Source organism: Rhinolophus ferrumequinum, chromosome 11 (genome assembly GCF_004115265.2).
Source record: "Rhinolophus ferrumequinum isolate MPI-CBG mRhiFer1 chromosome 11, mRhiFer1_v1.p, whole genome shotgun sequence".
Lineage (NCBI taxonomy): Eukaryota > Metazoa > Chordata > Mammalia > Chiroptera > Rhinolophidae > Rhinolophus > Rhinolophus ferrumequinum.
The window spans coordinates 46,853,942-46,905,427 of record NC_046294.1 but is presented as its reverse complement, the minus strand read 5'-3'; the positions used below and the strand labels follow the sequence as shown (position 1 = coordinate 46,905,427).

Here is a 51,486-nt window from a genome sequence, read left to right as displayed (position 1 = left end):
GAGCAATGGCCATAACCCTACTTGAGTTTGTCACCTTCTAGAATGCAATCACATTTCCTGGAACAGCTTTAAAATGTGGCCTTTCTGTTGGCCTTCCTCATTTAATGCAGAAGATCAGTCATTTCAATCCCATCTGAATCCCATTTAAATCCTACTTCCTTCCTTCACCACATTCCCTCCTTATTTCCCATCCCTCAGCCTTAATCCTGGTACTGGGGCGTGCGTGCGTGTGTGAAAGAGAGAGAGAGAGAGAGAGAGAGAGAGAGAGAGAGAGAGAGAGAGAGAGAGAGAGAGAGAGTTCTTAAGCTCCAACCAAATTCCCAGGATAAGGTGACTTGATGAATTTTTTTTTTTTTTTTTAAATCCCTGTGGCTTGCTTGTTGCAGGCAGTAACCTACATTTCTATCTCCTCAATATCCCTGTGAGGCAGGGATTACCCACCTCCTCCATGGAAATAATAATAATGAGTGCTTACCGACTTTATACTATGTACTAAATAGTATGCTAAGAATTGTACACAATTCTCTCAAAAACACTGAGGGGTAGATACTGTATATTACCATCCCTAATAAACAAATGAGGAAAACAAGCCCCACAAAGGGTGCATTGACTTGACAAGTCGCAGAACTGTTAGTTCTTTCTGTTGGACTGAGCTTCCTTTTAGATAGCCTGTGACTATCTCCTGGGGTGGAAAATCCCCAATCTTTGAGAGCAGGTTTGGCTTTTGGAAAGAGCCCAAAATAGCAGAATCAGGAAGTAGGACATCAAGTTGATAACATGTTTGGGAGAACAGCAGGTTTGTCCTCAAGGGAGGGGTCTGGCTTTCTTCTGTGGGTCAGAAAGCAGTTCCCAAGGAATCCCTGGAGGGTTTCATCTTTGCAGGCCCTTTGAAATTATTCATGGCTTCTTAATGCTCAGAGTACATAAATTTAGAATGGGGATGGGATTCAGAGATTATCTGACTTAATCACCATTATTATAGATTAGTTCAAAGAGATTATGTGAACTAGACAAGGTCACCCACCTAGTTGCAGAACAGGAACTAATAGCTCAGAGCTCCCAAATCCCATTCCAGGGCTCTGACCTCCCCTCGAAATAGGAGATTAGATATCATCCTCTTTGGGTAATATTTGAAAACCTTAATAATATATTTTTATTATTTTAATATACATATTAAAAACCTTAATAATATATTTTCTTTACCCCAATATATCCAAAATACAATCATTTCAACATGCTTTTGACATATAATTGATAATGAGATATTTTACATTCTTCAGTGATTATTGTGGTAAAACATACATAACATAAAATTTACCATTTTAACAATTTTTAAGTGTGCAATTCAGTGGGGTTAAATACATTCACACTGTTGTGCAACCATCATCGCTATCCATTTCTAGAATTTTCCATCATTTCAAACTGAACTTCTGTGCCTATTAAACAATAACTCTTCCTCCTTTCCTCCCCCAGCCCCTGGTAACTTCAATTCTACTCTCTGTCTCTATGACTTTGTCTACTTTAGGTACCCTCACATAGCTGGAATCATACAATATTTGTCCTTTTGTGTCTAGCTTATTTCATTTAGCATAATGTTCTCAGGGTTCATCCACGTGGTAGAATGTATCAGGATTTTATACTTTTTAGGGATGAATGACATTTCATTCTATGTATATGCCACATATTGTTTATCCAGTCGTATGCTGATGAACACTTGGTTTGTTTCCACCTTTTTAGCTATTGTGAAAGGTGCTGCTGTGAATATTGGGATACAAGTCTTTAGGTGACTTTTGAAAAATAAAAATCTTAGGGCAGAGAGAAGGGTAGGTGAGACAGCAATAGAATATGAATAAGTTGGGCTGTGGTGGGACACAATGAGGGATTTGGGAGCAAGAGACACACACTTTATTAAATTGTTGATCTGGCCATGCCTTTAGGCACATGGAAGTTGGCAGGAGGGTGTGATTGAGGTGGAGTAATGCACAGGAAGATAGAAGAGGATGGAGGTTGTGGGGAGAGACATAAGGTGTTTGACCTCATAAAATGAGGCCTTTGGCCTCCTTATTTGGAGTAAGGCCCAATACCTGAATCTCTACTTTTATAGAGCATGGGCATTCATCACTTCGTTTTTTTTTTGTTTTGCTTTTTGTTTGTTTGTTTGTTTTCTAAGGAAGTCACCCATTTCTTCCATTCTCTTTCCCTCAGCCCTGGTCTATCTGCGTTGATTAGCTGCATGACTTTGGAGGCCACTTTACTACTCTGAGCTGGGAATCACAATTTGATGCTTGCAGATACATACGAGGTCTAACAATTAAGTTCGTGAACTCATCCTAGAAAAAGTGCTACATACCTCATTACTGAATATCACTATGGTCACCTTCAAAGTACTCTCCTTGGGAAGCTATGCACCGATGCCAGAGCCTAGTCACCCTTCAAAGCAATTTTGGAACTCTTTTTCTGGAATGGCCATCAGAGCTGTCGTCGTATTACCCTTGATGTCCTGAATGTCACCAAAATGTCTTCCTTTCAATATTTCCTTTATCTTCGGGTAAAGAAAGAAGTCACTGGGGGCCAGATCAGGTGCGTAGGGAGGGTGTTCCAATACAGTTATTTGTTTCCTGGCTAAAACCTCCCTCACAGGCAGTGCTGTGTGAGCTGGTGCATTGTCGTGATGCAAGAGCCATGAGTTGTTTGCAAAAAGCTCAGGTCGTCTAACTTTTCCACGCAGCCTCTTCAGCACTTCCAAATAGTAAACTTGGTTAGCTGTTTGTACAGATCCATAATGAATAATCCCTCTGATATCAAACAAACTTACCAACATCGTTGCAACAAGTTCGCAAACTTCATTGTCAGACTTCGTGTGCTAGGAGGGCCTTTCGCCAGGAAAGAGGTTAAGTATCTGAGGTTCCCTCCAAGAGCCCACAGATTAGAGTCTCCCACATGGTTTATCCACCCAAATCCCCCACCCAAGATTTGTTCAGTGAAGCTACTGAGGAAACACATAGGCCCAATGATTATAGTCAGATTTCAGCTTCTCATCAGAGGTTGAGGAAAGATGTATTCAGCATCTTTACAGTTGTACAAATAAAGTTGTGAAGGTCAGATAAAACCTGTAAAGCACTTATCTTAGTGCCTGGAACACTGTAAGCATTCAAAATATGTTCATTGGCATTATTATTTAGGGCTTAGATAAATTCCCAGGTAATGCATAGTGAACCAACAGAGGTCTGTGATAATCCCTGGTTTATGTAAATTTTCAGTTTCATTTTCCCCATTTTAAAAGTTATTCATGTCAAGTAAACAAGTCTTCCATAATAAAGAAATTTAGAAAGTAGAAACAAAAATAAGTCACTAGGAATTTGAGCACATTTTCTTCAAGGCATAGCTTGTTTTACAAGTTTGTTTCAATCATATGTCTTTATTGTTTTTCTTAACATTATAAGCACTATGAGCATGTTTCATTTTACAGCAGAGAATTTTAAGACCACATGGTATGGCTTATTCCACATAATATTACATTAAGTAAATGGACCATACTTGAATTTATTATTTCTTACTTTTACATATTATGCCATAGGATTGCTAATATGTGATTACTCTAAATAGTGGTATAATTAACTAATATATTTTGTGAAAAACCTGTTTTCTGCACTTAGGGATATTGTATTAGAATACATTTTCAAAAGTGAGATTTCAACATTGAAACATATAACTTTAAAAAAGAGCTTCCTACATATTGCCAACATACCTTCAGCTGTGATGTTCAAAAATATACATTTCAACACAATCTCCTTTTTCATTGTTAATTTTAAGTAATAAAACTGCTAATTTGACTGACAAAATGCTGCCTAATTATTGTTTCAATATAATTTTCGTGGATTACTAGTTATATGGAATAATTTTTCCCTATTTCAAAGCCAATGGTATTTTTTGTCACTCCTTTTTATGTTCTTTTACTACTTATTGATGCAGTGGTGGATTTTCTAATATAGACTTTTTATATAATAAGGATATCAATAACATTTTGACCTATGGAAGGGAATTACGATACCTCCCCAAATCTCACCCCAAGCTGAGGCAGAATTTGGATGTCAAACTAGAGAAAAGCATTGATATGCTTATAGGAAACTGGAATTAAGCTAGCATTAGGAAATCATTACATCAAATCATTAAGGATAAGGGAAAGCGGGGTGGTAAGGGTCACCTGCCTCCCACAGCCTGAAGATTCTTGTCACAGTTGATCTTGAGCATGGCTAACACCCGTGTTCTGATCTGTTTGGTTCTGGCACCATAGATGATAGGATTGATCACAGGGGGCAAAAGTAGATAGACATCACCCATGAGAACATGCACAATGGGATCAAGGCTGTTTCCAAAACGGTGGACCACTGAGAGGCCAATGAGAGGCACATAGAAGGCCAGTACCACACTGATGTGCGACACACAGTTTCCAAAGGCCTTGGCCCGCTCTGACTTGGAAGGCAGTTGTAGAACTGTTCGTATAATCAGAACATAGGACAAGGAGATGAACAGGACATCCACACCCATGATCAGCAGAATGGCAGTAAGACCATAGATCACATTGGGCAACGTGTCTGCATAGGCCAACTTCATCACATCCTGGTGTACACAGTAGGAGTGTGAGAGCACATTGGAGTGGCAGAAGGCCAGCCGCTTGATGAGCAGAGGCAGTGGGATAAAGAAGAGGGATCCACGGACCACGGCCACCATGCCAATCTGGGCTGTCACTGTATTGTTGAGCACTGCAGCATGCCGCAATGGGTGGCAGATGGCTATATAACGGTCAAAGGCCATAGCCAGCAGGATGGTAGACTCAATGGCTGAGAGAGAGTGAATAAAGAACATCTGGGCAATGCAGGCATCAAAGGTAATCTCCCGGGAATCAAACCAGAAGAGGGCGAGGATCTTGGGCATGGTGGCTGTGGACAAGGCCAGGTCGATGGCTGCCAGCATGCAGAGAAAGAGGTACATGGGAGCATGTAGGGTGCGCTCCATCCTTATGATAAAGACCACGATGCAGTTTCCAAACACTGCCACAGCATACATGGAAAATAGGGGGAAACCGATCCAGAAATGGGCTTCTTCAAGTCCTGGGATACCAATAAGCACAAAGGTGGCATGTGTGAAGTTGCAGGAAGTCATAGCTGGCACCGAGAAGGGGGCACTGGAGAGGGTGAGGTCACACTGGTAGCCTGCTAGGACATGGAGCACAGTCAGAAAGGCCAGTCCTGGAAACCTGAGAACTAAAGCACCGTAACTTTTCTTCTCCTACTCTCTCCTCCCTCTTTCAAGCCATTTAGGCTCTCTCATAAGCTCTGAAGCCTTCTTTCAAAGGGGAAAGGGACAGCTCAGATTAATTTATCAATCACTACTTTCAAGGAACATTTCTATTTTTAAAAGGGAACCTGGAAAAAACAATACTTAGTCTTCCAAGTATTGATTTTTGGAAGACTTCCCAAAATATAGTCTTCCCAAGTTCCCTCAGACTTCTTCTCCTGTCCCATACCTTTATTGTACAGATACTGGGTGGTTGTTTTTCAGACAGGTGTTAAGAGATACCACTGGGAACCCTTTCCAGATAGGGCTGTGTCCTCCTCTCCTCTCCTCCCCTCTCTTCTCCTCTCCTCTTCTTCCCTCCCCTCTCCTCCCCTCCCTTCCTCTTCCCTCCTCTCTCCTCCTTTCCTTCAATTATTTATTTATTACATAAGCATTTACTTTATGACCAACTATGTACAAGGCTATTTGATAGATGCTGCTGATGCAGAGGTTAAACACACATCTTTTGCCCTTCAGATGCCCTTCCTAGGGTTGAAGATAGACACATAACCAAATTATTAGCGTTTTGGGATAAGTGTTAGAACTTGTGCAAAGACAAATACAGATTCCCAACTTTGGACCCCAGCTGCTGTCAGAGAATAAAAAGCCCTTTTCAGAGGCAGCTAACGGCATCCTTCAATGAGATAAAAGAGCTTGTATTTTGTATACAGCCAAACATCTATGTATCTATCATAGATAGCTTGGAGACAGAGCTTTAGAATTCCAAACAAATCAGGCTGAAAAATGTCGGGGAGTTCTAAGGAGGGAGGCCAGATCACTGGGCCTCTGTGTCTGAGAGAAATGGGGCCCAAGTAAAGAAAAGGGCAGGCAGGGTGGGTAGCCAGGGGAGCACAGTAACATATTCTCCCTTTCTCAGGGCTTCTTGCCTGTACTACATTTTCAGCACTTACAGATACAAGGGTTCCTGTTGGCCACAGAGTCAAATACTGTCCTGACCCCACTGTCCACAGAGCATCTTTTCTGCTTTGCTGACAGAAGTCTAAGACTTGTATCATCTTGTCTCCCCAGTTACCTATCTCAGAAGAACGCATGTCTCTCTCCCATGTTGCCTGGCCTTCTGCCTAAAGTGACCCCTGTCTAGACCCAATTTCCAGTTCTCTTTGGGTCTGAATGTGGCTGTTGCATTCATACTTCTTGCCTTTCTGGACTGCCAGCTAACGCTCTGGGACACTTATTTTCAGTCCCTGCAGGTGTGGGTGGCACACAAGGGCTTCCCCCTGCCCTGCCAGGAGACAGTTTGTGGGGTCTTTAAAGTTCCTTAGGATGGCAGGAATTTAGGCTGCCCAACCCCGGTGAGGTTTACTCACTTGAAAACAGTGCAGTCCTACTGGAGGGAGCAGTCGGAGAGGGCTTGTCCTTTCAGGCACAGGCTTATTTATAAATCAGGGACATATTTATTGATGCTGCCCAAGAGGCACATGAAAACAGGTTGTAGGAGCGTGGACTGAGGCCCCAGGGGCATGGCAGGCAGGGGACAATATTTCCATGTCCTCTTTTATGTCACTCCCACAGGCTTCCCATTATTTCTGTCTGGGGAGAGGGACAATCACAAAGGACTGATTGTCTCTGCTATTACTCCCACACTTACCCATATAGGGCTCTCCCCACAATTATCTCCACTCTTCCAAGGACTCAAACTTCCACTGTCAACCACAGTCAGTGCCTTTCCTCATTAGTGACTTTGTCCAACACACTAGTCAACGTGCGTACGTAGTAGTATATCCTTAGGTTCTAGGAGTTCACATCCTCTTTAAAAACCAAGATGGGTACCAAAAAGTGTAATCTCATCATTCAAAAATAAAGGGATGCATTTCTTCAGCTTTTCGTTTCCCATCTTTTCTTCCAGTTGACTGAACAGAACTTGATGTATGGAAGCCACTCTTTATTGCACCTGTGTTACAGAAAGAATAGATGAGGTATATGAGAAAGACAAATACCATACGATCTCACTTATATGTGGAATCTAAAGAACAGAATAAATGAAAAAACAAAACAGAAATAGACTCATAGATACAAAGAACAAACTGATGGTTGCTAGATGGGAGGGGGGTTAGGGGGGTGGGTGATAAAGGTGAAGGGATTAGGAAGTACAAATTGGTAGTCACAAAATAGTCATGAGGATGTGAAAAACAGTATGGGGAATATAGTCAATAACGTAAAAACTATGTATGGTGTCAGATGAGTACTAGACTTAATTGGAGGGATCACTTCATAAATTATATAAATGCCTGACCACTGCACTGTACACTTGAAACTAATATAAAATAACATTGAATGTCAACTATAATTAACATATATATATATATATATATATATATATATATATATATATATATATATATAGTTATGGGATGTAAAGTACAGCATAGGAAATATAGTCAATGGTATTGTAATAGCTATGTCCCATGTCAGATGGGTAGTAGACTTGTTGGGGTTATCGCTTTGTGAGGGGTGTAAATGTCTAATTGTTATGTTGTTTTATACACCTGAAAGTAATTTAAAAAAGAATGAATGAGATAAAAGCTCTTTGCCTCAGGTCACATAGTAAATTAGTGATAATATCAGTTGGAGAACCAGGTGTTCTGACTCTATTCACTCACATTCAACAAATATTTATTAAGGGCTTACAATGTAATAAGAAAAATAGACAAAAAAACTCAAATCCAAACCAAAATCAAAGCAAAAACTCTGGCCCTCATGAAGTATACATTTTAGTGAGGGAGACAGATAATAAATGGAGTCAATATGAAAAACCAAACAGGATGTCGAGTCATCTTAAGGAGAAAAAATAAAGGGAAGATAAATATTAAGGGGGAAGTTGAAGTTTTAAATGAAGTGGCCGGGGAAGTCCTCACATAATGGAGACATCTGAGGAGAAGCCTGAAGGGAGTGAGAAATATATCTATGGAGCTATTTGAGGCAGGCCAATCCAGGAAGAAGATACAGAAGCTACAAATAAAGTTCCTGAGACGGGAGTGTATCTGGTAGTTTAGAACAACAAGGAGGCCACTGTGCCTGAGCAGAGACTCAGGGGGGAGAAGTAGTAGGGAGACGGAAACCGAGAGGTTATGGGGAATTGAATCATATAGTGTCACATGTTCTGTAGAACATTTAAGGGTTTTCACTTGAACTCTGAATTCAAATGGTCACAACAGTGGTAATGTGTCTACTGTTCTGGCTTTTAGGAAGTCTCCATTTCACTGTGAGCTTGTCCACCTTAGTCAGAACATGACATTTGTTCTGCAAAGCACCATTTCAGAAGTGTCCAAATTATCCAACCCCTAGGGATGGAGTTTACAAGTTTCCAGGATTGTTGGACAGTAAGGCTGTTTATACATTAGTGTGTGTGGGGTGAGGTGGGAGAGAAATATCTGTAGAAGTAGTGTGAACGTTTTGGCTATCTAATTCTTGAGACTGAAGTTCCTTCTTTCCCTTCCCATTTTTAGGACTCTGAGTACCCCCATCCTTCTTCTCTAGCCCATGTCACTCTTTTTCTTTCTCTTTCTCTCTTTCCTCTCTCCATAGCCTATCTTATGTCATGTGTTCAAACAAACAAACAAACAAACAAATATCCAGTCTGTAAGTCCATTTCATCTGAACTTTTTCAGTTATTTCCAACAGTGAATAAGACATGGTCCCTTGTCTTGAGAGGTGGGCACAGAGTCTATTTTGGGGAGATGGGTACAGTAGATTCTGAATGGGAATACCACGCATGAGAAAGAAGCACATGGTGCTGCAGGAAAACCTGTAAAGGACACCAGACAGACTTGAGAAGTCAGGAAAAAGTCTCTGAAGAAAGGTCACTTCCAAGTCAAGAGAAGGGAGCGAGTGAGACGGCTATAGCTAGAGGTAATAGCTTGTGGAAGGCTTGAAAGTGAGCTAGAGCAATTGGGGTTAAGGAAATGCAAGTTGTTTGTCATGTGTGAAGCAGTAAGGCTTGTGAAGTAAGTAGAGCCACATGATCAGGTATTTTATTATTTTCACTATGTGGCAGGCCCTGTTTCAGGGTCTGGAGGACAGCATAAATGAAACAAAGCTCTTATTCTTAAAGATTTTACCTTGTAATGGGAAAACAAGAAAATAAATAAACAGATATGTAATATGTTTTTGGGTGGTGAAAGTGCTAGAAACTTAAAACAAGGTGGATAGGGAAGAGACAGGAATTGAGGGAGAGGTGTTGTTGTTGTTATTATTATTATTTTATAATGTAATACGGTTATGCTTACGCAGGGACCTGCATGAAGTGAGGCAGTATATCGTGTGGGTATCTTGGGGAAGAATATTCCAGTAGGGAGAGCAGCAAGTGTGAAGTCTGATTTTGAAGCTCGACGAGTTTAAGGAAATATTCAGAGGCTACTGTGTGTGTACTAGAGTGAATAAAGGGGAGAGTAGTAGGAGATGAAGTTGAGATTAGGGGTAAGAGTCAGATATAAGATATAATGACTGATTTTTCCCTGGTTAAGACAAGGCCACTGGAACATGTTGAACAGAGGAAGTGACATGATCTGTCTTACATATTGACACAATCACTCTCACTACTGTGGGGAAAATAGACTGTAAAGCAAAAGTGGATGAAGGAAGATCCATCAGGAGACTATTACATTTCAGGTCCAAGATGACAATGTCGTGGATCATGGTGGTAGCAATAGAGGTGGCAAAATGTAGTTGGATTGCAGATATCCATATCTGGAATATCTGAAAGAAAGAGACAGCATTTGCTGTGTGGAATGTGGAATGTGGAATGTGGAATGCTGTGTGGAATGTGGAATGGGAGAGAGAGGTGTCATGGCTAACTCCAAGTCTTCTATCTCAGCAACTTGAAAGGCTGAGTTTCTGATTTATGGGAGACTGTGGTTGAGCACATTTTTTTCCTTGATGTGAATATTAGGATATGGTTTCTGACACAATGAATCTAACATTATTATTAGACATTCAAGTGGAGATACTGATACATTCAAATGGAGATATTGATACAGTTGGATATGAGTCTGGAGTATAAATATTAATTTGGGATTTGTCAGCATATAGATGGGATTTAAAGCTATGAAGCCAGATGAGATGACCCCAAATGGAAATACAACAAGGAGAAAAAACAAAAAAACAAAAACAAAACAGGTCTGAGAACAAAGTCCTGGGACATTTCAGCATGCAAAGATCAGGGAGATGAAGACTAACAATAAATGAGACTAACAATGTTATTGTTAATCCTTCTGAGGATTTCGACATCATCTTTATTACATAGCCAGTAATGTAGTCACTTAATAATCTCCTTGGGGATCTGAATGATTATTGCTACTTCTTTGCTGGATCTGATACCAGCTCTAGGGTCCATCTTTACTGAGTGATTCCAATGTGTCGCTGAAATACGTGCTTTCAAATTTTGAGAATTAATGTCTACACCCAGGTTGGAAAAAATAATCCACTTGCTGGATTAAACCATTATATGAAATATATGACAAAAAATTAAAACATTTGTAAATTAATGACACAAATTATAACTCATTCACAATCTGTAGTCAATTTTTCAGGTTCTGTTAGGGCAGAAAGTTGATGGAGGGTGGAGAGATATTCTAGAATATGCTTAGCTGAGGAAGAACATCAGGTAGAAATACACTTGTGAGGTTTGAAGATTTTGTTTTGGGCTTTTCCTCCAAAATTTTGTTGAAAATTTGTAGAGGACAGAGTTGTGTTTTTGATTTTATATTTGCTTTTTTATGTCCCCCAGTAAAAATTATATAAATATATATATATATACATATATATATATATACACATATATAATACATATATAATTATATATACATAGATTACATTATATGCAGCAATATAGCATTAAAGAGTGTGAAGGACCTTGGAGTCAGCTTGCATGGATGTGAAGTAATGGCTTTGTCACTTACTAGTTGTTTAAGTAAGCTACTTAACATTTTGTGCTTCAGTTTTTTCACTGATATTAGAAGTAACTGTCTTATCATGTTGTCTGGATATAAAATGTGTTAATATGTGTAAAAAACACCTAGAACTATGACTGGTCAAAGGAAATAATAAGAAATGTTAGTTAAAATTATTACTACAGTTAGGAAATAACTACCTAATTCTCATAAAGGAGTGATGTTTATTTATTTATTTACTTATTTATTTATTTTTATTATGTGTCATTCTAACTGCTGTGAAGTGGGTGAACTAAGAAGAGAAAGACTGTTGGCAGGATTAACAACCGTTTAGAGCGAAAGGTGATGGGGAGGAGAAACTCTAGATTCAGGGCTTTTAGGCTTTCGGTGGTTTATCCTTCCCATTCTTATGTCTCTGTCTCCTCATTTGTAAAATAAAGGGATCAAATTAGCTAATATTCTAATATACCCCAGTCTTAATTTAAAATATTTGTTCACTTACCTTCAATGAGCACCAGTTCTGTTTTTTTAATAACATGACCTGATGTAGGTTGTCTCTAGAATTCTATGATTCTATGTGTCTTTGGAATGGAGGATTTTTATTACAGCCCTACGTATCTGTCTGGTCTTCACACTGTAGATAATGGGGTTCATGACAGGGGGGATCAGCAGGTAGGTGTTAGCAATCATAGTATGTACATAGGGTGGGGCCTGTTTCCCAAATCTGTGAACAAAGGATAAACTAATCAGTGGAATATAGAAAATAGCAACAGCCCCAATATGGGAGATGCATGTGCTGAAGGCTTTCTTCCTCTCTTCTGGGGATGCAATGCTGAGGACAGTCTTAATAATGAAAACATAAGAAAGGAGGATGAGGATAGAGTCCACACCAACAGTAGAGATCATGGCAGTCAACCCAACTGCACTATTGATCCTGGTGTCTGTGCAGGAGAGCTTCATCACATCAGGGTGGAAGCAGTAGGAGTGGTGGAGAACGTGGCTGCGGCAGAAGGACAGTCTTTTAAGAAGGGCTACCATTGGTGTCAGCATTAGTGTCCCCCTGATGACAATTACCACTCCAATTTGAGCTATTCTGGAATCAGTTAAAATGGTGGCATACCTGAGAGGCTTAGAAATGGCCACAAAGCGATCAAAAGCCATGGCCAACAATACTGAGGATTCCATGACAGTGAAAAGTTTAATAAAGAACATCTGTGATAAGCAGGCATTAAAGTTGATCTCTCTGGCATTGAACCAGAATATACCCAACATGGTGACCAGCGTGGATATAGACAAGCCGAGGTCAGTGGTAGACAGCATGGAGAGGAAATAATACATGGGTTCGTGGAGGCTGGGCTGAGTGACAATGGCAGAGAGAATCAGACTGTTTCCTAAGAGGGCAGTTATATAGAGAAAGCAGAAGGGAATGGAGATCCAGGTGTGAAAGTCTTCCAGCCCGGGAACACCAGTTAGCAGGAAAATTATGGAAGAAGATGTGGTATTCTGGAAGTTGTACATGCTGGATTAAAAGTACAGAATTCCAACATGAAACTCTGCAACAATAAAAAAAAGCTACATTTAAAAAATTAATCTAGTCAAAAACAATTCTATTGAATCTAAATATAACCAAGATGAATATCTATATACTACCTAAATACGAATGGCTCATTTAAATTGATAAAAGTATTGTAAGACTTCAATTGCTGTAGTAGATTCCATTTAAATTTGTTTTTAAATTTGTAGGTTTGTATTTCCTCAGCCTACCATTTTTCTTTCCTGCCGACCTTTGCTGGTAGCTATGTTTATACTATCTGACCTTTCCTTTCACTCCTCTATTCAGAGGTGACTGGACTAAGTAAAGACACTTTACCCAAGATTGGCCAAGTATAAGTATTTTATTCTTTCTGGAATTTTTTAAATTAAATTTATTGGGTGACACTGGTTAGTAAAATTAGATAGATTTCAAGTGTACATTTTAATAATACGTCATCTATATATTGCATTGTGTGTTTTTTATTTATTAAATTTACTGTGGTGACATTGGTTAGTAAAATTATATAGGTTTCAAGTGTACGTTCCTATGATACATCATCTATATATTGCATTACGTGTTCACCATCCAGAGTCAGTTCTCCTTCCATCATCATATACTTGACCCCCTTTTCCCTTTTCTACCTCCCCTGCATCTCCCCTTACCCTCTGGTAACCACTAAACTGTTGTCTATGTCCATGAGTTTTTGTTTCTTTTTCGGTTTGTGTTGTTCCTTAGTTGCTTTCAGTTTTATATCCTACTTATGAGTGAAGTCATAGGGTTCTTGACTTTTTCTGTCTGACTTATTTTGCTTAGCACGATAATCTCAAAATTCATCCATGTTGTTGCAAATAGTAGTATTTCATCTTTTCTTATGGCTGAGTAATACTCCCTTGTGCATATGTGAATGTTTAAATTGTGATAAAGAGGTAGCAGGCTAGTTTTTTTTTTTTATATATATAGTTGACAAAAGAGAAACACAGATTGGGGCCATGGAGCAGCAATATTACATCAGCCGTAAGCAGAAGGCAGAGACTCTTAGGATAATTTGGAAAGCTGGAAAATATTGAGAAAGAGATACTTATAATACAAGTAACACATGTAAAATGATAATACATGATTTAGGCACCAGTCAGTCATGCGCAGGTATCTATAGTATCTAACATTTACAGTGACACGCACATGGTGTCGCTTTTGGGATAGATGGGGAGTTAGAACAGAGACTTACCACCATAGGGACAGAGGTCTCTGTCAGCACTTGACATAACATGCTGCCATGTTCAAATATATTTCTCTTTTCAATCTGCCTGAAGACTAGTTGTCCTTCAGAACAGATTTTCTCCATTTTGTTAAGACATACTTTTCAAGAGATACTTAATACATTATTATTGTTTTGCTTTGGAAGGAAAGATATAACTTTATGGTAAACATCACGTTCTTTTTTTTTTTTATCAAGTAGAAAATTGCAAACTAGACTGCAAGAAGGGACCTGGAGAAAAACAGAGATTAGGGCTGTGGCTGGAGAGGGCTCAATCAGTGAGAAGTAGCCAATGCTAAGGTAAATTCCTCAGGGGAACCTAAGTGTTCCCAGGACACACAGGTTCACCCAGATAGAGTGTCACTTGAAGGGTTTCCTAAAGAAATATTAGTTTAAAAATTGGGAAATTTTAAAATGGAAAATTAGAGAAAAATGTGTGAAGTTACATGATTGACCAAATAAGTGAACTATAACTTTAGACTCTAAAGTTAAGAGTAACAAGAGTATCCTCAGGGAACCAATGAAATTACTGTGGGAAATGTATTATTAAACCTCATAACGGAAATGACAGTTAACAGAAGAGGAATGAATGTTCATTAAGAAAGGGAACATTTTTTTTGCACTACTGCCAGTGACTGTTTATTGAATGTCATGAATACAGCTGACATTATACACAAATGAAGCCTTACCCAACTGGCATGCATTTCACAATGAATTGTGAAAGTTTAAAAAGTAAATATGTTCTCTTAGTACTTTTCATAAATAGATTGATTTCTGAAAAACATTTTTAATAATTATACTTAGTTTTTAAAAACACATATTGATGAGAAGGACAAACTAAAAATGTATTTGTTAGATGAACGACATGATAACTTAAAATTGGAGGTTCACCTCTCATTTTCCACAAGTCTTTGACCTGTTTATTTACTATTAATTCATAGAACCTGGGACTCCGTTTTTGAAGTTAACAATTTCCTGGGGTTAATAGGAGGTAGAATAATTATGAAATAGGGAACATTTCAATTCTGTGTACAAAGGTTTGGGGTATTTAGAGAAGACTATTCAGGAAATTTAATGCTTGAAAGACTTTCACGTTTTGTGTAAGTTGAGATGAAGTATTCCCAGGCTTTTAGAATGGCATATGTAAAAAGTGTTGTGCCAGAATGAACTTATAATTTCTCTCTTTGCTTTTGCCATATAACCACAGAGACATTTAATGAGCACCTACTTTGGGCATAGTGCTATGTCAGAGGTCATTCATGCACAACATGAACAAAGCCCCTTTTAAAGAATTTATAATCAAGTGAGAAACAAAGATGAGCACTGTTTATAAATAACTTTAATATCTAGTGTACAGTGATGAATAATAAAAATCGTTATGGTAGCACAGAGAGCATTCATATATGTTGATTAATTCTGGCGATCACAATGATTTTCATGATGATTATTACGATCATATGCAATGATTGAGTTGGAATTTTTGTCATTGAGTTTTAGGAAATTTTATAAAAGATCATTTTGTTTTTAAATAGTTATCTGAACAATTTCCCTTGCGTCCTAACTTCTTCATGACCCCCTTACATTATTTCATTAATTCAAACAATTTAGCCATTGCTCATTTTAATTCTTCTTGTCAGTTTTTTCCTTCCCTTTCTGGCTGAAAGAGCGAAGAAAAACATAGAGCATAAGTTGAACAATCTGTGCTGAGCCTTACAGAAGAGAACTCCCTTAAATTCCTTCCTTTCCATTGCTCTAGCCACATCTTCTTGCACCCTCTCCTCATCCACAGTAGGGTCAGACATAGGGGATTCCTTATTCCCTTTCAGAGCCAGTAACTTCACCTAAGCTCTTGATCGTCCATCATAAACATTTAGTCAGTTTTAATATTAAACGGGAGCTCACTGTGTATTGTGTCAACACTAAGGATATAAAGGAAGTAAACTAACAGTGGTTTGGTGCCTGCGAAAACCAAAGAGGTTGCCAGGACCTCATTTTTATATGGCTGAAAACCTTATGAAAATGCGAAATGAAAAATTACCAATTTTGAACACCTACTACATGCCAGGCACTGTATTAAGCACATATCAGAGGAGTAGGACACAAAGAAATACTGCTAGTTGCAGCGTGCACAGGGATAAGATGTTTCTAAATGGTAAGACAGAAATAGTGTGGAGTGACAGATTCTGAGTATGTGTATACAAGAATGTGTCTCTGTGTGTGTTAAGAATTATTAGTTCCAAGAAATCTTAACAGAGTACATGAAATATCACTGTATAAAGTTTTGATAAATGGGTGAGTTCACAAGGATGAAAAGCAGGAAAAGTGTGTTTTTGACATAGATAAAGATGTGAGCAGAGACTGAATGAAGTAATAACAAAATACAGTTTGTTGGACAACTACAAGAAAATTGATATGCTGGAGTCTTAAATGTGAACTGAAGAAATTGACAGGGTCCATGAAAAATCTTGCATGCCGTGGAAAGGATAAGGAACTTAGATTTCAGTTGCAGAGCATCATGAGCCAGGCATTTCCAAATATTTTATGAATAAGTAAACAAATCATTCTTCATCTCTTCTAATTTAACTCCGATAACATTCTTTTCCTTCTTTAGTATCTTATTTTGTACGATTGGCTCCCTTTTGACATTCTACAACACTCAAGTTTTACCCTCACCCGTTAATGAAAGCTTCCCACTTTTCTGCAGATATTTTCAACACACATCCAATTCAACCAAGATATATTGACCACCTCTCATAATTGGACACTGTGTTTAGCAAGTGAGGACAAAAGACACAAACCTGTTTCTCCCTCCATTTACAGCCATATATTTTATGACAAAAAAAATGTTCTTTGGAAAATCTGCTTTTATTATTTCTTTACCTTCAGTAATAGTCTGGATTCTTTCTCTAACGATTTGCAGAAAATTGTCCAACTGATGTCGCCAATGATTTTATAAATACCAACTCCAAATTTTATTTTCAGATTTGTTTCATTCACCCTCTTCTCAATTTTTTTTCAATGTCAACTATCTCCTCTTTGAAACTTTCTCCTTCATTACCGTCAGTGATATTCTGTGGGCTTCCAACCCTGTTTAGAAAACAGTATTTTTATTCTGGCTTTTAATTGTGGTGTTCTTTAGGAGTCTGTTTTTCTTCCAAGAAGTCTTTCTACGTTTCATGCCCTCCATATACCCTCGTTGGGATATCTTAGCTATTCCCATGACTTTAAATAGCATTTATATCCAGATGACTTGCAAATCTGAAATCTAATTATGGCCTCTCCTGAGTTCTATATTTCAAAAGTTGACAGAATTTTTAAAGCTGTGGCAAAGTTTCTAGGCTTAAACTTGAAGGCAGTAATATATTGTGAAGCTAGAATGAGGCAATCAAATGAACAATTTAGAAAAATAACTGGCAGCAGTTCAAAGAACAAATTAAAGCTTAGTGCCAGTGAATAAAAGGTGAATAAAATTTTTATTTCCCCCTGAAGAACCTCTTCATCCATAATCCCTCAGATACCTCAGTCTCAATATGAGCCAAACAGAGAGTATTTCCCCTATTCCAAAACAGGCTCTCTCTCCTATGCTTTATTGAGTAGTAAATGCCATCAAACTCTAACATATCATCTAATTAGAATTACCTCCCTCATGCACACAGACATATGCACACATTCTTCTCTCTCTCTCTCATTGCCTGTATACAAATATTCATTAAATTTTTATTGATTCTAGTTCTGAAATGTCAAAAACTAGACCCTTATGATGTCTACATGTGAAGGTTAAGTAATGGAAATCTGGGTGGTAGTGAGTACTTGAAGCTATATTTCTTTGTATTTTTTTCACATCAAAAATATAATTGTTCATATCAAACAACAAAGGAGGACTAATGGATATCCTTAGTGGGAGAAACAATAATTCCCCTAAGCTACTCTTTTGTGCTGCCATCACCCTCAAATCTGTTTAATCCATCCTCTTCTACCCATGAACGACCTTCATTTTCTCTTGTGAGAAATAAACTGCAGTCTCTCAATTAATTTTCCTGTCCACTTAGATCATAATAATGCTCTACTTTTATTGCACAGTTACGAGCTGTAGCTTGTGGTTATGTCTTTAACTGATGAATGAGACCATGTGGCAGTATCACTATTGTCCAAGCCACTGACAATGGCATGGCTATAGTGTGTGACTGATCTGGGTTGAGATCCTTGTTCAAACACTAATTAATTTTGAGACCCGTATAGTAGTAGTAATAATAATAATAATAATAATAAATTATTCCTAACAATAGGTACCATTTATTAGAACTTGTTCTGTGAACGTTACTGTGCTAAGCACTTCATACACATTTTCTTTACATTCTTAGTACAACACCATATGGCAAGTATTATTAAATTCAGTTAAAATTCACTTTCTGATAAAGAAACTGAGTATCAGGGAGTTTATGAAACATTCAGGATCACACGTAACTAGTGCATGTCAGAGCTGGGATTCTAAACCCAGTTCTGTTTAATTCCGATGCTCATGCTCTCAAGACCTATTGCGTCACCTGCAAGTAATGTAAATTTTCCTCATCTATGTGGTAGAATATGCACTGTGCCTCAAACAGTGCCTGGCATGCAGTGGGTGTTCAAAATGTTTTATTTTATTTTTTTATTGTTGTTGCTGTTGTTACTTAAGTAAGAATCACTGGGCTTAGAAATGAGGTTTTCAGCCCTGACAACATCTTTGGTTTTCCCAAGCACCCAACCACACTAACCATGATAAATATATTAGTACACTGATTAAGTCATTTGACTAATGAACAACCAGCTATCCAACCAGCACCAGGCAGAACAAAATGCCTATTGTTTACCGATTTCCTGAGAATAAATAATTCTACAAATTCTACCATCTACCTCAGTCCACCACCTCACTATCTAATCTAATTTGGCACAATGTGAGGAAATTCTCTCCTGTGCATAAGAAAACTCAGCTCATCCAGAGTCGAGCGTTTTCAATGAAGAAAACAATTTTACTTACAGAGCCCGTACAGCAGTTCTGTCTGTCCCTCTCAGGCTGACTCAGAAGGCTGAGGAGGCTTTAGATTCCAGGGAGGATCCGAGTTTATGAGGAGACTTATTCCAGCTTGGTTGGAGACAGTCACAGAGCTGAGCGGCCAATTCCTTGTGGTGGTGTAGCTCACTGTGTCTCCAGTGTCTGGAGGTTCCCAGAAGACTTCTTTCGCCTCCTATAGTCTTTTTATATCTGTTCCATTATGCAATTACTTACTGTGGCTATGTGCTTTATAGGCTGATGTAATATATTTTTTGTCTTTGTGCCCTTTTATGGAAGGGTTTTTTTTATAAAAACAAATTTGAGATGTAAATCACATACCATCAAATTCACTCATTTAATGTGTACAATTCAATAGGTTTTAGTAATTTCACAGTTGCGCAACAACCATCAACACAGTCTAATTTTAGAAAATTTTCGTCACTGCAGCAAGAAACCCCGCGCTTATTAGCAGCCACTCTGAAGAGAATTTTTTAAAAATAATTTTTATACCAGATGGTGAAAAGTCATCTCCGTTGTAATTGTAAATCACACTCTACCCCGTAACTCCTTAGCATCTATCATTATGCACAGCAGTCATGTTTCATTAGCCTACCTGTATTTCTTAGCGTCTTCTCTTCACAACTCGGAAAAATACAACTAATTTATTCATACATATATCTAGTTAAATTTTATGCACAGCTGTCATGTTTCATTAGCCTACCTGTATTTCTTAGCGTCTTCTCTTCACAACTCGGAAAAATACAACTAATTTATCCATACATATATCTAGTAAATATTTTATGAGTGTCCTATATTTCAAACATCATACTAAGTGCTGAAGATTAATAAAAATATAATATAGTTTTTAACGCCCAGTTGAGCGTAGAAAACAGACAGGTTAACCTATAATTACCAATGCTGATAACCAATGATAAGGTGATCTTAGAGTCATGAACCAAGTGCTTGATGAATATAGTAAGTAAAAATCTCAGCCCCAACTTAGGTGTGCAGACATAAAGTTTTATTTACTGTTTCATAATTCAACCTATTTTCTATTTTGGAATTCCAGCCCACTATGTGGAAGAAAACTAATCACAAAAATTTGGGGTTTTCCCCACTTGTGTTCAAATTTTGAGGATCTTATACCATGGAATTTGGGTAGGTGGATGATGGAATGAGGTGACAAGTGCCCTCTTTAGTCTTTAGTAAATAGTACCCACAGATTGCTGTAGACTGTCCATCTTCTCTACTTATGGCCCCTTTAGATTCTCAGATATTCCCACCATTCTGGATCAATCTGAGCATATGCGTCTTGGAGTCATTCTTGATTTCTGTCTCCTACACTCTGCATACAAACTTGCAAATCCTGTTAATACCTTTGAAAATATAACCCGAATTTAATCACTCTTCGTCACCTCCACAAATGTCCCCCTTATCCAAGTCACAATTATCTCTCACTTGGATAATGTCAGCAATTTCCTGACCTTTCTTTCTGCTTCCATTCTTATCTCACCCCACCACCCAGTCTATTTCACCACAGAAAATGTCTTGGCTTGAAATAGTTTATTATTTATAATGTAACAAAAACAATAACAAAACAATAATATTTTATTATGCATTCTATGCCCAAGATATTATGCCAAGTATTTGTGGTAAGCAAAATAATGACCCAGAAGATGTCCTCATTCTAAAGCCTGGAACATGTGAACGTTACCTCCACATGGTGGAAGGAACTTTACAGATATGATTAAAGTTGCAGACCTTGAGATGGGGAGATCATCCTGTATTATCACAATTGGGCATCACCTGGAAGCTCTTAGAAATACAGAATATCAGATGTACTGAATCATACTGTGCATTTTTGCAAGATACTTAAGGGACTCACGTGACATTCATATTTGAGATGCACTGATGTACATCACGTAGGTGTTGGGACAACCTAGACCTGTGTGGGTATATTAGGATTCACGCTTGGTTTTGTGCAATATATGGATATGAGCAAACGTAAAGTGACATGTACTCACCAGTAAAGTGTTATATGAGGTGTTTTCATTGCCTTAAAAATCCTCACTACTCCATCTATTAATTCCTACCTCTTTCCAGCCCCTACAACCACTGATCCTTTGACTGTCTCCATCGTTTTGCCTTTCCCAGAATGTCATATACGATGTTTCCCCGAAAATAAGAGTGGGTCTTGTATTATGGTTTTCTCCAAAAGATGCATTAGGGCTTATGTTCAGGGGATGTCATCCTGAAAAATCATGCTAGGGCTGATTTTCCGGTTACGTCTTATTTTCGGGGAAACACGGTAGTTGGAAAGATACAGTATGTCGTGCGGAAGACCCTGCTCACTGCGCCATTTGTCATGCAGGGACTCTGGGTCCCACTCCCCACATAAAAATCCAGGATGTGGCTAGGCCAAAAAGGAACACCCAAAAAGCCATAGATAGGGGAGTCATACCACTATAGTCTCGCTGGAGGCTGGAGTCACACGACCTGCAACCTGCTGTCCGCTTTTCTGCCTGCCAACCAACCAACTGACTCACCAACCAACACAGCCATGACAGTTATATCAGGGGCTATTTGGCTAACAGGTAGCAGCTGATGGCCAACTAGTCACAGCCAACGGCCATCTACTACTCGAGCCAGTACTTTTCCACATGAGGCCGAGAGCCTGGAACCTTCTCTCTGGGACTCTGTCCCCACACAGTATTTTGTCATTTCTGACTGGCTTCTTTCACTTAGTAATATATATTTCAGTTTCTTTCATGTCTTTTCATGGCTGGCAGCTAATTTCTTTTCAGCATAGAATATATTCCATAGTCTGCATGTACAAGTTTATTTATGCATTCACCTGCTGAAGGACATCCTGGTTGCTTTTAAGTTTTGGTAATCATGAATAAAGCTGATTGTAGGGACGGAGTCCCAGAGAGCAGTTTCCAGGCTCTTGGCCTCACATGGAAAGGTGCTGGCTCGGGTAGTAGATGGCCATCAGCTGTAAACAGTCACCGGCCACTGATATGGCTGCCATGGCTGCACTAGACTATAGTGGTATGACTCCCCTACCTTTGTCTCCATGGGTGTTCCTTTTTGGCCTCACTGTGTCCTGTGTTCTTATGTGGGGAGCGGGACCAGAGACCCCGCATGACACCCTGCACGACACCCTGCATTACACTGATATAAAAATCCATGTGTAGGTTTTTGTGTAGACATAACTTTTCGGCTCCTTTGGGGAGATACTAAGGAGTGCAATTGCTAGATTTTATGGTAAGAACATATTTAGTTTTGTAAGAAACCACCAAACTGTCTTCCAAAGTGTCCGTAGCATTGCGCGTTCCCACCAGCAATGATTGCTCCACATCCTCACCAGGATTTGGTGTCATCACTGTTCTGGATTTTGGCCTTTTTAATAGGTATGTAGAGGTATCTCATTGTTGTTTTAATTTGCATTTCCCTGATAACATATGATGTGGAGCATGTTTTTATATGCTTGTTTGCTGAGTTGCTTCATTTCAAGTTTTCATTTTCTGTGTCTGTGCACAAGTCAGTAACAACTCCTAAGATATTCAGAATGTCCAGGGAACGTCTTGAGCTCTGAACCAGATACTACTGCACTAGTCTCAGTGAATATAGTTACTCAGCAACTCCTTTCTTACCTGAGTTCTAGGTCTTATGATTGCTGTGACATTGGCAAATGACTGGGGAGCAAACTGGTGGGAGAACCATTCACACCACTTCTCCCTTATTTTTGCCTTAAAGCAAAGCTTTGACTTACATCTGTTCAAGGGTCAAATTGCTTTTGAATGAGAACTGGAATTGTAATTCATCTCCAGGACTCCTTTTGGGGAAGTCAAATTGAAGCTAGACTGAAATGAAATTGCCCTTCATAGTCTGCCTGTTTGGGGCACAAAGGGTTAGCAAGACACAGCTATATAGAGTTCTCTCCTAGGAATTTGTTACTGCTGGGTAAATGTCTCTCACCAGGCAGCTTCTGGACTCCTTATAAAGGCTCTCTTGTTTAGCTCTGATAGCTTCTCTATTCCTGAGAACTCCTTATGAGTTCTCCTGGCAAAAGAGAATGTCTTTGGAGGTGGTTGAAGGGGACGAGATTGATCAGGGACCGTTTCCTCAGCCTTAGTACAGAAGGGCCTTTCTGCCCGTAAGTTTTTTAGGTTGAGATAATACATCTCTCCCCCTTCCCCATCTCTCTCTTCCCTTCACTCGCTGGCACTTGCTTGCTCTGAAATATTCTCTGCTGCTGCCTAAGATGACGCTTCAAACAACAGGGGGCAGGATGAAATGAACTTCCTTTGCAGACCCAAGAATTCTTTTTCCCATGAGGTCAGTATTTTAGTACATTGAAATCTTTTCTGAATACATCAGGGATTGTAAGACAGTTTATAAAACCAACAGTTCGAAGGAAATTGGTTAACTCAGTAGTATATATTCAACAGATTCACACATTATATATATTGATATATCAATTTGAAAACAATTTCTGTATTGTTCAAAATAGTTTTTAAAATATAGAATACAGTCATGAAGTCATGAGCAGGTATGTATTCGACATTTTTAAAAAGGGAAATTCTTTTAAAGTAAGGAGTGGCAACACATGTGGTTTGAAGTCAGAGAAAACAGAGTTCAGTTCTTGAATCTGCCATCACCATGTTGGATAAATCTGAGAAAGTAACATGATTCTCCTGAGTCTTGGTTTTCTAATCTTAACCTCAGTTTTCTCATCTGTAAAAAGGAGCTAATAATATCCAATGAATGTTGTTGTGACAGTGATGGATGTGAAGTTTGGTAGTTGGGGCAGTCTATTTATATGTTCTTGGTGGTCTGGTTAAGAGGATGTTTAAATCATAGCCTTGTCTTGGAAGACTTCTCTGTGGGAGAGAAAAAGGCATTTAAGTATCTTTTTCCAACAATACTTCTTTAATATTTGCTCATTAGTTTTACTGCAAGAACACCCAAGGGTGGTTTAAACATCATAGAATTAAAAAAAAAAAGAAAAGAGTTTTACTAACAGAGTTCCCTGCATTAAAATAGTCATTTTATGTTCCCTTTGATTTTATGAGTTGAAAAAAGATATCACGAGAAGCGTATAGAGCAGTGGAAAGAAAGATTCAGAGAAAGAGATACAATAAACCAAATTGTTTGGCACATAAGAGGCATTTAACACATTATCACTGTTGTTATTAAAGAGAAGACTAGCTTGGATGCTTCGATAATCCATTGGGGTATCTTAATTTATTTGCTATAATTAAAAGATCATTAACTGGAGAGCCTGCTTGTTTATCTTTAAAGTATAGAAGATAAGCTTTAAGGTTCTTCATACTTCATCTAGTAAATTTTTTGTAACACATTGTCTAAATTTGAGCCAAGTCCTAGAATCAATGATGAATACCAGATTAATAAGAAAACTGTTGGTTTATCATCTCTTGTTTTAATATATGCCAACATGGTTACCTGAACTTTACATCTAATTTGAGAGGGCCATATATCAGGAATGACAATTTATGTTTGATATTAAGTGTTTAGGGTCTATAACTATGACTAGATACAATTCATTAATTTATTTATCACACATCTTAGATTATTACGGCAAGCATTTTTCCTGGCTTTTAGATTACAAGTCTGAGAAAAACTGATATTATTTTTATTGGTTACAAAAGGGTTTATAAATCTTAATGAACTCTTAAGGATTTTTTTGCCTTGGAATCTGTGAAGTGAAGAAAAGAAGGATGAATTGTCTTTTGTGTTGTTCTATGGTTGCCCGGAAATATCTTATCTGCCCATGGACATACAATCATAGAAATGGAAAATATGTTATCATTATACAATCTAACCTCCTCTTTTATATGTATAGGAAATATACTGAAGTGTAGATCTAACATGTGGGAGTCTCACTATAACCCACGTGTCCTCATACAATTTAGTGCTCCGTCTCTTTCTCTAATTCACCCAAGATCAACTCCAAATCTAAGAAAAGAATAACTAGGTATGGACTTCCTCTGAAGAATATGACAAGGTTCACTAGTGATCCTAAATTATATGACATGTAGAAAAGAGTGAAAAACATTTTCTTCCCTATTTTTTTACAGGATATGCTTTTTTTCCCCCTAGGGAAATCGACTTCCTTCACTTATCATGCCGTACTTCAATCAGAGCATCCTCCGTCCTGCCATCTTCTTTCTCACTGGCATCCCTGGTTTTGAAACTTACCATGTCTGGATCTCCATCCTGTTTTGTTGTCTCTATGTCATTGCCATCTCTGGGAATGGCATGATCTTGTTTGTCATCATCACTGAGTCTAGCCTCCATGAACCCATGTACTATTTCCTTTCCATGCTATCCTTCACGGACCTAGGGCTGTGCCTTTCCACATTGGTCACCGTGTTGGGTATTTTCTGGTTCAATGTTCAAGAAATCAACTTTGATGCCTGCATTGGCCAAATGTTCTTTATCCATGGTTTCACATTCATGGAGTCATCAGTACTCCTGACAATGGCCTTTGACCGCTTCATTGCCATCTGTAACCCATTGAGATATTCCACAATCTTAACGAATTCAAGGATCATCAAAGTGGGCTTTGCAATCGTTATTAGGGGAACAGCAGCTCTAGTCCCTTTACTCCTGCTCCTTAAGCGTCTCTCCTTCTGCCATAGTCATGTTCTGCACCATTCATACTGTTTCCATCCTGATGTAATGAAGCTTTCATGCACAGATACCAAGATCAACAGTGCTTTTGGCCTGGCCATTGTCATCTGTACTGCTGGCCTGGACTTTGTCTTGATCCTCCTCTCCTATGTTCTGATCATCCACTCTGTGCTCAGCATCGCCTCCCCAGAGGAGCGGAAAAAGGCCTTTGGTACGTGTGTCTCACACATAAGTGCTGTTGCCATCTTCTATATCCCTATGATCAGCTTGTCACTGGTGCATAGATTTGGGAAGCATGCCCCTCCCCTTGTGCACACATTCATTGCAAATGTTTATCTGCTCGTCCCTCCTGTAATGAATCCCATAATCTACAGTGTGAGGACGAAGCAAATTCGCAAAGCTGCGCTCAAAGTATTCCTGTCTAAGCTGATTTAAGAAATTGTTGGACTACCATATCTTGACAAAGTCTGCTCTGATTCATGTTTGATCATTTACTATACCTTGAAAAAGCGTGTTTATACCTGCTTTCACTCTATTCTGATGATCTAGTAACTTACTCCTTACACGGTAAATTCTTTGAGAGCAGGGACTGTGTCTGGTGTACTTCTGGTGCTTCCACAGTACTTTACTGGGTGTAGAATAGAGCTTTGGTTAAAATATGTTTGTGACCCTGGACAAATGAAGTCATGTTTTGAGGTCTAGACAGTCTCACCACCTCTGGAGTATGTTGCTATTTAAAGATATCTGATACAATTTAGATCAGTAGGAAAGTCTAGGTTTCAGTAATTCTTACAGTTGAAGATTATTCCTCAGAACAGATTATTCATGGCTAAGAAACATGAGTAAGTATACTAAATGAGAAGAAATGTGAATAGAAAAGGTAATTTCCTAATTCAAAAAGAGTCCTTCAGGTCTCTGAAGGGTGTGGCCTGGTTTTTATGGCTGGTTCTTAGTCTTGTGGTTGGCAATGAACTTTTTTCCCCCTCAGATAGTCATTTTTGAAGTGAATGTCTTTTTGAAGTAATGGCTTGGCAATCAAAGCGTAAGTCAGGCACTTGCCTTACGAAAAAAGAAAAACCAACTATCAGAGTTCTGTACATTTTCACAAATTTTGTGCTTTTTAAAATATACCTTTTGAAACAATGCTTGCTTAAGACTGTCTCAGCCAATGCTGAAAATAAGTCTGGTTAATTTGATGTACAATTTGGAAGAGCAGATGATGGGGTGTCTGCTAAATGTTTTGAGCACATTGAGATTCTGTTTAAGAATATTTCTTAAGTTGATATTTCTGTATAATGGGTACATTATAGCTTAGGGGGAACATTTGATATTCTTCCCATTCAGGTTGATATTGACACCAAGCATGGAACTGAAATACATTATGGAGACTCAAAGTGCCCAACTTCCTCAGTTGCTTGATAAAGAGCTGAAGAAGTGTGCTTTTCTAGGAAAAGAGAAAGATTAAATCCTATGCTGAGCAATTTCTATTATGTTATTTAGGCACAAATGTTTTAGAATGCCAGTACTTCCATGACATGGATCCTGCCCCCCGTGTAGCTTTATCACCTGCCACTTGCTCCCCCACTTGAACCCATGGTTCCAGGCATACTGAGTAATTTATTAGTCACCTCTGTTCTTCCTGTGCTCTGTTCTCCCTTGTCTCCTGACAGACCTGGAGCTGACCTTCCTGGAGGATGAATTCATGCTCTTCTGTGCTCTCATCATAAACATGCCCTGTTGTAATCCCCACGTTTTATGTCTGTTTCTTTACTGGGATTTAAGCATTTGAAGGGAAATGACTTTGTTCTATTCTTTGTATGACCAGTGCACTACTCTGGAATGTGATAGGTACTTAAAGTGTTTTGCAAAAGAATTAACGAAGCTGCTTCCCTTCTTCTTCCTCCTTTTTTTTTTTGCCAAAGCAAAGAGTTTTCTAAAAAAAAGTACAAAATTCATCAAAGTGAGGAAGATACATTTATCAGCTGGGTGTGGGGGTAGTGGGGGATCAGGAGTGAATGCATGCATAGAACAGGTTTTCTTGTTTGGAATTTTACACTTACAAAGTGACTTTTAACAACATTTTATCAAGAAATAAGATCAAAGAACTACAGCCTCAGTCTTTGCAAAAATAAGGGTAACAATACAGAAGAAAAAGAAGTTATGAGAGAGAATAAACCCTTGGGAAGCTTCATACTCTGGGGGCACAAAAAAGTCCACCAGGAGTTTTCTGATTAAGAGATTCCAGGCAGCCTGAGTTGTAGCGCCTTACATGTGCCACCTACCCCTGAGTAGAAAACTTCCCCAGCTCCTCGGAGTCTTTCCTGGCTTACAGGGCAGGGAAGACCATATCTCCATACTTTGTAAGTAAAACTGATTAATTCAGGGAAAAATCAGACTACACACACTGGTTTCCTTTAAGAATGAAAAAGATTTTATTAACTGCAAAGAGCTCTCATGGGTGCCTAAGAAAAATTGTGGAAAACTCCTTTCTACACGCTGTATTTCTGGGGATGTTCTCTTCTAACTGATGGGGTTCAGTTGATCCAGGCGTCATAAGTTTTGCTGCTAGGAGTAAGTCGTCAGTGCCCATGCAATTGGTTAGATGTGAGTTTTGGGTTGAGTTACCTTCCAAAACGGTTGCCTAAGTCGCGCTGGCATACTGCCGAGGACTATCGCCGCCATTGTCCTCATTCCCGTTTTCACTTACCATTGGTAAATGCTGCCCACGTAATAGTCAGCATATTAGATGTTTTACAAATGAGCTACTAATTTCACAGAAGTAAAATGTGAGGTAAAGTTGTTCTTTGGAGAACCTCAGCTAGTTGGTGAGAGAGCCAACATTTGAACCTAGGTTTGTCTGACCCTATAACCATATTGTTCACTGTCTGTAATCAGAGGAGAGAGATAACTCATGGTAACTCCCCGCAGAACTGGCAGTATGCTCTGATAGTTGGTTTGCAGTATTATCTTACAAAGAGAGAATTACTATCAATAAATGGGGGAGACGGCATATAAACATTTAGTCTATAATAAAAGAAGAGTCTTCCATCAGAAAACAACAACAACAAAAAGCAAATAGAACATGTGTACACACATAGGAATGAACACATACAGGTGTGGGAATGAGGGAGAGCTCAGTACGTTAATTCCAATTGCCACATGTATAATTTCAGGAAACACAGCATGATTTAAGTAGGCAAAACAGGAATTTGTTGAGGACCTGATTTATTTTCAGAATTCTTGGTTTACAACTCTTAGACTTAATTTACATCAAGTGTATATTGTTATTTCACACTGTACAGAAAAAAAAATGCAAGGCATTTGGAATATAAAAATGGATAAGCAATGACTCACCTGCAAGTAGTTTTGTTTTATTTTTCAGTCAGACAGGCATATTTTCAAATAACTTATGATCACACAATTTAATAACCACTATTCTAGATATATAAATAAAAAAAGAAGCACTTCCAGAGAAGAAGTAATTTCTTCAGACTTCACATAGAGAAGGTGATGCCACAAAATGCTTCCAGAAATAAATAAATTAATGTTGAACTTATAAATGGATCAATGGAGGAAATAATGACTCTAAAGAACTTAGGCTCTTTCAAAGAAGAGCGGAAAGCACATGAATTAAGCAAAGCACAGCAGTGTGAAAAAACTTGCTATATTTGGTAGTTTGGTGAAGTAGGAAAATCCCAGACTGACTACGTGTAAAGATTCCGGGGGTTGGGAAGAGGTTCGGTAGCAGTAAGAGTAGGTTTTGCTCAGATTGGGAAGATCCTTGACTGCTATAGTAAAGAGATAAGGAGTTTCAACTGTGCTGAAGGCAATGAAGAGCTCTGTACGAGGAGTGACATGAAGATACATATTTTTGAGATCACACTGGCATCAACAAGGAGAAACTCAGGGCAGGGAAACTACTTATGAGAATACTGCTGTAGTTCCTGCAAAAACTAATGAGAGTTTTGTATAAAATGGAGGTGATGGAACTGGAAGATAAAGATGGTCAATTAAAGGCCATTTCAGAAGTTGAACCTATTTAAGTTTGGAGATTCGATGGCCTAGTCAATTGTGTAGGCAGAATGCTGAAAGGACCCTCAAGGTTCCTGCCCCCTATGTACTCGTCCAGTATAAAACCTACCCCTTGAGTGTGAATGGACCTATGAATGTGCTGGGGTAACGCTCCTGTTATTGTTACGTCATATGGCAAAGGGAGTTTGCAGAGTTAATAAGGTCTCTGACTACTTGACTTTGAGTTAATCAAAAGGGAGACTATGCTGGGTGGGCCTGGCTAATCATGTGAGCCTTTAAATGAGACAAGAAGCAACAGATTACAAGATGCAAGATGTCATGTTGTGAGAGGTCCAATGGCTGGGACTGAGGTTAGTCTCTAGGAGCTAAGAACAATGAGGCTCCAGCCAGCAGGAAAACAGGAAAACAAGGAACTCAATTCTGACAACAACCTGAAGGAGTCTGGACTAGGACTCCCGAGCTCCAGATGAGAACACAGTCCTGCCTGAAACCTCGATTTTAGCTTGTGAGATCCTGAACAGAGATCCTACTTACACTGTGCTCAGATGTCTGACTTACCAAAATGTGAGATAGTGTATGTGTCTTGTTTAAATCATGCGTTTGTGGGAGTTTTTTTTTTTTTTTTTGATGTAGCAACTGTATGTTTCAGTCCAAAGAGAAGCCAGATTTCAACTGTAGATGTGTATTATTAAAGAGGAAAATGAGGGTAAACAAATGTTCAAAAACTTGTTGATGAAGGGAAGGAGACACATGAAACATGGAGGCAGGGTTAATAGAAAGGTTTTTTTTGTGTGTTTTTACAGCTTTAATTTAGTTTGTTTACTTATTTAATTGAATGTTAATTTCTATTTCTTGGGAAAAGTTTACAGCAATAATGTTTATTTTTAGCATACATACATATTTCAAGAGGTGCTGTTGAGTTTGGAATCTATCACTAATTATTTCTTTCGTGCCATCAATTCGTTCATTTTAATGTCTATGTTGGAATGACTGACGATTAAAATTAGTAATTCAAATATGTTTGTTATTTTTATTTATTTATCTTTATTAGTTTCAGGTGAATAAAACAATATAATAGTTAGACACTTATTATTTATATCCCTCATAAAGTGATAACCTCCCTCCCCCAATCTACTACCCCTCTGACATCTCATACAGCTGTTACATTTCCTCTGTCTCTATTCCAAAAGCTGTATTCCACTTCTTGTGAATGTGTATATATATATATATATGTATATATATATAAAATCATAGTTGACATTCATTATTCTTCAGTTTCAGGTGCACAGTGCAGTGATCAGGCATCTACATCATCCCTGAGGTGGTCTCACTAATAAGACAAGTGTCCATCGGATACCCTACAAAATCTTTCCAACATTATTGATTACATTCCCCAAACACTGACTTTCGTATCCCTGTGGCAATCCTGTGGTAACCAATGGTGCTTTCTAATCCCCTCACCTTCTCCCTCATCCCCACCCCCCTCCCATCTTGCAGCCCTCAGTTTTTCCCCTATACTTCTGAGACTGTTTCTGATTAGCTCATTCGTTTATTCAAAGAAGATTTTAGGTGTTGATAGAATTTATATATATTATATATATGTATAATATAGTTAAATTTTGCTTTACCAATTTTTTTTTTAATCATTTACTCCTGTTGGGAGAATGAATAGACACTGTGTATTTGGGAAATTATGGAAATATATAGAAAAAGCACTTGAAACATTTTGATTCAAGTATAGGAGATTAAAATAAAGAATAGAAGGAGATCATGCAGGAGATAAAATAAAGAATAGAAAAATTGGATTTTCTACTCATTTCCAGCTCCACATTTTTGTTGAATCATTTTTTAAAGATTATTATTAAAATATAGCTAACATACAATATTATATTAGTTTCAGGTGTACACCGTAGTTATTCCACATTTATATACCTAAAGAAGTGGTCACCATGAAAAGTCCAGCAACCATCTGATACTGTATGATTCTATCTCAATACTATTGACTATATTCCCTATGCTGTACATTACATCCGCATGACTTATTTGTTTTATACCTGGAAATTTGGATCTTGTATTCCCTTTCACCTTTTCCTTCTTTTTAAAATTTCAATTACACTTGACATTTAATATTATTTTATATTAATTTCAGGTGTACAGCATAGTGGTTAGACATTTATATAATTTATGAAGTGATCCCCCTGACAGGCCTAGTACTCACCTGGCACTGTACATAATTATTACCATATTATTGACTATATTCTCTGTGCTTTATTTGACATTCTCATGACTATTTTGTAACTACTCATTTGTACTTCTTAATTCCTTCACATTTTTCACCCTGCCCCCAACCCCCTCCCATTTATTATCCCAACAAATTATACCCACTTGAAACCATACATAGTTATTACAATATTACTGGCTATAATCCATGCTATACCCTACATCCTCTTGATTACTGCGTAACAGCAAATTTGTACTTCTTAATCCCCTCCCCTTTTTCACTCACTCCCAACCCTTCTCCCATCTGGCAACCATAAATATGTTCTCTTTATCTACGAGTTTGTTTCTGTTTTGTTGTTTTATTTTGTTCTTTAGATTCCACATATAAGTGAAATCACATTGCATCTATCTTTCTCTGTCTTACACTCTACTCGGTATTGTGCCCTCCAGGTCTATCCATGCCACTGCAGATGGCAAGAACTCACTTTTTTTCCATGGCTGAGCAACATTCCATTGTATATATGTACTGCATCCTCTTTATTCATCCATCAACGGGCACCCAGGCTGCCTCCATATCTTGGACATTGTAAACAATGCTGCAATGAACTAATGGATCCTGTCCCCTCGAAGTAGCATTTAGGTTTTTTTTTCAGATAAATACCCTGAAGTGGTATTAATGGGTTTTTCTTTGTCTCTTGTTATAGCCCTTGTTTTAAAATCTATTTTGTCTGGTATAAGTATTGCCACCCGGCTTTTGTTTGTTTTCATTTTCATGAAATATCTTTTTCCATCCTTTTACGTTCCATCTGTGTTTGTCTTTCAATCTGAAGTGATTGTCTTGTAGGCAGCATATATAAAGGTTTTGTTTTCTTATCCATTCAGCGCTCCTATGTCTTTTGAGTGGAGTATTTAATCCATTTACATTGAAAGTAATTGCTGATAGATATGCTGTTTTATTATTCATACTTTTGATCTTTTTTTTCCACCTTAAAGGTGTCACTCTAACATTCCTTGTAATACTGATTTGGTGGTGATGAATTCCTTTAGCTTTTTCTTGTCTGGGAAGCTCTTTATCTGTCCTTCGATTCTAAATGATAGCTTTGCTGGGTAGAGTAATCTTGGTTATAGGTCCTTGCTTTTCATCACATTGAATATTTTGTTCCAGTCCCTTCTGGCCTGCATAGTTTCAGTTGAGAAATCAGCTGACAATCTTCTGGGAGCTCCCTTATAAGTTACTAGTTGCCTTTCTCTTGCTGCTTTTAAGATTCTCTCTTTGTCTTTAACCTTTGTCGTTCTAATTATAATATATCTTAGTGTGAGCCTTTGTGTGGTTGTGTTCATCTTGTTTGGGACTCTGCACTTCCTGGACTTATATATCTATTTCCTTCACCAGGTTAGGAAAGTTTTAAGTAATTATTTCTTCAAATCATTCTCAATTTCTTGATTTCTCTCTTCTCCTTCTGATACGCCTATGATGCAAATGTTATGCTCAACATCGTCCCAGAGGTCTCTTAAACTATCCTCATTTTTAAAATTCTTTTTTCCTTTTGTCTGTTCCAATTGGGTATTTTCTGCTACCTTGTCTTTTGAATCACTGATTTAATTCTTTACTTCATCTGGTCTGCTGGTGATTCCTTCTAGTGCATCCTTTATTTCAGTTATTGTATTTTTCACTTCTGACTGGTTCTTTTTTTATGCTTTCTATCTCTTTGTTGAAATTCTCACTAAGTTCCTTGAGCATTCTTAGAACCATTGTTTTGAACTCTGTATCTGGTAGGTTGTTTGCCTCCATTTCGTTTAGTTCTGTTTCTGGAGTTTTCTCTTGTTCTCTCATTTGAGATGTATTTCTTTGTTGCCTCATTTTGGCTGCCTCACTGTTTGTTTCTATGTATTAGGTAGATCTGCTATGTCTTCTAGTCTTGGTTGAATGGCGTTATGTAGTAGGTGCCCTGTGGTGCCCTGGTGCAGTCTCCCTAGTCACGTGCTCTGGGTGGTCCAGGAGTTTCCTCTGTGTGAGTTGTGTATGTCCTCCTGTTATAGTTCAGTCTTGATTGCTATTAACATGTCAGTAGGTGGTATTGACCCTCAGGCTGATTGGCTGTAGGGTTTGGCTATGTCCACAGCTTATAGGCTGCTCTGTGGGGGCTTACCTGACTGAATGGGATTTGCCATATTGGGCTCTGGTGCCTGTTGAGACCTCCCTTTGGGGGTGCTGCTTGTGAGGCTAATTGGATGGTGCTCTGCTGTGGTCTGAAGCCAACCTCCAAGTATTTTGGTTCTGGGGACTCTTGCAAGGGTCTCCAGTGCAGGCTGAGGTAACTGACTGCCTGTGACTGTCCGGAGACTACCTGGTAGGAGCTACAAAACAATCTGCCATTGTTGCTGCCTGTGCTAACCCTGGAGGCATATGGGAGATGCCACATTGAGAGCTGAGGATGGCTACCACCAGAACTGAGCTTGGGGGTAGCTCCACAAAAAGCCAGGACATCATAAGGACTGCTGCCACCTGTTGCCTCCCTTAAGGTTCAGCTGCTGATAAAGCCTCATGTGGTACACAAGTTTGGCGAGTCAGGATCTCAGGAAGTCACTAGAGAGGGAAAAATTGTGGTCAACAGGTTAATGTAGTCTCTGGCTTGGTGCCAGATCTGAGCCTGGAGCTACTCATCTTAGAGCACACTGAGGCCAGCTGCTGCCCACTGAGTTTTGTACACTCCAATATTTTTCAAGAAAGAGTGCAATGTGTGTGGGGCTGGCTGCTCTCAGAGAAAGTGCCTCTGGTGTTGGGTGAGTTGGGTGGGGCGGAGTCTCAGGGATCAGCAGGGTGGAGCCAATCAGATTCAGAATTGGCCTGTGGAGGAGGGCTCAACACAGGAAAGGTGGTGCCCATCTGCAAGCTGCATGAGAGGAAAACCCCACACAGGGAAAATTCTGACTGTCCTTCAGCCCTTAGTTATGAAGTCACACACTTCAGTCTGTCCCCAGCATGACTCTGACACCCCTGAGTCATTGTCCTTCCGCCAGAGTCCAAGGTGAGTACCTGAGAGTGAAAAAGTCTGTGTGTGGGCCCTTTAAGGGATGTCTGGGTTTCTCGCAGCCTTCCATCCCCCCTGGGTGTTTGGAATCTGCACTGTTTTTCACATCCAAATGTTGTGGGGACTCCTCTTTCCAGCACCAGTATTCTGGGCTGGGGAGATTGGTGTGGGGCTGCAGTCTCTTGCTCCTCAGGAAGGAACCTCCATGGCTGAGATATGTCTCCTGGTTCTCAACTGCCACATGGAGGCTTGAGACCAGCTATTGTGCATCTCCACCCCTCCTACCAGTCTGGATGTGATGACTTCTTTATATCCTTAGTCATAAAACTTTTGTTCAGCCAGATTTCAGATGATTCTCCAGGTTGATTGTTCTGTAATTTAGTTGTAATTTTAATGTGTTCACGGAAGGAAACAGGCACAGTGTTTATCTGCTCCATCATCTTGGATCTCCTAGAAAGTGTTTTTATGATGTGTTTGTTTGTTTGTTTTACATTATGCTTAGGCTGAGAAAAAATGTGGAATATTTATAGACTGTGGTAATAGTGCAAATGAAAAGGAATACACATTTTTAAAAAAGAAAGACGGAAAATTTATTAGCATTATTTCCTAGAGCAGAAAGAGATCTATATATTCCTTCTTTCCTCTGTGTTTAGAAACTTCCAGATTCTTTGCTCATTGATGGTGATGAGATAATTCCATACTGGATCCTTGTTACCTTTAAACACTGCCTTTTAATACTTTGTATCTCACACTTTACTGGTCAATCTAAAATATCTAAAACTATATACCTTGGGTATGCTTTGAATATCTTCATGGTTATTTTTACCTATTATCCCCTGCCCAAGTAATCTTCATGTTCTCAAGGAAGCCTTTCCTGACTTTTCCCTACACAACTTTCTAATATATACAACCTCTGTTATTTTAAACACAAACTTTTTAGTGTATATATCACACTGCATTTTATTTATTACATGTTTGTTTTCCTCACTATCCTATCCTTTCCTAAATATCCTGAAGGGCAGGTGCCATATCTAATTTGGTTCTATATCCTTATTGTCTGGATTATAGCATGTACTCAGTAATTTAATGTTAAATTAGACTAATGTCCAAAATGAATCAGGAGGCTAGGTGTTAGGGTTGTATTTGGAAAGGAGTAGGAGTTCCTCTGAGTCAGGAAATAATGAAGAAAGGTTGAAAAAAATCATAGTTGTGAAGGAAGAAGTCACCACGGGACACTGTCTTAGACTTAGATGATACTCCCACATTTTCTCTCAGCTGTCAGATATTGGGACAAGCAGATAGTATAGACAGGATGAAATAAAAGTTGGGAAAGGAGGGTAGAGAAATGTTTTTTCAATTTTTAAACTTATTTTTTCTTTTTAAGTGATAATAGCTAAAATTTGTGAGCTTTTACCACAGTTAGGTACTGTGTTTGCTTACTTTTACATAAGCATTAATTTAATTCTCATAGTAATCCTATGGGGAATATATATCATCATTTCTTTAGAGCTAGGGCAATTCAGGCATACTCACTTTAGTAATTTGTCATGTGGTAACTTAGTTCATAAATGCATTATCCCATGCTTGAACACTATTAAAGTTTAGAATACTTAATCCTAAGATATTGAGTTGGTATGCAAGATAAAAACTCATAACATCATATTTTCCATAATACTCACATTGTAGATCCTATGTACGCAAAAAGTTCTGTTTGTAATTTCTTAGTTGCTTATATTTGAAGAGAAACTTTCTTTTTGGGCCATCAAAAGCTAATATAGTTTATTTACTGTATCAGCATTACGTATACTGTTTTATATTTCAAACAACCCTTTGGAAACATTTCAATAAATAGATACTGACAGTTTACCATATGAGGTCAGGAAGTGGTGGACTCAAACCTCAGCCACGTTATTTAACATCCATGTGAATTTAAAAAGATGGGTCATGGTTCCATTAGTTTGAGTACAAATTTTGTTACATGTAATTGCTCATTTCATATTTTCTCCTTTATTAGATGCGGTCTTATTTTTCAGAAAAGTTTTCATTTTCTTAATCATTCTATGTGAACCCTTTAAATAATATAGATATTGAATATTATAAATGTTTACAAAGTGAAATATTATTTTTATGTTAAATTTTTATGTTAAATTTTAATTTTTATGTTAAATTCAAAATAAAAAAGGCATTTTTTATTGAAGGATACTCAGCTTCAGACTCTGCAGTTCAACATGTCAGACTCTGTCTGAGTTCAACATGTCAATCCAGAATACTACATCCTCTTCCATCATTTTCCTGCTAACTGGTGTTCCCGGGCTGGAAGACTTTCACACCTGGATCTCCATTCCCTTCTGCTTTCTCTATATAACTGCCCTCTCAGGAAACAGTCTGATTCTCTTTGCCATTGTCACTCAGCCCAGCCTCCACCAACCCATGTATTATTTCCTCTCCATGCTGTCTACCACTGACCTCGGCTTGTCCATATCTACTCTGGTCACCATGTTGGCTATATTCTGGTTTGATGCCAGGAAGATCAGTTTTAATGCCTGCTTGTCACAGATGTTTTTCATTCAACTCTTCACTGTCATGGAATCTTCAGTGCTGTTGGCCATGTCTTTCGATCGCCTTGTGGCCATTTCTAATCCTCTGAGATATGCTTCTATCTTAACAGATCTTAAAATAGCACAGATTGGAGTAGCAATCATCACCAGAGGTACATTAATCCTAATACCTGTGCAGGTGCTTCTTAAACGTCTATCATTCTGTCACAGCCACGTTCTCCACCACTCCTACTGCTTCCACCCTGATGTGATGAAGCTCCCCTGCACAGACACCAGGATCAATAGTGCAGCTGCAGTAGTGCAGCTGATCACTACTGCTGGGGTGGACTCCATCTTCATCCTCCTTTCTTATCTTTTGATTATTAAGACTGTCCTCAGCATTGCATCCCCAGAAGAGAGGAAGAAAGCCTTTAGCACATGTATCTCCCACATTGGGGCTGTTGCTGTATTCTATATCCCATTGATCAGTCTGTCCTTTGTTCACAGATTTGGGAAATGGGCCCCACTCTATGTACATACTCTGATTGCCAATGCCTACCTGCTGGTCCCTCCTGTCATGAATCCCATCATTTACAGTATGAAGACCAAACAGATACGTCGGGCTGTGCTGAAAGTTCTCCATCCCAGTGCAACAAAGAACTAGATGGGTTTTTCAATTTTTTCTAGTCCTGATCATTGTATAGATGAATAAAATGACACTTATTGAAGTTAAAATGTTGAGTCTCATGCTTGGGAATACAGCATCCCAAAAGATCACTTTAGCTTTCAGTTAGAAGACTGTGGACTATGAGAAATACATTTAAGCTGGAAATTCTCTATCACTATTTTCTTTAGATTGGCAAGTTTCTCTGTGGACTAAAATACGGCACAAATAGGACAAGTTGGGGTGAGAGGACAGAAGTAAAATGGCTGGATATTTTAATGGAACACCTCAACCAACACCTCAGAACTTGGGACATCCCCTAGAGTATCCTCTACTTCCCCTTCAATATGGTCTTGTAGTTATTTTGGACTACAATTTTGTATATCAATGTTATTTTATCTTTGTTCTATATTTCATAGATTTCCCAAATTTATAGATCACTGATTATCAACATATTTATATTCTGGTGTTATTATTAATTTTTTCCCCCACACATTTTCTTCTTTTTCTAGGGAAAAAGTAGCTTGACTATGTGTGCTCTCTCCACCTTCTTTATGTAATCTCCAATTTTCTTCCTTTTTTTTAAAAAATATTAACTGTTTTACTGTGATTCAATTCACATACAGTATAATTTACCCATTTAATATGTAAAAGTTTAATGGTTTTTAGTATATTCACAGAGTTGGCAACTATCACCACAGTAAATTTTAGATCATTTTTATAATTCACAAATGGAACACCCTACCCATGAGCAGTCATACCTCATTACCTTCCATAGATTTGCCTATTTTGGACATTTTATATAAATTGAATCACATGTAATATGTGATATTTTGTTATTGGCTTTTTTCAATTAACATAATATTTTAAAGGGTCATCCATTTTATGGTAAGTGTTAAGTACATCACTCTTTTTACTTGGCAAATAATATTCCATTGTATGAATCTGTCATATTTTATATACCCATCTTTTAATGCAGCCTTAGGTGGTAGCACCATTTGTTGAAGACACTATTCTTTCTTTACTGAAATGTCTTGGCACCTGTGTCAAAAATCAATTGACAAGGAATGTGAGGGTTTATTTCTGTGCTTTCAGTTCTATTCCATTGATCTGTATATCTATCCTATGCAGTACTACACTGTCTAATCATAGATGACTATACATTTTGAAATTGTTAAGTATGAATCCTGAAACCCAGACTCAGCTCTTCTTTTCAAGATGATTTTTGCTATTGTTGGGTCTGAAAATTCCATATATATATTTTGGGATCAACTGTCAATTTATGCATGGAAACAAAGTTGAGTTTTGATAGAGATTGCATTACATCTATAAACCAATTTGGGGAGTATGGCTATGTTAACAATATTAAGTCTCCAAGTTATAAACATGGCATATATTTCCACTTATTTAGGACTTCTTTAATTTCTTTGAGCATTATTTTTGTGTACAGTGTTCTAAGTGTGCAAGTCTTGCACTTCTTAGCTAAATTTATTTCCAAGTATTTTTATTCTTTTTGATGCTTTGTAAATGAAAATGTTTTTTTAAAAATTTAAAGTTTATTAGGGTGACAATGGTTAGTAAAGTTACATAGGTTTCAGGTATACAATTCTGTAATACATCATCTATGTATCATACTGTGTGTTCACCACCCAGAGTCAGTTCTCCTTCCATCACCATATATTTGATCTCTTTTGCCCTCATGTACCACCCCTCTACCTTCTTATTCTCTGGTAACCACTAAATTATCATCTGTGAGTATGAGTGTTGTTTCTTTATTTGTTTTTCTTGTTCCTTTGTTGCTTTCAGTTTTACATCCCACATATCAGTAAAATCATATGTTTCTCGACTTTTTCTGTCTGACTTATTTCACTTAGCATAATAATCTCAAGATCCATCCATGTTGTTGCAAATGGCACTATTTCATCTTATGGCAGAACAGTATTCCATTGTGTATATATACCACATCTTTATCCATTCATCTATCGAAGGACACTTTGGTTGTTTCCATGTCTTGGCCACCATAAATGAAGCTGCAATGGACATCGGAGCACTTATATCTTTATGGATAAATGTTATCAGAATTCTCACCTGCCACTGAGAATGTTTTCTTAATTTTGCAGTCTCTCAACTAATTTTCCTGTCCACTTAGATCATAATAATGCTCTACTTTTATTGCACAGTTACGAGCTGTAGCTTGTGGTTATGTCTTTAACTGATGAATGAGACCATGGGGCAGTATCACTATTGTCCAAGCCACTGACAATGGCATGGCTATAGTGTGTGACTGATCTGGGTTGAGATCCTTGTTCAAACACTAACTAATTTTGAGACCCATATAATAATAATAATAATAATAATAATAATAATAATAAATTACTCCTAACAATAGCTACCATTTATTAGAACTTGTTCTGTGAACGTTACTGTGCTAAGCACTTCATACACATTTTCTTTACATTCTTAGTACAACACCATATGGCAAGTATTATTAAATTCAGTTAAAATTCACTTTCTGACAAAGAAACTGAGTATCAGGGAGTTTATGAAACATTCAGGATCACACGTAACTAGTGCATGTCAGAGCTGGGATTCTAAACCCAGTTCTGTTTAATTCCGATGCTCATGCTCTCAAGACCTATTGCATCACCTGCAAGTAATGTAAATTTTCCTCATCTATGTGGTAGAATATGCACTGTGCCTCAAACAGTGCCTGGCATGCAGTGGGTGTTCAAAATGTTTTATTTTATTTTTTTTATTGTTGTTGCTGTTGTTACTTAAGTAAGAATCACTGGGCTTAGAAATGAGGTTTTCAGCCCTGACAACATCTTTGGTTTTCCCAAGCACCCAACCACACTAACCATGATAAATATATTAGTACACTGATTAAGTCATTTGACTAATGAACAACCAGCTATCCAACCAGCACCAGGCAGAACAAAATGCCTATTGTTTACCGATTTCCTGAGAATAAATAATTCTACAAATTCTACCATCTACCTCAGTCCACCACCTCACTATATAATCTAATTTGGCACAATGTGAGGAAATTCTCTCCTGTGCAAAAGAAAACTCAGCTCATCCAGAGTCGAGCGTTTTCAATGAAGAAAACAATTTTACTTACAGAGCCCGTACAGCAGTTCTGTCTGTCCCTCTCAGGCTGACTCAGAAGGCTGAGGAGGCTTTAGATTCCAGGGAAGATCCGAGTTTATGAGGAGACTTATTCCAGCTTGGTTGGAGACAGTCACAGAGCTGAGCGGCCAATTCCTTGTGGTGGTGTAGCTCACTGTGTCTCCAGTGTCTGGAGGTTCCCAGAAGACTTCTTTCGCCTCCTATAGTCTTTTTATATCTGTTCCATTATGCAATTACTTACTGTGGCTATGTGCTTTATAGGCTGATGTAATATATTTTTTGTCTTTGTGCCCTTTTATGGAAGGGTTTTTTTTATAAAAACAAATTTGAGATGTAAATCACATACCATCAAATTCACTCATTTAATGTGTACAATTCAATAGGTTTTAGTAATTTCACAGTTGCGCAACAACCATCAACACAGTCTAATTTTAGAAAATTTTCGTCACTGCAGCAAGAAACCCCGCGCTTATTAGCAGCCACTCTGAAGAGAATTTTTTAAAAATAATTTTTATACCGGATGGTGAAAAGTCATCTCCGTGGTAATTGTAAATCACACTCTACCCCGTAACTCCTTAGCATCTATCATTATGCACAGCAGTCATGTTTCATTAGCCTACCTGTATTTCTTAGCGTCTTCTCTTCACAACTCGGAAAAATACAACTAATTTATCCATACATATATCTAGTAAATATTCTTTGAGTGTCCTATATTTCAAACATCATACTAAGTGCTGAAAATTAATAAAAATATAATATAGTTTTTAACGCCCAGTTGAGTGTAGAAAACAGACAGGTTAACCTATAATTACCAATGCAGATAACCAATGATAAGGTGATCTTAGAGTCATGAACCAAGTGCTTGATGAATATAGTAAGTAAAAATCTCAGCCCCAACTTAGGTGTGCAGACATAAAGTTTTATTTACTGTTTCATAATTCAACCTATTTTCTATTTTGGAATTCCAGCCCACTAAGTGGAAGAAAACTAATCACAAAAATTTGGGGTTTTCCGCACTTGTGTTCAAATTTTGAGGATCTTATACCATGGAATTTGGGTAGGTGGATGATGGAATGAGGTGACGAGTGCCCTCTTTAGTCTTTAGTAAATAGTACCCACAGATTGCTGTAGACTGTCCATCTTCTCTACCTATGGCACCTTTAGATTCTCAGAAATTCCCACCATTCTGGATCATTCTGAGCATATGCGTCTTGGAGTCATTCTTGATTTCTGTCTCCTACACTCTGCATACAAACCTGCAAATCCTGTTAATACCTTTGAAAATATAACCCGAATTTAATCACTCTTCGTCACCTCCACAAATGTCCCCCTTATCCAAGTCACAATTATCTCTCACTTGGATAATTTCAGCAATTTCTTGACCTTTCTTTCTGCTTCCATTCTTATCTCACCCCACCACCCAGTCTATTTCTCCACAGAAAATGTCTTGGCTTGAAATAGTTTATTATTTATAATGTAACAAAAACAATAACAAAACAATAATGTTTTATTATGCATTCTATGCCCAAGATATTATGCCAAGTATTTGTGGTAAGCAAAATAATGACCCAGAAGATGTCCTCATTCTAAAGCCTGGAACCTGTGACTGTTACCTTCACATGGTGGAAGGAACTTTACAGATATGATTAAAGTTGCAGACCTTGAGATGGGGAGATCATCCTGTATTATCACAATTGGGCATCACCTGGAAGCTCTTAGAAATACAGAATATCAGATGTACTGAATCATACTGTGCATTTTTGCAAGATACTTAAGGGACTCACGTGACATTCATATTTGAGATGCACTGATGTACATCACGTAGGTGTTGGAACAACCTAGACCTGTGTGGGTATATTAGGATTCACGCTTGGTTTTGTGCAATATATGGATATGAGCAAACGTAAAGTGACATGTATTCACCAATAAAGTGTTATATGAGGTGTTTTCATTGCCTTAAAAATCCTCACTGCTCCATCTATTAATTCCTACCTCTTTCCAGCCCCTACAACCACTGATCCTTTTACTGTCTCCATCGTTTTGCCTTTTCCAGAATGTCATATACGATGTTTCCCCGAAAATAAGAGTGGGTCTTGTATTATGGTTTACTCCAAAAGATGCATTAGGGCTTATGTTCAGGGGATGTCATCCTGAAAAATCATGCTAGGGCTTATTTTCCAGTTATGTCTTATTTTCGGGGAAACACGGTAGTTTGAATGATACAGTATGTCGTGTGGAAGACCCTGCTCACTGCGCCATTTGTCATGCAGGGACTCTGGGTCCCACTCCCCACATAAGAATCCAGGATGTGGCTAGGCCAAAAAGGAACACCCATGGAGCCATAGATAGGGGAGTCATACCACTATAGTCTCGCTGGAGGCTGGAGTCACACGACCTGCAACCTGCTGTCCGCTTTTCTGCCTGCCAACCAACCAACTGACTCACCAACCAACACAGCCATGGCCATTATATCAGGGGCTATTTGGCTAACAGGTAACAGCTGATGGCCAACTAGTCACAGCCGACGGCCATCTACTACCCTAGCCAGTACCTTTCCACGTGAGGCCGAGCTCCTGGAACCTTTTTTCTGGGACTCTGTCCCCACACAGTATTTTGTCATTTCTGACTGGCTTCTTTCACTTAGTAATATACATTCAGTAATATACATTGAGTTTCTTGCATGTCTTTTCATGGCTAGCAGCTAATTTCTTTTCAGCATAGAATATATTCCATAGTCTCCATGTATAAGTTTATTTATGCATTCACCTGCTGAAGGACATCTTGGTTGCTTTTAAGTTTTGGTAATCATGAATAAAGCTGATTGTAGGGACGGAGTCCCAGAGAGCAGTTTCCAGGCTCTCGACCTCACATGGAAAGGTGCTGGCTCGGGTAGTAGATGGCCATCAGCTGTAACCAGTTCGCCACTGGCCACTGATATAGCTGCCATGGCTGCACTAGCAGGCATGGATTGCAGCTAGCAAGTGCGGTTAGCAAGAAGATTGTGGATTGTGGATCATGTTGATCCTACTTTCTGTATCTCACCTGACCACCAGCGAGACTGGGGTACAAAATGACCCCTCGTTGGGTACTGGAGGATGTTTGCTTTTGTGTCTCGACCAGCCGCCATCGAGAATATAGTGACATGACTCCCCTATGGCTCCATAGTTGTTCCTTTTTGGCCTCACCCTATCCTGTGTTCTTGTGCAAGGAGCAGGAGCTGAGTCCCTGTGTGGGGACAGAGCCAGGAGTGCAGTTTCCAGGCTCTCAGCCTCACGTGGAAAGTTGCTGGCTCAGGTAGTAAATGGCCATCGACTGTGATCAAATGGCCGTCAGCTGTAACCAGTGAGCCACTAATATAACTGCCGTGGCTACACTAGCAGAAAAATAGGGGCTAGCAAGTAGATGGTGGCTGAGCTAGCAAGTGGTGGAGTGTGGATTGCGGATTGCAGAGAGGCGGATTGCAGCTAGCAAATGTGGAGTTGGTCGGTTGGCTGAAAAGCGGACAGCCAGTCGCACGTGGTGTGAATCCAGCCTCCAGTGAGACTATAGTGGTATGACTCCCCTACCTGTGTCTCCGTGGGTGTTCCTTTTTGGCCTCACCATGTCCTGTGTTCTTATGTGGGGAGCGGGACCAGAGACCCCGCATGACACCCTGCATTACACTGATATAAAAATCCATGTGTAGGTTTCTGTGTAGACATAACTTTTCGGCTCCTTTGGGGAGATACTAAGGAGTGCAATTGCTAGATTATATGGTAAGAGTAGGTTTAGTTTTGTAAGAAACCACCAAACTGTCTTCCAAAGTGTCTGTAGCATTGCGTGTTCCCACCAGCAATGATTGCTCCACATCCTCACCAGGATTTGGTGTCATCACTCTTCTGGATTTTGGCCTTTCTAATAGGTATGTGGAGGTATCTCATTGTTGTTTTAATTTGCATTTCCCTGATAACATATGATGTGGAGCATGTTTTTATATGCTTGTTTGCTGAGCTGCTTCATTTTAAGTTTTCATTTTCTGTGTCTGTGCACAAGTCAGTAACAATTCCTAAGATATTCAGAATGTCCAGGGAACGTCTTGAGCTCTGAACCAGATACTACTGCACTAGCCTCAGTGAATATAGTCACTCAGCAACTCCTTTCTTACTTGAGTTCTAGGTCTTATGATTGCTGTGACATTGGCAAATGACTGGGGAGCAAACTGGTGGGAGAACCATTCACACCACTTCTCCCTTATTTTTGCCTTAAAGCAAAGCTTTGACTTACATCTGTTCAAGGGTCAAATTGCTTTTGAATGAGAACAGGAATTGTAATTCATCTCCAGGACTCTCTTTTGGGGAAGTCAAATTGAAGCTAGACTGAAATGAAATTGCCCTTCATAGTCTGCCTGTTTGGGGCACAAAGGGTTAGCAAGACACAGCTATATAGAGTTCTCTCCTAGGAATTTGTTACTGCTGGGTAAATGTCTCTCACCAGGCAGCTTCTGGACTCCTTATAAAGGCTCTCTTGTTTAGCTCTGATAGCTTCTCTATTCCTGAGAACTCCTTATGAGTTCTCCTGGCAAAAGAGAATGTCTTTGGAGGTGGTTGAAGGGGACGAGACTGATCAGGGACTGTTTCCTCAGCCTTAGTACAGAAGGGCCTTTCTGCCCATAAGTTTTTTAGGTTGAGATAATACATCTCTCCCCCTTCCCCATCTCTCTCTTCCCTTCACTCGCTGGCACTTGCTTGCTCTGAAAGATTCTCTGCTGCTGCCTAAGATGACGCTTCAAACAACAGCGGGCAGGATGAAATGAACTTCCTTTGCAGACCCAAGAATTCTTTTTCCCATGAGGTCAGTATTTTAGTGCATTGAAATCTTTTCTGAATACATCAGGGATTGTAAGACAGTTTATAAAACCAACAGTTCGGAGGAAATTGGTTAACTCAGTAGTATATATTCAACAGATTCACACATTATATATATTGATATATCAATTTGAAAACAATTTCTGTATTGTTCAAAATAGTTTTTAAAATATAGAATACAGTCATGAAGTCATGAGCAGGTATGTATTCGACATTTTTAAAAAGGGAAATTCTTTTAAAATAAGGAGTGGCAACACATGTGGTTTGAAGTCAGAGAAAACAGAGTTCAGTTCTTGAATCTGCCATCACCATGTTGGATAAATCTGAGAAAGTAACATGATTCTCCTGAGTCTTGGTTTCTAATCTTAACCTCAGTTTTCTCATCTGTAAAAAGGAGCTAATAATATCCAACGAATGTTGTTGTGACAGTGATGGATATGAAGCTTGGCAGTTGGGACAGTCTATTTATATGTTCTTGGTGGTCTGGTTACGAGGATGTTTAAATCATAGCCTTGTCTTGGAAGACTTCTCCGTGGGAGAGAAAAAGGCATTTAAATATCTTTTTCCAAGAATACTTATTTTATATTTGTTCATTGGTTTTACTGCAAGAACACCACAGGGTGGTTTAAGCATCATAGAATTAAAAAAAAAAAAAAAGAAAAGAGTTTTACTAACAGAGTTCCCTGCATTAAAATAGTCATTTTATGTTCCCTTTGATTTTATGAGTTGAAAAAAGATATCACGAGAAGCGTATAGAGCAGTGGAAAGAAAGATTCACAGAAAGAGATACAATAAACCAAATTGTTTGGTACATAAGAGGCATTTAACACATTATCACTGTTGTTATTAAAGAGAAGACTAGCTTGGATGCTTCGATAATCCATTGGGGTATCTTAATTTATTCACTATAATTAAAAGAGCATTAACTGGAGAGCCTGCTTGTTTATCTTTAAAGTATAGAAGATAAGTTTTAAAGGTTCTTAATACTTCATCTAGAAAATTTTTTGTATCACATTGTCTAAATTTGAGCCAAGTCCTAGAATCAATGATGAATACCAGATTAATAAGAAAACTGTTGGTTTATCATCTCTTGTTTTACTATATGCCAACATGGTTACCTGAACTTTACATCTAATTTGAGAGGGCCATATATCAGGAATGACAATTTATGTTTGATATTAAGTGTTTAGGGTCTATAACTATGACTAGATACAATTCATTAATTTATTTATCACACACTCTTAGATTATTACGGCAAGCATTTTTCCTGGCTTTTAGATTACAAGTCTGAGAAAAACTGATGAGGTCCTTGTGTTTTCCTGGGGGTCGTTTTCATCTTAGTGGCTATGCCTGTACAGCCTCAATAGCAGATGCTTCTTTTGTCTTTTCCTTAAATACTGGTATTCCTCAGGGCTCTTTCCTCAGGCCTCCTTTCCTTGAGATCTTATTATTGATATTTTCACCACTCCTGTGACTTTAACCTAGACATCAGTTTGACAACTCTCAAGACTTATTATCAAGGTGGGCATCACGAAGTTCTTGCATGTACGTCACAGGCGAAGAAATGAGGTTTTGTCTTCCAACTGATATCCAAGTGCTCACTCCAAACTCCTGGATTTTATTTTATTTTGCATTGTCTCAATTCACGTTTTCCAGCCATTAATTTTTTTTAGTGAGTCCTCAAGAGGTTTCCTATATTGAACATTTTTCTCTTCTTTCTTCAAGTAGCTAGAGAAATACCTTTCTGGTCACACTTCCTATAACCAATTCTCACTCAAGTTGAAGCCACTGCCTGTTAATTCAGGGATGGGAATGAAACTCACCAAATTAACTTACACTCAGATATTTTCTTCCCCAGAGTTATGTACAGACGTTCTTGAAGAGTTAGGTCAAATTCTAATTCTGTCCATTGTACACACTGGCACTTTGTAGGTATTTGCCTATTTTTTGAGAGAATGCATGTATCGATGGATGAAAGAGGACCACATATTTTAAAAAACAAACATTCTTTCTGTAGATAAAATAGTTTGTCAGAAAAGTTAGGCCAAGAATCAATATAGAGGAACTTCTTGGATCTTATAGATTTCTTGATGGGTGTGAACACATGCTCATATCCTAAAACTGAGGAGATGGTTCAGAATTATCATCTTTCACTTAAGCAGAAATGAATCCAGCATCAGTGATGATTTCTTAGGGAACTCCCTGCCCAAGACATTTTCAATGCCCTTTGGCGAAAATGGAACATCAGGAAACTTTTGAGTAATTTTTCTGCAATTGATATCCAAGAGTTTCCAATGAAAGACATTGTTCTTGTACAGGTTACTTTTAAGCTATCTGTCTTTAGGGAGAACTTCCCTTAAACAATATCAGGTTTACAAATACTACCTGTATAAACATTTTAACACCCATCACCCACTGTGATTTATTTGCACAGTTTCAATTGGTTCTTTCCTATTATTTAGTTTTTATCAATAGCTGTTTTGTATTTCTTCAATCAGAAGTATTTTTCTATGAATATTTAATATTATCTTCATTTTTATTGGTTACACAACGATTTATAAATCTTAATGAACTCTTAAGGATTTTTTTGCCTTGGAATCTGTGAAGTGAAGAAAAGGAGGATGAATTGTCTTTTGTGTTGTTCTATGGTTGCCCGGAAATATCTTATCTGCCCATGGACATACAATCATAGAAATGGAAAATATGTTATCATTATACAATCTAACCTCCTCTTTTATATGTATAGGAAATATACTAAAGTGTAGATCTAACATGTGAGAGTCTCACTATAACCCAGGCGTCCTCATACAATTTAGTGCTCCGTCTCTTTCTCTAATTCACCCAAGATCAACTCCAAATCTAAGAAGAGAATAACTAGGTATGGACTTCCTTGAAGAATATGACAAGGTTCACTAGTGATCCTAAATTATATGACATGTAGAAAAGAGTGATAAACATTTTCTTCCCTATTTTTTTTACAGGATATGCTTTTTTTCCCCCTAGGGAAATCGACTTCCTTCACTTATCATGCCGTACTTCAATCAGAGCATCCTCCGTCCTGCCATCTTCTTTCTCACTGGCATCCCTGGTTTTGAAACTTACCATGTCTGGATCTCCATCCTGTTTTGTTGTCTCTATGTCATTGCCATCTCTGGGAATGGCATGATCTTGTTTGTCATCATCACTGAGTCTAGCCTCCATGAACCCATGTACTATTTCCTTTCCATGCTATCCTTCACGGACCTAGGGCTGTGCCTTTCCACATTGGTCACCGTGTTGGGTATTTTCTGGTTCAATGTTCAAGAAATCAACTTTGATGCCTGCATTGGCCAAATGTTCTTTATCCATGGTTTCACATTCATGGAGTCATCAGTACTCCTGACAATGGCCTTTGACCGCTTCATTGCCATCTGTAACCCATTGAGATATTCCACAATCTTAACGAATTCAAGGATCACCAAAGTGGGCTTTGCAATAGTTATTAGGGGAACAGCAGCTCTAGTCCCTTTACTCCTGCTCCTTAAGCGTCTCTCCTTCTGCCATAGTCATGTTCTGCACCATTCATACTGTTTCTATCCTGATGTAATGAAGCTTTCATGCACAGATACCAAGATCAACAGTGCTTTTGGCCTGGCCATTGTCATCTGTACTGCTGGCCTGGACTTTGTCTTGATCCTCCTCTCCTATGTTCTGATCATCCACTCTGTGCTCAGCATTGCCTCCCCAGAGGAGCGGAAAAAGGCCTTTGGTACGTGTGTCTCACACATAAGTGCTGTTGCCATCTTCTATATCCCTATGATCAGCTTGTCACTGGTGCATAGATTTGGGAAGCATACCCCTCCCCTCGTGCACACATTCATTGCCAATGTTTATCTGCTCATCCCTCCTGTAATGAATCCCATAATCTACAGTGTGAGGACTAAGCAAATTCGCAAAGCTGCGCTCAAAGTATTCCTGTCTAAGCTGATTTAAGAAATTGTTGGAATACCATATCTTGACAAAGTCTGCTCTGATTCATGTTTGATCATTTCCCAGTGTGGATTAAAACTATATCTTGAAAAAACGTGTTTATACCTGCTTCCACTCTATTCTGATGATCTAGTAACTTACTCCTTACACGGTAAATTCTTTGAGAGCAGGGACTGTGTCTGGTGTACTTCTGGTGCTTCCACAGTACTTTACTGGGCGTAGAATAGAGCTTTGGTTAAAATATGTTTGTGACCCTGGACAAATGAAGTCATGTTTTGAGGTCTAGACAATCTCACCACCTCTGGAGCATGTTGTTATTTAAAGATATCTGATACAATTTAGATCAGTAGGGAAGTCTAGGTTTCAGTAATTCTTACAGTTGATGATTATTCCCCAGAACAGATTATTCATTGCTAAGAAACATGAGTAAGTATACTAAATGAGAAGAAATGTGCATAGAAAAGGTAATTTCCTAATTCAAAAAGAGTCCTTCAGATCTCTGAAGGGTGTGGCCTGGTTCTTATGGCTGGTTCTTAGTCTTGTGGTTGGCAATGAACTTTTTTCCCCCTCAGATAGTCATTTTTGAAGTGAATGTCTTTTTGAAGTAATGGCTTGGCAATCAAAGCTTAAGTCAGGCACTTGCCTTACAAAAAAAGAAAAACCAACTATCAGAGGTCTGTGCATTTTCACAAATTTTGTGCTTTTTTAAATACACCTTTTGAAACAATACTTGTTTTAGACTGTCTCAGCCAATGCTGAAAATAAGTCTGGTTAATTTGATGTAGAGTTTGGAAGAGCAGATGATGGGGTGTCTGCTAAATGTTTTGAGCACATTGAGATTCTGTTTAAGAATATTTCCTAAGTTGATATTTCTGTATAATGGGTACATTATGGCTTAGGGGGAACATTTGATATTCTTCCCATTCAGGTTGATATTGACACCAAGCATGGAACTGAAATACATTATGGAGACTCAAAGTGCCCAACTTCCTCAGTTGCTTGATAAAGAGCTGAAGAAGTGTGCTTTTCTAGGAAAAGAGAAAGATTAAATCCTATGCTGAGCAATTTCTATTATGTTATTTAGACACAAATGTTTTAGAATGCCAGTACTTCCATGACATGGATCCTGCCCCCCGTGTAGCTTTATCACCTGCCACTTGCTCCCCCACTTGAACCCATGGTTCCAGGCATACTGAGTAATTTATTAGTCACCTCTGTTCTTCCTGTGCTCTGTTCTCCCTTGTCTCCTGACAGACCTGGAGCTGACCTTCCTGGAGAATGAATTCATGCTCTTCTGTGCTCTCATCATAAACATGCCCTGTTGTAATCCCC

The 51,486-nt window shown here is 38.5% G+C and overlaps 5 protein-coding genes across 6 annotated transcripts; 3 read left to right on the top strand and 2 right to left on the bottom strand.

Annotated features, from left to right (window-relative positions):
- Window positions 1–3,550: 3,550 nt before the first annotated feature.
- Window positions 3,551–19,160, bottom strand: LOC117030518 (olfactory receptor 51E2). Its single transcript, XM_033120629.1, has 3 exons — window positions 19,053–19,160; window positions 6,947–7,249; window positions 3,551–5,213 (listed from the first exon to the last, which is right to left on the bottom strand). The coding sequence occupies exons 2-3, from the start codon at window positions 6,948–6,950 to the stop codon at window positions 4,201–4,203; spliced, it is 1,017 nt and encodes a 338-aa protein (XP_032976520.1). The 5' UTR covers window positions 6,951–7,249; window positions 19,053–19,160; the 3' UTR covers window positions 3,551–4,200.
- LOC117030519 (olfactory receptor 51F2) lies at window positions 11,820–12,764 on the bottom strand. Its single transcript, XM_033120630.1, has one exon. It carries the CDS (start codon window positions 12,762–12,764, stop codon window positions 11,820–11,822), a length of 945 nt encoding a protein of 314 aa, XP_032976521.1.
- A 4,149-nt stretch (window positions 19,161–23,309) lies between the features above and the next one.
- LOC117030831 (olfactory receptor 51F2-like) lies at window positions 23,310–26,162 on the top strand. The gene is made up of 2 exons (XM_033121070.1): window positions 23,310–23,408; window positions 25,194–26,162. Exons 1-2 carry the CDS (start codon window positions 23,367–23,369, stop codon window positions 26,160–26,162), a joined length of 1,011 nt encoding a protein of 336 aa, XP_032976961.1. The 5' UTR covers window positions 23,310–23,366.
- An 11,102-nt stretch (window positions 26,163–37,264) lies between these two features.
- Window positions 37,265–38,212, top strand: LOC117030847 (olfactory receptor 51F2). Its single transcript, XM_033121092.1, has one exon. The coding sequence runs from the start codon at window positions 37,265–37,267 to the stop codon at window positions 38,210–38,212; it is 948 nt and encodes a 315-aa protein (XP_032976983.1).
- Window positions 38,213–44,356: 6,144 nt separating this feature from the next.
- LOC117030764 (olfactory receptor 51F2-like) lies at window positions 44,357–50,157 on the top strand. Of its 2 annotated transcripts, XM_033120987.1 has the most exons (2): window positions 44,357–44,374; window positions 49,231–50,157. In XM_033120987.1, exons 1-2 carry the CDS (start codon window positions 44,357–44,359, stop codon window positions 50,155–50,157), a joined length of 945 nt encoding a protein of 314 aa, XP_032976878.1. The 2 variants fall into 2 exon arrangements, with proteins under 2 accessions (XP_032976878.1, XP_032976877.1); XM_033120986.1 differs by lacking the exon at window positions 44,357–44,374 and having other exon boundaries at window positions 49,213–50,157.
- The last annotated feature ends 1,329 nt before the right edge of the window (window positions 50,158–51,486 follow it).

Bases quoted from the DNA above. Each gene is read 5' to 3' on its own strand.
- LOC117030831 (XM_033121070.1), top strand. From the start codon at position 23,367: ATGAACTTCCTTTGCAGACCCAAGAATTCTTTTTCCCATGAG. The intron at 23,409-25,193 runs GTCAGTATTTTA...TTTTCCCCCTAG, and splicing joins AGAATTCTTTTTCCCATGAG to GGAAATCGACTTCCTTCACT.
- LOC117030519 (XM_033120630.1), bottom strand. From the start codon at position 12,764: ATGTACAACTTCCAGAATACCACATCTTCTTCCATAATTTTCCTGCTA.
- LOC117030847 (XM_033121092.1), top strand. From the start codon at position 37,265: ATGTCAATCCAGAATACTACATCCTCTTCCATCATTTTCCTGCTAACT.